The sequence below is a fragment of the Anolis sagrei genome, chromosome 3 (assembly GCF_037176765.1).
Source record: "Anolis sagrei isolate rAnoSag1 chromosome 3, rAnoSag1.mat, whole genome shotgun sequence".
Classification (NCBI taxonomy): domain Eukaryota; kingdom Metazoa; phylum Chordata; class Lepidosauria; order Squamata; family Dactyloidae; genus Anolis; species Anolis sagrei.
In genome coordinates this window covers 28770162-28842250 of record NC_090023.1, presented here as the reverse complement: position 1 = coordinate 28842250, position 72089 = coordinate 28770162, and the positions used below count along the sequence as shown (strand labels likewise).

The 72089-nt window shown below is 42.7% G+C and overlaps 1 protein-coding gene across 1 annotated transcript; it reads right to left on the bottom strand.

Moving 5' to 3' along the window:
* Positions 1 to 38311: 38311 nt before the first annotated feature.
* FGF9 (fibroblast growth factor 9) lies at positions 38312 to 71257 on the bottom strand. Its single transcript, XM_060770941.2, has 3 exons — positions 69721 to 71257; positions 50730 to 50833; positions 38312 to 39588 (listed from the first exon to the last, which is right to left on the bottom strand). Exons 1-3 carry the CDS (start codon positions 70010 to 70012, stop codon positions 39343 to 39345), a joined length of 642 nt encoding a protein of 213 aa, XP_060626924.1. The 5' UTR covers positions 70013 to 71257; the 3' UTR covers positions 38312 to 39342.
* Between the last annotated feature and the right edge of the window lie 832 nt (positions 71258 to 72089).

Here is a 72089-nt window from a genome sequence, read left to right as displayed (position 1 = left end):
GTTGATGGTGAAGAACCATCGCTTCAACGCTTCAAGAAAAATAAAAACAAACCAACAAAAGTCCCATGGTTATCAGCGAGTGCAACGGGGACAGGACTATGAAATCCGGAAGCCCCTAGTCACAGACTGGCACATGGGTGGTGGTCCCTGGCCAAAAAAAGGTCTGAGTCCCTCTATGGAGGTTGAGAAGATGGGGATATAAACGTTTTAAATAAATAAGTACGGACTCAGTCATTCTACCTCAAGGTCCGAGGCAGTTGAGTAGTTCGGCAGCTATATCCATGACTGAGCAGCCCTTTGGAGGATCCACTCTACTCACCCCACACGGGGAAGGGGCTAGAAAAAGTGGCCTAAACATAGTCTGCTTCTCTTATCCCAGTGGGATCACAAGCCTGCAGCCAAAAAAGAAAAATGAACTTCAGAACATGGAATGTATGGACACTGATGGACTACACTGACAGTGAACACCCCAAATGCAGAACTGTTATTGTTGCAAGGGAGCTGGGAAGCTTTAACATTGACATAGCAGCACTTCAGGAGACCCGGAGAGCAGGAGAGGAACAGCTGAAGGAAGAAAAAGGAGGTTACACCTTCTTTTGGAAGGGACTATGCCCATTATAAATTGAGCTGTCGTTAAACTCTTTTCCATCTTATTTGTTTCACTGTGAGTGTTGGCTGCATAGATTCTTTTCTCTATTGAAATCAATAGGACTCAAACAGTGCTTACTAAAAAACCCAGATTTTCTTTTTAAAAAACTTCAAACATTAGCCAAGAATTTTTTTATTGTCTCACTGCCCTTTTCAGACACTTTCATCACAGCTAAATTTCTTCAGTTATGACTTGCCTTTTTTTTAAAGCCTCCTTTTACCAGCAACATGTCTGAGCTTTTTTACACATACTTTACAAGGCAAATTTGGCATGCAATACACTTGCATACCCTAATGTGGGCTTATTGAAGGCAGGTGCACACTTTAATATATATGGGCATAGGGACCCCCTTCCAGACAATAAAACACTGGCATGACCAAATGTGGAGTATCTGAGTGGTTTTTATTTGTAAGTCTAAAACTCACAACCCTTTCTCACACACTGCAAGAGAATCAGTACGGTGTTCCTGTATTATATATGCATTACATAAATCTATTCACATTGTCATTTTCCCCTTCAAGTATTATCAAAATGTCATATTAATCTGAAAAGGAAAGATTAACACCACGCATTACTGCTATGGATAACAAGGGAAAGCCACTTATGACACACAGCCTAATGAAGCAGCCTTGGCTAACATAATTTCAACGGAGTCACCTTGATGAGATGAATCATTTACAGTAGAAAAACTTCAGCCTGCTGGAGAGAATGATTCCTCCTCATTAACACTTGATCTTGAGTGGTAAGGTGAGAAAATGTCACCCCAAATAATAAAGCAATTAATGTATCTATGCCGCAAGTGGAAATGTACAAACACTGAAGCTGAATCATCAAAGGAGCTTGGAATTTAGCAGAGAACATACTCAACATTCAGCTCCGTGTTTTCATACTTCATGGGCTATATCGAAACTCTCCTATACATAGATGGGAAAGGCACACTCTTGGAGGTTGCCCCCATACCGTTTTCTTGGATATCTCCCCTTCATATCTTCTATAGGATCTTCTTTTGTTATGATATGAAGACAAATCCATCGGGAGGGCAGAATAACCCCTTCAACAAACTGGAGCTTTAATGCAGGCATCCCCGTCCTTCTGGCACGAGAAAAATTCTAGGAAATGCAGTTTAGGGTGGAGCCTTTTGAGTATTCTGCTACAGAGATCCTCACCTTCCCAAACTAAATTTCCCAGAATTCTGCATGCGCCAAAAGAACAGGGCTTCAGCAGTCTGGCTAACATGTTCACAGTCCAAAGAGACAAGATTGTTGGTAATAACACCTCCAAATATGCTTTTCACTGCATTTTTCAGCTCTGGAGACATTTCTTCAATTTTTGTTATTAGATCTGTAAAAAATTCTGCCCACAGTTACCCACCCATACTCAAACCATTCCCCATCCCTGATCATCCCAAACTCACATGCTCACTTGCACAAAACACTTCATGCAAGCTCTCAAAGCTCTGCCGGCTTCTCCTCAAAAAGGAGAAGTAACAGTGTTAGAGTCTTGGCCCTACGTTTTGTATCAAATGTTTTTTATGATCTTGTTCTATTAGGACCCATCCAGACAGTACCTTTATTGCTTAACTCCCACAATAAAGAAGGGGCTGTCAAGACAACATTCTGGACAGTCCCAAATTAATTCACTACAAACCAGGAAACCCCTGGGTTTATCCAGCCTTCTTGGAAAGCGCAGGATAAACCCACTATTTCCGGTGTCTGGACTTCAATCCAGACACCATTCCCACAGTTTTCTGGACTAAATTAGTCTGTAAAATTGTGGGAATACCTACCTCCCTCCCCCAAAGTCCCCAAACACCTTTGTAAAGAAAATGTACTTGGCCTCCAATACTCTCTTAGAGCAGCTCTCCCAGCACGTAGAAATGACATGCCAGGAGAGCGGAGGGAGGAGAAAAATCACTCCCCCCACCCCGCTCTCCAAGAGTGTACTAGAAGCCAGATAAGTTTATTTTACTTTTCAAAGGAGTTGGGGGCTTTGGGGAAGGGGGTAGGGCCACCAGATGTTCCTGCAGGCCACTCCCACAAGAGCATCTGTACACCCACCCCAGAAAGTGCACGCTTTTTTGGGGTGTGTGTGAATAGGCCCCCAGGAAGATCCATGTTTTTAAAACGTCGATTCTCCTGGGATAAAGGCATGTCTGGACCAGCCCTTAGTTGGAAGGATCCCAATGCAGGCAGAGGCCATTCCTCTTTTTGATCATACAGGGACTGAAACAAAGGACAGTAAAATTTAGATTCCATCAGCAGCAGTAAAACAATGGAGTTTAGATATCAAAGAAAAGGGAACAAGCAAAGTTACCAAGGGAATGGCAAACACAGCAAATAAAAAGAGTTTCTATGTGAACAATGTGAAATGTCTCCCTTTCTATTATGCTAGAAATTTAGGAACTGAAAGAAAAGTTTGTGGTGGGAGGGAAGGATTCTGATTTGGTGGAGCAATGCCCCCATTTTGCCCCCTACCCATAGCTAACTCAATGTGGACTGGAACTGTTTTTGGCAAAAGCATTTGTTCTGAAGAGCCTGCCTATGAGAAGGAGGAGGAAGAATATCAATTAATAATAAAATACAACCATAGAATCATAGAGTTGGAAGAGACCACAAGGGTCATCTAGTGTAACTTCCTGCTATGCAGGAAAAGAACATCCACAGCACTCCCAACAGAGCTGGCCAACCAGCTCTATATAAAAACCACCTGAGAAGGCATCTATATATACAGTCATATTCTTAGGCAGTCTATTTCACTGTTGAACAGCTCTAACCATCAGGAAATTCTTCCTAATGATTAGGTGGTGTCTCTTTTCCTGTAATTTGAATCCATCACTCCATGTCCAAGTCTCTAGAGCAAGGGTCCTCAAAATAAGGCCCGGGTGCCGGATACGGCTCTCCAAGGTAAATTACCTGGCACTCACTCAGGGTCAACCTAAGTCTGAAATGACTAGTAAGCATACAACAACACCAACAATCCTATCTCATCAGCCAAAAGCAGGCCCACACTTCCCATTGAAATACTAATAAGTTTATATTTATTAAAATTGCTTGTCATTTTAGTTATTGTATTGTTTTTAAGTGTGTGTTTGTTTTTTTTTGCACTACAAATAAGATATGTACAGTATGTATAGGAATTCATTCAGTTTGAGGGACTGTGACCTGGCCCTCTGTTGAAAAGGTATGAGGACCCCTGCTCTAGAGAAACAAAAAACATGTTTGGCCCCTCTTCAATATGACATCCTTTCAAATCTGTAAAAACATGGTTATCATGTCCCCCTGAGGGTGGTTCCACACAGCCCTTTAACCAGGGAGCAATTGCATTTTTAAAATGCAATTGTTCCTGGGTTCTAGTCTACACGCATACACACACACCCCAGAAAGCATATGATTTTCTGGGAGGGAGATGTCCAGATGCCCCCCTGGAACCATCTGGGAGGACAGGGAGACAGCCACCACCCCCTCCGAACTCCCTTTTAAAAAAGCATTTAAAAATATAATAATCTAGCCACCATAAGATTTCTACCAGACCTCTCCTGGTCCATAGAAATAACACACCAGGAAAAGGGGGAGGAGGAAAATCATTCCTATGCACCAGGAGAGCTCAGGCAGCACTTTAATGGCAGTTGGGTAAGTTATTTTATTTTTTAAATGCTTTTCTGGGGATTTGGGGAGGGCGTTAGAGCCCTCTTGGACATTCCGCCGTCATGGAGAGCAGGAAACATGAGAGGGCTTCTGAGGGGGCAGTCCAGACTCCACCCACAGTGAGAAAGACACAGGTCTTTCAAAATGGTCAGTGTCTTTCCCATTGAAAAATTACTTTGGCACAAAGCAGGGTTTTCCTGCTTTGTACCAAATGCAGTTGCATTTCCTTGGGGCGTCATTTGGATGTCCTACAGAAAAAAGCGGGAGGGCGCGCACTTTAGGTGTTGTCTGGATGCACCCTTAACCTTCTTTTTCCAAGTCCCACTCCTCGTGGGACTTGGTTTCCAAACCTTTGATCACCCTTCTCTGGACACATTCCAGTTTTTAAATATCATTCTTGAATTTCTGTACCCAGAATTGGACCCAGTATTCCAGATGAGGTCTGACCAAAGCAAAATAGTATGATTACTTCCTTCAAACTGGACACTATATTCCTATTGATGCAGCCTAGAATCATGTTGGCTTTTTTAGGTGCCACATGCTAAAGAGAAAATGATTTCTTTTCTTGAGGGCATTCATGTTAAAGTTCATTGGGTTTTCGGAGCTCTCTTACCCAAAGAGGAGACCTTAATGCTGTGGGTGGCCGCTTGACCTTTGATGAGGGGCCTCTAACAAGTCCTTCTGTGTTAACCTGTGTATTTGTTTCTTTAAGTGGCCACTCTTGATCTCAGAAATTCTCCTGCATCTAAAGTAGGTGTGGAGCTATTTATAAATCACAGAGTAGTTCTGAAGTTTTCATAAGGTGGTTTATATTGCATATTTGGAATCTGGAGGTGTTTCAGGAATGCCTCATAAAACCACCTTTCATAAGCTGTCTCTCAGAAAACAGTCATGATAACAGAGGCCATGAAATCTTACTTTAAACAACTTACCTCTTATTCCAGATTTACTAAATTACTGGAATATTTTTCTATCAGCCCTGAAAATCTATCCTGTGTTTTGAAGTCTTATCAGCTGCTTTTCAGAAGTATTAACCTTGCCTCTTATATCCCAACAATTTATGTGCTACATATCTCTCAGACTGAAATGACGTTGTTTTACAGTACATTATGAGACAGTACCTGGTACACAGCAACAAAATTGTTTCAGGGGTTTCCCCCCCTCTTTTAATATGTTGTTTAATGCGGCTTGTAAAAAGGCATCAGACTGCGCTGTCGGCTCACAGGCAGCTCCTCCCAAATGAAAACACAGGACCACGCTCTGGTATCACTGAGAACTTTGCTACTGGAAACATGGACATTCAGAAAGCCGAGAGTGCCTGGCGCTGGTTGGCACCCTCTTATATACCCTCCCCCACATTCAAAGATACGACTCCCGCCAAGGCACAAAAACCCGTGTAATTCACCCGCCCAAATTGCTGGCCGTTTCTTCTCAGGGTCAATCGCCGCAGGTGTCTTATTAGTATTCTACGTCAGGACCCTGATTTCTGGTGCCAGAACCAAGGCCCTGAAAAATGGATCCTGACACTGAGCTATCTGTAATTCACATTAGTCCATCAAAAGAGAAAGTGTTTTAATTTCTTGCCATATGTAATATTCCTACAGTGTTTGGAAAGTTACTTTTCCAAAGTTTAAATTAATTATAGTTCCACCCTCCACCCACACCACACCCCAAAATTAGTTGGATACCACTAAGGGTATGGATCTCAAATATAAACTCCGTATTTCTCTGTTTCTGATTTCTGTTACTTTAGAAAAAATCAGGCAGCTGGCACTGGAAAATCAATTGAATGCACTACTGGATTTCAGCCAATATAACTCAGGGTACTTCCAGACTTAACTTAAATGGGTGCCGAAGTGGATTTAAGAAACCCACTTCAGCGTGAATTTAAGTCTACACACCTATCCCCTCCCACAAACCCGGGCTTTCCTGGGGAAAGCAGTTTCAATAGTCTGTCCCCACAGGCAGAAGTGGCCCTAGGTAATTTTCAACGGTAAGCAAACAGTATTTTGGTGCCCCCCCCCCCCCGCAACCAATCACTGATATATATTTTCTGTTCGTCGTGGGACTTCTGTGTGCCATATTTGGTTCAATTCCATCATTGGTGGAGTTCAGAATGCTCTTTGATTGTAAGTGAACTATACGTCTCAGTAATTACAACTCGCATATGTCAAGGTCTATTTTCCCCCAAGAGCGCCTCAAGAGCGCCCCTGGGCAAAATCAACTATACTGCAAATGCTTACTTTGCGTAATGGGTTGAGCCGCCCCTGGCCACAGAGCCCATATCCTATTAGAACTGGGCCTATCAGAAAGGCCCAAATCTAATGGGGAATCTAAATAATTTGCAACAAAGCAAGGTTTACCTGCTTTGTCTCAATTACTTTATTTTTACCTGAGGCATTGTTTGGATGCCTCAGGTAAAAATCCAACAGGGCCCAGAATATAGACCCCGCCTGGAAGGGCCCTTAGCAGAGTAGAGAAGACTAGCAATAGGTGATCTGTGTGTCTGCTCTGCAGTGGTTACTACCTGATTGGCAATTTCAAGGCTCTTTCTCTTTATGGGTCTTCTAGTTTTAACTAGTCTTGAAATCCAAACAAACAATGCCATCATATAAAAAGTGGTTCTTTGCCGGCATTTCAAACAGTCTTCTTTAAAGTAGAAAACATGTCCACCTTGTTGGAAATTAAAGCACCAACACTGTGGCAAGTATCCAGAACTAGTGCAGCGGGGTTGGGAGATTAGCAGATAGAGTCCCCCTCTTATCTTATTACATCTACATGTAGATTCCTATGCCTAGGTTTAACTTCTTTCTCCCATTTCCTAAGATTGCTAAGAGGGGCAGGCAGTGCAGAGTATCTTCAAAGTGAACAGGCTTGCACACATGGAAGCCAGGTTTTGGAGGCTTCCGTAACCACATTTAGCAACTCTGCAAAGGTTAAACACCCCTTATTCAAAATCCCCAAAATTTAAAATACTCCAGAATCCAAAATTGTCCACATTTATTTATTTCGTTTCAAAAGCATTGCATTAATTAGCATAAAACTGATAAAACAGAAGGAGCACAGGCGGCTAAATATCTTTTGATCAGAAACAGGCAATAGCAATGGCATTGTCTGTAGCCTCCAACAATTCTTCCTCCGTACATGAGGCAGGGCATAGTGAACACTGGACAAGCATACAGATGGCTGAGATAGTGACACCTTTGCTTTCTGGTGCTTTAATGTACACAAACAACCTCATCACATGAGCATCCTAGGATGCTTAGAGCCACATTCAGGGACGGAGCACCATGGGAGGCATCAGTTAACGTCGCCTGTGGCTCTGTCCCGAACTGGGGTAAAAGTATCACCAGATGCTTTCCCAGAAACACAGGAGGCTTCCCTTGTTTTGCTGACTCTAATGAAGCCAGTACATGGGCTCTTCACAATGGGCCTTTTCCCATGTGATGGGGAAAGCATCATGAGAGGGAGCTGTGTATGGGGCAAGAGATTTACCCTGTTGTTCCTTCTTTCCTTGCCAGAACCCGGGCAAAGTGGGTCAATTCCCCTCGCCTTTATAATAAGGTGGAAATTTTCATGCTGGGATTCTCTGGGAGCAAGTATACATGGGCATGAAAAAAGTAGACTCATCTCAAATCCAGTGCTGGCTGTTCCAACAACATTGATTTTTATGAGTATCCTGAATTTTCTTGCCTTAATCTGACTTTGCCTCACTTTAAACAACATCAGTGATATTGTGGAGTTTGTTGGCCTCTCCAGAGCAAGATTCAATCTGATTTGTGTGATTCTTTGTCCAGATAGACACAGCACCATCACTCTTTCCCTATGCTAATCAATACAGGGGAAAGTATGGCCACAATTACTCACTAATCATGGAGCTTTGTGCAAACGCCTAACTGTCATGATCACATCTGTGAGGCTCGAACAGGGTTCTCGCATAACCAACAAGAAGTAAGGGGTCCCCCTCTCCCACTTTGCTGGTTGTGTCACCGTCACCTTTTTATGATATCACCATCACAATAGCTGATGAACAGACACTCACAAAGAGCTCTGTGGCTAGCGAGGAGCAGTGGCAGGGACAAAGATAACAATCCAAGATGGCAACAATGCTACACCGCAGCAGATTTGTACAGGTGGATCTGGGTGCCATCCTAGTTGCTCCAGACTGGCCCCAGCTCAAACTGTCAATGTAGACTCACCATAAGCCGCCAGATGTGGAGACAAACCTCAGGGCTTCCAGCATTGAGGAAGGAAGAAGAGGATTGATTTTTACACATGATAAGCCACGATGATGGTACAAGGAAAATGTTCCTGGTGATGTTTTAATCACGATACATTAACCATCAATGCCTGCAGTGATAATAGGATATTCAGAATTTTTAAAAAGGCCCAGTCCACCAATGAATAAAAAATATATTATACACATAAGTTTAAGTCAGGACTCGTATCTACAGGTGCCTCCCTTCCACCTGAGGACCACAGGAGAGGTGCCAGATCTGGAGTCCCTGTTTCTGAGTTTATGATGGAACAGGTCTCTGCAATGCTTTCCACCTCTCTGCTTGGCTCAGGGTATTTTAACGTTTAAAGAATAATCGTCAGATATATCATTCCTGGTACCATTATTCCCTCCACAATGGTCTATGTTTGCTATCACACCATAGTATTGTCCCAGCTCATGTTTAATTGCCTGGCTGGCATATGAAAGTTACTTATACTTAGACCTGTCACTTCTGATTGCTGCCTAACCCATTTTCATTTGATAGTAATCATTTCTGAGCAGCAGGCAGATTATTTTGTCATCCCATTCCATTTGAGTTGATAGGGAATACATCTAAGGGCCATTCCAGACAGCCCTTTATCCCAGGATAGCAAGACAGAAAATCCCACATTATTCAAAGCAGATATTGTGGGATTTTCCGCCTTGATATTCTGGGATAAAGGGCTGTGTGGAAGGGCCCTTAGAAGCAATGTGCAGAACCATTCTGCCTTTCAGTTTTCTAGAGATATCTCTGCCAATTCCTATCTTTTCCCAGGAAAGTTTCTGCACAGGTGTCACAGTTTGATTGCATTCATTTCCACCTCTTTCCTACATCCATTCACTGCCCCTCCCCCTGAAGAATGTCTGCTTCATGGCTGGTGGGTGTCAGAGGCCAGAGAAGCTCAAAACAAATGGAAGAAGCAGAAGGAAAATCTACAGCAGCTGCCAAAATAGCTATGGCTCGTACCTTTAGACAAGCGCCAGCTTTAGGCCTGGTTTCTGTAAGTGGAACGTTGTTCAGAAATAGCAAGATAGGAGTGAGATTCAGTTTGTTAAAGGTCACATAGTCTATCTTCTACATCAACACTTGACTTTCCATTTAAAGGCATGCACAAAAATAAACACGAAGAAAGGTCTATTTGCATGAAATGCATATGTATGTTGCTTGAAGACTAGTCATATTAAAGCCAATGGGATACCTTCTTTCATAATTAGTAGACACGTGTGAGAAATTTGTTCCTACCATTTCTACCATTTCTTCGTGTCCTCTTTTTCTTCAGAAGCGTGAAACAGGAAGCCCCCTCCCCACATGGAAATCTGCTTGACACAAAAGCCTGCTTTGGGGTAAATCTAAAATTGATTCCTTAACGGAATGTAGGCAGACCCGGAGCTCAGTTTCAGGTGCACTAAAGGCTTGCCTGCAGGCCTGGCCACACATGTACTCTCGGAGAATGTGGTGGAGCATGTGTGATGGCTGGCGGGACATGCAGGCAGGCTTAGAGCTTGACTGCAGGCATGCTACTGGCCTGCCTACACATTCTGCCACACATGCATTCTCAGAGAGTGCATGTGTGATGAGGCATGTGGCGGTGCATGCAGACAGACCCAGAGACAGACATGCCTGCAGGCCCTGCCACACATGCACTTTTGGAGAGTATGGCAGGGCATGTGTGCCTCTATGTGTGGGGCACACATGGAGACACCACGTACAGTGAGGAGGAGGGATCCACTGGTGGACAGGAGAAAAAGACAGCAAGGGTGAGAAAGTGGGTGGTCAGAGGAAGAAGTAGGTTGTGGCACATCAGCCAGCCTCCTTACTGTAACTAGTGCTTCTATGTTTGCTCCAGTTGACAGGACAAGAGGCAAGGAGGGAGAACAGAGAAGCAAGCAGGGAGGTCCCCTGGGGACCAAGCTGGTGATAACAACAAGCAGAAGAGAGTAGACTGAGAACCTGCTCCACATGTGCTTGCCCCCTTTCCCCAGCTGCCCTTCCACACTCCTCCCTACTGTGCCTGGCACCTCCACACAGGGTCGTAGCCAGAAAAAAAATTCAGGGAGGGTTGATTGGGGGGGGGGGTTGAAACCTGCCTCTTAGCTCAAGCTGAAGCAAAGAGCACAGCAGGGGCAGAGCAGCCTTCAATAGCTTGTAGCTCCACCCCTGTCAACCACCTCCACCAAGTCTGGCCTCCTTAATGAGAGCATTCAACCCCCCCTCCCAACTTGGTTGCTTCGCTACATCGGCAATTGCTGCAAGTAATGACAGTGTGAATAAATTGTTGATATTTGCTTGAGATAGTGCTTGCAGTTCTGGAGGCTCTTAATTTTTTGCGTCTCATAGACTTAGCATGGGGATTTGGTTAACCAGTTAAAATTCATGAGTAAACCAGGTTTATTTTTTTAACCTGAAAAATTTCGGGGGGGGGGGGGGGTTGAACCCCTAACCCCCCCCCCCCCCCTCGCTACAGGCCTGCCTCCACATGTAAGCAGCTTGCAAGGGAAAGAGGCAAGTAGGGCATCCAAGGCCCCTGGGAAACAAAGTAGCAATAGTGGCTGCTAGCAGAAGAAGGGGGGAAGATCCCCCACACTGCATGCACTGATCATAGTCTCCCCGTTCATCACCCTGGCCACATGCCTCTAAAAGGGCACAGAGCAATCGGCTTGGGAGGCAATTGGCAGCAGTTGCGGTGATCACTAATGCTTCTGATGCCTAAGGCGGTTGTGTGAATTTGCAGTCTTGGGCTGGTGGGGCAGAGGTTTTGGAGGTGTGATGGCAACCTTAGAATAATTGAATCCAAAAGTGTGAAATCGTGAATGTGCACGGCCAACTGTATATCACTTCCACACTAGGGAGAAGACCACTTTAATGCCAAAATGGTTATGAAGGCCACAGTCTACAAGAAATCTGTAAAGCCTCCCCTCTACACCCCAAATCCAGTGCCCCACTGGAATAAATATACCCCACAGAAATCTCTGGAAGCATGATATCACATTTTAGTGTTCTTGAAAGGGAGGCCCATTATTTGGGAGCTTAAATTCCACTGTATAAAAAGTAGACTTTTCAGGCCTTTCCAAATCCAAACAAAGGGGTGAGTTGTTGTCTGCAGAAATCCAAGGCCAAAGAATGGAGACAAAGCAGCCCTGAGAAATGCTACCAAATTTCAGTTTGGTGATTTGCATATCATCAGAAGGTGCTAAAATGTTTTTCCAGTTCTTGAAGGCTTCTCTTCTTTAGGCAAAGATGATCTGGGTGTCATTGTGGCATTATGGGTTTGCATCAATTAAATGCAAGAACATGCAGCAAGAACAGAGGCTTGCCAAAATGTTGTCACTCTAATAAGAGGGCCCTTCCACATAGCCCTATATCCTAGAATATCAAGGCAGAAAACCCCACATTATCTGCTTTGAAGTGGGTTATCTGAGTCCACACTCAGATAATGTGGGATTTTCTGCCTTGATATTTTGGGATGTAGGGCTGTGTGGAAGGGTCCGGAGTGAATGTATTTATTGTAGGGGAAATGAGCCCTGCCCATTTTGAAAATGTACAATTCAAACCATAAGAATAAACTTTCGAAAGATTTATGAACTATAAACAAAGAAATGAAGAGTTCTGACCTGAAGGAAAACATAAGCAATTTTATCCAAGACACAAATTCATTTCTTTAGCCCAACTCATTTCTCCTTTGTTCTTCCTGACATGTCTAACCACCTAGAACAACGGCTTTGCCGTGGAAACACCAGAAGAAGTCATGCTATTTCTTCTGTAACCTGGCTTCACTTTCTGTACCTTGCATTTAAATTACACTGATGGACTTGTGTTGTGGCAACTGCAAACATCTGCAAGCATAATGAATTCACAGTAAAAATGAATTTGGGGGCTACATCCTAATGTAGCTAAAGTTATTTATTTATTTATTTATTTATTTATTTATTTATTACTTAAAACATTTCTGTCCCATCCTTCTTGATCTCCATGGAGGGACTCAGAATGGCTTCCAACAGCAAAGATTCAATGTAAACACATACTAAAACGACATACATAATAAATAATTATAAAATTATAAAATACATATAAAAACAGTTCACCAAGTTAAAACATCATTTACAGGAAGTACTGATTCTAAACAGCTGAGCGTTTGTCCAGATGGGCAACTCACACTTGAGTATTATTTTTCAAGGTGGAAATTCAGGTGCAAAACCAATACACAGTTCAGGTCCCATGGTCCAATCTCCCAGTATCCTAGCTAAAATGTTGCCCCTGTCCAGAATTTTTTTTCCAGGCCACAGAAATCAACTGTTTAAGGCTTCAGTCCAGCATCCTGTCAAAATGAAGATTCACTGCACAAGTTTTACACAGATTGTGCTGTCGCACGCTGGGCCTGTGCATAAGACTGTAGACAGGACATAAATTCTGTGTGCCCAACAGGACGCCGGGGCTGCCTCAGATTAAAGGTCTTTGGATTTCCTCAAAACAGAGTCTTTAGATTGCTTAAAGGTTCAACAAAGTTCTTTATTATTGAAAACAAACAGGTATTTCAAGGCTTTCTTAACAGTCTATTGGCTCTCTCTCAGTCTTGTTCACAGGGAACAGACACTATCTTCATAACTGTAACTAATGGGGAAATCCTTAACTTCTAATCTGGACAGTCTTTCTTTGCCTCTGTTGGCGTGGAGCCCCTGCACCCGGTACCAACTGCTTCTGGCTTCCACGAGTGACCCTTACCAAACAGAGCTTTGTAGACTTCCAGAGGAAAAAGGAGTTCAGGTTTCGGTGATGGCTGAAGTCCCTCAGCAAAGGAGCTGTAAGGCTGTATAATCCTCGGCCAAGCTACAGGATCTTTCTCCCCGGCCAAGCTGTGGGGCTGTATCTCCCCGGCCAAGCCGTAGAAGACGAAGCTTTCTACAGGAGCTCTTGGTATTATGTCCTCATGGAAAGCTGCTCTGTGTGGACTGAACCCAAAAAGGCTCCTATTCCCTCCAAAAACCCAAAAAGGGGGCGGGACCAGGGAACCTAACTATAATTGACAGGTGGCTTGCCCTATGATTGCAGCCAAAAGAAGCCACCTATCTGCAGAGTCCCTGAAACTTAGGACTATAACAAACATTAAATGCAAAGCAAACAAAATTGGAGCTCCTGGTACAGTTGTACCTGCACACAGATCCCATGTAGAATGGCAACACTGCACAACACTGGTTGCCATTATGCAGTGTACAATGTCTAATGTTCAACATGCAATATATGCAACCACTATGTGAAATTTGCAACAATGCACATCTTCAGTGCACAATATTGCTGTGCAGCTCTGCTTCTCCAGCTGTTGGAGAACACATATCTTGTATTACAGCAAACTCAATTATGTTTAGTGTTGCGATGTTTTTTTGGTCATGTCAGGAGCAACTTGAGAAACTGCAAGTCGCTTCTGGTGTGAGAGAATTGGCCGTCTGCAAGGACGTTGCCCAGGGAACGCCCGGATATTTTGATGTTTTATCATCCTTGTGGGAGGCTTCTCTCATGTCCCCGCATGAGGAACTGGAGCTGATAGGATGTTGCGATTTTATAAGTTACTCTATTTTTACTGTTATATTATAAGTTACCATACATCTTTTTGATTATGATGTGAGCCAGATTGGGGAAATGATATAATATTGAAATTAAAAACATTAACTAGCAGCATTGTTCTTGTGGTTGTGTGCCTTTATGTCATTTCCGACTTACTGCAACACTAAAGTGAGCCTACCCATGTGATTTTCTGGGGCTGTGAGTGTGACTCACATAACATCACCAAGTGGGCTTCCATGGCCAAGTGAGGAATCAAACTCTCGCCTTCAGAACTGTAGTTCAGCGTTCAAGCCTCTATACCATGCTGGCTCTTATAATAACACTATAAAGGTAAAGGTTTCCCCTTGCCATTAAGTCCAGTCATGTCCAACTCTGGGGGTGGTGCTCATCTCCATTTCTAAGCCAAAGAGCCAATGTTGTCTATAGACACCTCCAAGGTCATGTGGCCAGCATGACTGCATGGAATGCTGTTACCTTCCCACCAAAGGAGTACCTATTGATCTACTCACATTTGCATGTTTTTGAACTGCTAGGTTGGCAGAAGCAGGGAGCACACCCTGTCCATAGATTCGAACCACCGACCTTCCAATCAGCAGATTCTTCAGTGTAGCAGTTTAACCCACTGTGCCACCACGGCGCCTTAATAACACTATAGCATTAATATAAAAGCAAGACTCAAAACACTTCGACTCCTGCTTTTTAAAAAGAAAATGTTTTCAGTGGCTCCCCTGGATTTTCTAAAATATGCACTGTCTCCATTAATTACATTTGAAGCTAAGGAGCGCTCCAGGCTCTTTCAGGCACATTTGGTTCTTAATTTTTGACCCTCCCTAAGGAGTCTCCTCACTTCTGATGGCGCAGGGGAATATCCATCAATTTGTATTCAATGCTAAAATGATATCTGACTTTTCTCTAAAAAATGAAAAATGTCAAAGTGTATGTCTAAAGATCTAAAAGAAAATTCTGGAAAGGAGAGAAAAAGAAACCAATTATTTTTAGAGCCTCCAGTCCTCTCTTAAATTCTGACAGGAGTCTAACAGTAAATAATAAAATAACCCACTGAAGTGATTTACAGGTTTAAGCCCACATGGTTGTGCTTTGTGTTTCTTTGAGGAAGGTGTGAGCGTAGATGTAAGAGCCTTGAAATACAAGAGTTACCATGGTAATTATCTGTGTTTAGAGAGCAGAGCAGAGTAAAGTTCTGTATAAGTGACCACAATTAAACAACCTCCTTTTTTGAAGGTCTAAATTATATCCTGCTTCTCCTCCCCTAAACAGGACTTTGCAAATATATTAAGACTCTTATTAGATGACTTCTTTATGAACCTTTATTCTCATCTTCCAACAAGGAAGCTGAGGCCAGAATCTTGTATGGGATTTATGTATGTATAAGCACCTCGCTATGCAGCAATTCCCGCCCTAATTGCCCAGTTCCAACATATTGGGGAACAGCTCTGCAATCCAGGGGGGGCTGTTTCTTTGCCATTTGAAAAAGTAGCTCACTGCCATTTCTACCCGCTTTTGTGAGCAATCTCTCATGCGACAGGCAGAGTCGGAATATCTGTCACATTTCCTGTTCATGCTGAAGATCCCGCTCATAATCAGCTGCTTCATGACCAACAAGGGGGACAGATCCCTATCAACCACAGTAGCTACTGCCTAGTAAATGGGGTTTAGTGGACTTGCATTGTCTCTACATAGCCTCTAAACTAGCAGCCATAAAAGTATCATGAATACATAACAGCCACAAATACATAATCCATTTGTAACTGCTGACCTCAGCTCCAATTTAGAGACTATCCAATCCATTTACAGCAAGTTTCTTTTAAAATTGTAATCTTTAACCACTTATTTATTTATTTATTTATGTTGTATCAAAAGTATTGCATAAATTAGTATAAAACGGATAAAAATAGAAGGAGTACAAGCAGCTAAATATCTCTTGACCAAAAACGAGCAACAGCAATGTCATTGTCTGTAGCCTCCAACAATTATTCCTCTGTTCATGAGGCAGGGCATAGTGGACAAGCATACAGATGCGGAGTTATCTGTTCCGCTCCACAGTCACACAAGGTGGGTTATTCTTTTAAGTAGTGCCATTTTGCCAATCGTTTGCCAATCTTTGACAATTGTTATACAGAATTTATTTTCAACCTTTGGACTTCCAGATGTTTTAAATTTCAACTTTTTAAATATTTGAAAAATTGCCATGCTGAACAGGGCTTCTGGGAACTGAAGTCCAAAACACTTGATGTGACAAAATTTGAAAATCACTGCATTATAGGATTGTTGACAGGATACCATGGTCTGCTTTATGTAGGGTGAGAAATGTCTGGGCACAGCAATACATAATGCAGTGGTGGGGTCACAATCTGTGGAGAGGGAAGCACCTATCCCATAATCATGGGGTTATAAATTTGGAAGTCTCTCCAAGAGCTATCTAGTACACTTGCCTTCCAGTGCAGGAACCTGTTGCTAAAGCACTTCAAAGAGTCTGCTATCTCATCCCGTTTAATATCTGCAACAGAGTTTATAACCTTTCAGAATAGTGTCTTCCACTTTTGAACTTAACTTACCATTAAGAAGTTCTTGTTGGAGATCAGACTGAGACTCCTGAGGCTGATGGGTTCACTGATGATTTAGAGACCATTGTGACATTGTCTGTGGGATTTCCTGGGGCTCAAAGTGATGAAGATTCAAGTCAGGGGAATGATGCTTCTCTCTGTGAAAAATCTGACTCAGAAAGTGCAGGGCTTCAAAGTCAGTCAGAGGAGCCAGAAACTGCAATATTAGATAAGAAGTTGAGTGAAGAGTTAAGTGATACAGAAGGCTCTCAGGAAGAAATTGTGCCACCCTAGTCAATACGGCCAATCATCAGAGGTGATGGAAATTGTAATTCCACATATCTGGAAAATACCATGCTGGAGAAGACTGGCAAAGTCATATCAATTTAGGGATCTGGATGCCCTACTACTATAAGCCTCTATGAGCTATGGGCAGATCCAGGGAACAAATACATATATAATGTTATCTGAAAGAGCAACCAAGTTGTGTCCGTGTTTCCTTTCCTGGTGGGTTGCAAACTGCTTCTAGATATTTCTAACCTCTGTTTCATGAACTCATTCATCCCAGTCAATGCCTCTATCCTGTAATTAGGTAATTTGCTATAGCATGCCCACTAATTTCCCTCCATCTAACAATTTTCAGAAATGGTATAGGTGTGGCATTTGCTTCTATCGTATTCCCAAGCATTTCAAGATTTTTTATTAAATTGACACAAGCATTTTGTAAACATTCTTCCTTTTTCGTGCCATCCTTCTAGATTCAGGTATATAATAATGGAAAGGCGCCAATTATCCAAGCATCAATTTTTCAGTAATGCTTACATTAAGTGTCTGTACCTGCACTATAATTACATCTATTATGCCAACAAATACCTACATACACGTCTTTGGGGACCAGGTGTACCTGATGTGTAGTTGTCTTATCTGCCAGGAAAGATACACAGATGTAAGGAGGAATTTGACAATCTTTGAAGTGATTACCTTAAACATTTCAAGAAAACTAAATGTACACTTCAGTTTTCTCAGTTCACATCATTGCCTTTAGTAGACACATATGCCCATATGGGTTTAAAATGTAAAACAGCTCTCTAAGAGACACTTTCTCACTCTTTACATATAATTCCATAATTATAGTTGCTTCAGAAGCAGTTCTTAAGTTCTCTAGTGTTCACCCAGGACTTGTCCAGTTGTTTCTGAACAGTTTGTTGATTGTCAACTGCTGTGGGAGTTATGTCAGCATTTTCAAAAGCCAGGAGATTTGTTGCTTTGCTTCATTTGTTCATTTGATGAGGAAAATCAAAGCCATTTTCTCAGAAGTCTTCTTTTATGGTTGAGAGACTTGCTTCTTTTCCATGTGGACTCATGCCAAGAGTTTACATCCATCCTAAATTATAAAGAAATCAATGTGTCCATACCAATGAATGTGGGCAAATCGAGCCTCTGTAGAAGTTGAAAATGACTAAACCAAGGCTATCAAAGTTTGGACATATCATGAGATGACATGATTCACTGGGAAAGACACCAATACTTGGTGAAATGGATGATAGTAGGAAAGCAAGGAGATTGTACTCCTGGTGGAGTAATTCAGTCAAAGAGGACACAACTTAGAGCTTGCAAGACCTTAGAAGGGCAGTTGGTGGCCAATGGTCGTGGAGTACTCTTATTCATAGAGTTGACTTGGTAGCAAATATAGCAAAAACATAAAAGGTTACATTTTCCTGAATGGCAAAAGTATCAGCCCCTCCACCAGCTGTACCTCTAGAGTCTCTGGCCATTCGCCTCTTTATTTATTTACCTTATTTATACCCTGCCTTTCTCTACCCCAAAGGGGAATCAAGGTGGCTTACATATGGCAATTACTCAATGCCTTGGAAAACATATAAACATTAAGCTACAAATCAATTGAATTAAAATGCATATTAAACATTTGAAAGCATTACATTCAGAGTTAAATCACGCCATCCAAAAATCATAATCTAAGGCCATTCTGTAATCATTGCACATATTTGAGTGTATTATTGTACCATGCTATTCATCAAATGCCTAATCCCAGAGCCAGGCTTTTACTTTCCTTCTGAAGGCTAGGAGGGAGGAGGCTGATCTAATGTCTCTGAAGAGGGAGTTCGATAACCGAGGGGTTATCACTGAGAAGGCCCTGTCTCTCCCACCAGTAGTGGGACTGCGAGCAGGGCCTCCCCAGATAATCTTAATCTCCACAGTGGTTTATAGAAGATGATAAATTCAGGCAGGTACATAGAAGGCAGGGTGTCTTGGAAGGTGCTGAACAGGCTGTACTCTGACAACATGAAATGCAGAACTAATCTTAAGAAATGGGGCTGCAAAGTGGAGTCCATGACACACTAGTGTGGAGAAGAGCAAATCACAAACCACCTGCAACAATGCAGCCTGAGCCCTGCCACGTGCAAAATTATAGCGACACCAGATGCACTTGGTGTCGCTATAATAATGGAAGTTGAAATAAATAATAATGGAAGTTGATGTAGATCCATCTTAATAGGACGACTGACCACTGTAGTTTTATATATAGTGTTTTTAAAGTTGTTTTTGTAATTGTGATATATGATATTTTAATGAGTGTATATGTTTTTTATGGCTGGAAACCGGGCTGAGTCCCTCAATGAGATTGAGAAGCTCGGTATGGAAAACTGTGAAATAAATAAATAAATAAATAAATAAATACATTGAAGTGCCCAGCTTCTGGTCAAGTGAAATTTAGTATAATACCAAGTTTTTTAACTTTGTTTGTGGTTTTTCTATACATTATAACTTTATTCTCAATTCACTTCTGACACGATAAATAAATAAATGAATAAATACCCTTTCCCAATGCCAGCACTGTCAGCTACCAGTGAAGTCAGGCATCTCATCTTTTGGTTCAGGTAGCAAGATATTTTTCTTCATGCCAATTCTGGCTGGCCTTACCTTTCTATGGTATTGAAGGAGGGCTTGGAAACACCTTGGGATATTGGACTGCAATTTCCAAGGTGCCCCAACTGCACTTTTCACAACTCTACATTTACCAAGGTTTTCAAGGAGAACAGAATTTGGCTTATCTTCAGGAAGAGGGAAAGGGAACAAAATTTATTTATTTATTTATTTATTTATTTATTTACTTTGCTTATATACCGCTGTATCTCAAGCCCGAAGGCGACTCACGGCGGTTCACAAACAGTAAAAACAGTAGAAACAGCAGTGGTTCCATACAACATATAACAATTGACTTAACACATTATCCATAAATTACCAATAAGCAATTACAATGCACAATTATTACAAAAAACAACCGTACCCAATCTTCTCATCATCCAAGCATAGTCCAGGTTCGTCGTCCATTGTTCCATTCCTATGTTCCATTACCAGATTGCACTAAATTACTCAAACGCCTGCACAAACATCCAGGTCTTCACCTTTTTGCGGAATACCATTAGAGATGGTGCTAGTCTAATGTCCGTAGGAAGGGCGTTCCACAGCCGAGGAGCCACCACCGAGAAGGCCCTATCTCTCGTCCCTGCCAGCCGAGCTTGAGAAGCAGGCGGGATCGAGAGCAGGGTCTCCCCGGAAGATCTCACACTCCTGGTGGGTTCATAGGCAGAGATGCGGTCAGATAGATAGCTTGGGCCGGAACCGTTTAGGGCTTTAAAGGCCAACGCCAGCACTTTGAATTCAGCCCGGTAGCAGATCGGTAGCCAGTGGAGTTGGCGCAACAGGGGGGTTGTATGCTCCCTGCGCTCCGCTCCTGTTAAAATCATGGCTGCCGAGCGTTGGACTAGTTGGAGCTTCCGAGCTGTCTTCAAAGGCAACCCCACGTAGAGAACGTTGCAGTAGTCTAAACGGGATGTAACCAGAGCGTGGACTACCGTGGCCAGCATCTCCCCTGGGAGATCAAGGGAACCACTGACTGCATAGGGAAGCTGATGAGGAAACACAACATACAAACTATCTACAGACCCACTAAGAAAATCCAACAAATTCTACATTCAGCAAAGGACAAGAGGGATCCTCTCACCTCTGCAGGAGTCTACCGTATACCATGCAGCTGTGGACAAGTCTACATCGGGACCACCAAATGCAGCATTCCCCAAACATGAATCAAGGAACATGAAAGGCACTACAGGCTACTTCAACCAAAGAAGTCAGCCATAGCAGAGCACCTGATGAACCAGCCTGGACACAGCATATTATTTGAGAACACAGAAATACTGGACCACTCTAACAACTACCATGTCAGGCTACACAGAGAAGCCACTGAAATCCACAAGCATGTGGACAATTTCAACAGAAAAGAAGAAACCATGAAAATGAACACAATCTGGCTACCAGTATTTTAAAAAATTCTAAAATTATAACAGTAAATAAGGAACAAGACACAAACATGGGGAACTCCAGACAAGAAACAATCAGGAACATATAATCACTTCTCAACAAATGATTTTTCCAGGTAGTAACAAGCCATGCCTAAAAACTCTCAGGCCATCAAATGCTAATCAAGGTGGCCAATTGGAACATCCATACCTACCCCAAACAGCCAAGAGTTCTTTCTCCCACACTGGACCTTCCACAGATTTATAAACCCAATTTTCCTAGTTTCCAACAGACCTCACAACCTCTGAGAATGCCTGCCACAGATGCAGGCAAAACATCAGGAGAGAATGCTTCTAGAACATGACTGTACAGCCCAAAAAACCTACAACAACCCAGTGATTCCAGCCATGACAATACATTAAAAGATTTTCCCTTCCAAAACCCTTCTATCCAATTGCTAACTGGTGAGAGTGCCTGGGTGCTTCTTACAATGCGAGATGGAAGAGATATAACAGAGGAAAGGGCAACTACCATACAAAATAGATAACCAAAATGGAAAATGGAAAAGAAAGCATGTTTTCAGTCCCTTTTCAACACATCCAATCACCTTCTGTCTCCCGTTCTCAGAACACAATGGAGAGAAAGAAAAGTGATGCAGGGAGTAGATGATGGTATGTGCTAAGATGTAGGGGGGTGCAGAAATGAATCAGAGCTCCACACATGTTTACGTGTCTTCATGTCATCACTTATCTTATGGCAAACCCCATGAATTTCATAGTGTATTCTTGGGCAAAGAATACCGGAATCACTATTAAATGTTGCAACACAGAATGCTTCAATTTGGATAGTCAGCTTTGCATGATTTCTTTGCGGACTCTGCACTCCCTTCCTCTTCCTCCATTTCTGATCCTTGACACATAACAGGGACTCAGCTGCCTGTGGCCACTGAGCAAGTTCTGTCCTTGTTGGATGTGTGCCAAATGGTGTTAATGTCTTATTCATGTAGAAACCAATACTACCAAGGAACCACTAATTCTAATCCAAATAAGCTACTGCTCGCTATATATCTCTGATTCTATATTATTTTTTTGCATATGAGCATTTTTAAAATGTGGAAATACATATAATGAGGAAAGTCATGAGCAGGAATTATTAGTGGCTTGCTCCAGCCAAATTCCTGGAAGCCGTACAATTAATCCAATATGCCACGAAGCCAGAGTATTTATCCCAACTTGTAAAATTCCTTTAAGTGGTATAAAAGTTATGTTTGAGCAAATTGGGGATTTTGTGTCACTTTGATATCATGGTTTACATCTTAATTAAAACCAGTCAAACTCGGTGTTGGGGGTCTTTCGTATGTTGTTGAATAGTATATGCCATGTATATCATGTGGTCCTTATTAACACAATTTACTTTCTTCCTACCCTGGACTTGACCCTGTCCTGAAACCCTAATAACATATGTCATTACAAATCCTGCACTATTTTGTGCCTGCTTTTTTCCACCAGGATACAGAAGACAGGGTGGTCAACATATAATTGGCACCAGTACTGTTATATGCCATACAGATCAATGAGGCAAACCAGCACCTCAGGGTAGCTACCTCAAAATGTCTGTATCAGATGCTTGGGTTGAAAACTTTACTCTAGAGTAAACCGCTACAATGCCCATGAGCAGCCTCCCCTAAGCCAGCAACTTCCAGGTGTTCTTTGCTACACCAGATGTTCTCTACCCCATCATCCTCAACCAGCAGTTTCTCGAAATGTCATGTCAGTTGGGGTTGATAGCAATTGTAGTTTAATATACGTTGAGGGTGCCAAGTTGAGGAACACCAAGACAGACCCTATCTATACTGCCATATATTGCCATTTTTGTGTATTTATTTATTTATTTATTTATTATATTTATATCCCACCTTTCTCAACTCCAAGGGGGATTCAAGGCGGCTTACAGCATAGCCAATAATTCAATGCCTTAAAAACAATATACATCCAATATACAATTAAATAAACATTTCAATTAAAAATTTAAAACGAGATTAAGAACATTAAACCATATAAAACATTGCAATCACAACTTTAAAACCATATTATCCGCAATCATAGTTAGGCTATTCCGGAAATCATTACACATAAACCCAAGCCCATCTATTTCACTGTGTTATTTGCTTGATCCCAAAGCCACATTTTCACCCTCTTTCTTGTATGTCTTTTAATAGTGGTTTATCTCTTGTTTTAATGATGCTGTATCCCGCCTCAAGCCTCAGGGAGAGGTGGGTAATAATTTATTATTATTATTATTATTATTATTATTATTATTTGAAACACAACAAGATGAATCCACAGCGGACAAGATCTTTCTGTTGGCTGTTGTATTGTATCACATGTCAGGCACTTCCCAAGTGTCTAGGACTGTGTGATGTATGGGTGAATAATGCATGCAGATCCCAGTAAGGTGGTCTTTTGCAGCTGGCAGATGGCAATTTTGTCAGCGCAGATTGTATTTAAGTGCAGGCCACTGTCTTTAGGCACTGCACCCAGTGTGCCGATCACCACTGGGACCACCTTGACTGGCTTGTGCCAGAGTCTTTGCTGTTCAATCTTTAAATCCTTGTATCCTGTCAGCTTTTCCAGTTGTTTCTCTTCAATCCTGTTGTCGTCTGGGATTGCAACAGCAACGATCCATATTTTGTTTTTTAACATGATTGTGAGGTCAGGAGTATTGTGCCAGTATTGTAACTCTGTCAGTCTGAATTCAGAAGTCCCAGAGTACTTTGACATGCTCATTTTCTGTAACCTTTTGAGGTTTGTGGTCCCACCAGTTCTTTGTCACAGGCAGATGGTATTTGTGGCACAAATTCCAATGAATTATCTGAGCAACGATGTTGTGCCTCTGCTTGTAGTCTGTCTGCACCCCGTGTGCCGATCACTACTGGGACTACCTTTACTGGCTCATGCCAAAGTTGTTGTTGTCTTCTTCTTCTTCTTCTTCTTCTTCTTCTTCTTCTTCTTCTTCTTCTTCTTCGTTTTATGCAGATTGAATTGCATTGAACTGGATTATATGAGTCTGTGCTGCCAATTTAATCCAGTTAAATCTGCATTATAATGGCAGTGTAGACAGAGCTACAGACAATTTTCTTCTCGCCATCATATTCGTGACACAGTATGATGGTGATTCAGTACAGATGAAACACATATAAGGTTAATTAACCTTCATTTGCTATACTCATAAATTAAGAATTGCCATATAGGACATTGCTAAGCAAAGAGGATTTTGTTGTATGACCTTTCAGTGTCGTTTACTGCTACCATTCTGCAGTTGCTTAGATTTTGACATCCCACTTCACATCCTGCTGGGTGCAGTGTTTTTAGACATAGTAGTCCACTGTGTAGGGCAGGGTCAGGCAGTGTTCTTATTTAAAACATTTGTTCTTTTTCCGATCTCCTCCAGATCCCTAATTAGCATTGTTCAGAGCTCAGCAGTGGCATAGGCCATGAAAATTGACAGACGAAAAACACCTGTTGGGGTCAAACAACTCACCTTTCTGATCAGAAAGGGTTGTTTGCCTTGCTATTTTTAATAGATGCCCTCCTTCTCTTCTCTTCCCCAGGCCTCTAATTTCAGAAGAGTAGGCTTCAAAGCTAGATTGTTCCTCTCCTTTATAATTATGATTGTAAAGTAAATTGATTTTAAAACTAATTAATTAAACATTGCACTTCTCTTTCCATGTGTGTGCATGGGCTTTCATGTTCTTATCAACCTATTGCAAACCCACCAATTTCATAGGGTTTTCTTAGGGAAAGAATAATTAGCTTCACCAGTTCCTTCCTCTGAACTATAGCTTCCAGCACCTGATATTCATTGCTGGTCTCCCATCCAAATACTAAACATTACTGACACTGTCTAGCTTCCAAGATCAGACTGGATCTGGTGCCTTTAGGATATTTGGGCTTTGCACTATCTTAGTCAATGTATGTCTTCAGCTGCTTTCCTCGAATATAAACTACATCTACATAAAAGCGGAATGCTCAAAAAAGAAAAGTAATACCCATCTTATGGTAAAACAAGAAATAGCCCCATAGATAAATGAATCTGTTAAATAAATAGTTCCAACCTATACACAAATATATAACAGAAGCTCAGAATAGACCCCCAAATAGTAATTCTATGGACCCAAAGATGTACAACGTCAGTGCCTTCAACCTGTTTCAGAATTAATAGATTTCTTTTTTTTTCCAGCTGTGGAAAAACTGCTCCTTTCATTAAACAACAGACATGACCTTCAATTCAGCATTCTCCTCTTGACATCAGTTATAGAACACTTGACAGATTGACAGTTTTCTCATTTTACTCCAGTCCTCTCAGTGAACCAGAAAGGCATATAGAGCAATGAAGCAAGCAAAATAATTCTTCTTTTGCTGAATATTGTAGCCTTCATTTTTCATACAATCAGCTGGCCTAACTTGGTAGTCTTTGTTTTGAACACCTTTTTTCACATGAATTTCACTTAAATATTGTCAAATATTTGAGCTATCTAAGTGAAATTGATGTGAAAGAAGATATAACATAAAATATATGGTTTATTTACATCCTTTAACTGCATGAAACCAAGTTAGCAATTCAGTACATTGTTAGCCTACCCAACACGAGGTCAACTTTGAGCATTTAAAAATAAAATGATGCCTTACAGAAATTAAGCTACATGTTACTTTTAAGGCATCACTTAATTAGTAAACTCTCTTCTGCTTATGTTTCCCACACCAGTGACAATGGTCAAGATGGCAAAAGTTATTAGTGAGGAATAACACACGTTAAGAGAGGCAGCAACAGTTGTTTTTTGTCTGGACCTACTGGGAAGGCATGATTCTTCCCCCTCGTCACCCTTCGTCTTGCTGCCAGTAAATTTCCGATCAGAATTCAAAGTGCAGGTTCAGGCCCTGCCTATCTTTGTGACTGTTTCCTCCCTTATGAACCTGCACGAGCGTTAAGATCTGCCAGGGAGGCCCTCCTTTCGGTCTCACTACCATCACAAGTGCGAGAGAGGGCCTTCTCGATGGTGCCCCCCTCCAGCTCTGGAATGCCCTCCCCAGGGACATTAGGCATATTATTATTATTATTATTATTATTATTATTATTATTGCTGGGTTAATGAAAGCAAAGCATCTTATTGTTTGCATTCAGTGTATATGGAATCTTTAGTAACCTCCACTTAGAAGGTGAGTAAGCTTCATTTCAGTTTAACTTATTAAAGGTAGAAGAAAATATTTATTTTATTCCATATATTTTATAGAAATCTGACATTTTCCCCCTAGAATCTTAGTTCTAAACTTTGCCCTAACCTGCTTTTAGTAGGATTGTTACATTTTTAGCCATGCAAGCAACTTTAACACTTCAAACTCAGGGCACTTCCAGGCAGCACCAAAATTTGCATTTTAAATCTAAGACAAAAAATCCTGGGACCTGACAACCAGTAAACACACAGACCTGTCAGTCCCAGAATATGGTCCCCCACCGTCCTCACTGCCTTTTCTTTTTTAAGCAGATCAAGATGGAGGGCGGATGCAGGTTTGTTTTCTTAGAGTCGGCAACCAAATCTGCCAAACCATCTAAATCTGGCATACAAAAGCAAAATTGTGCACACCTCTAATAAAAAAATCCTAGGTTTTAAATTTTGCACTATAATTATCACAGTATATTACTGTAACTGTTCTATTTTATTGTTAGTCATTGTATATGTGCCCAATTTATAAATAAATGAATATAGATATACAGGCCCGTAGCCAGGATTTCGTTTCGGGGGGGGGCTGAATTTTTTTCAGGGGGGGGGGGTTCGGGGGGGGCTGAGTTTCGGGGGGGGCTGAGTCTGAGTGAAAGAGGGTCTAGCCTAGCAAACCTTTTGTATCATTACCCCAATACCCCCATGCATATGGGATATATTGAGTATGGTGATCAGATCATGATATGAATAAACATAACAGTTTAAATAATGCACCAATAAGGCCTTTTTGCGAACCACCATGAAAATTTCGGGGGGGGGGCTGAAGCCCCCCGAGCCCCCCCCCTGGCTACATGCCTGTAGATATAGAGTCCATGGTTTAATTTATCAATATCTAACAAAATATGTTCTCCAGGCATTTTCTAGATCTCTTACCTCTATGATATCCTTGGGCCAATATCCTTCATTTCAATAGTGTTTGCTGTCAGCTACAGTTTTACATTTTCATGCAAAGTCCAGGACTGCATCCCCAACATATACGAGGATCATACTTTCGTATATACAGGGTTCTGTACTGTTTGGTAACATATCTCCTGCAGATAAGGGTGGACTATTGTCCCATTTTTTCAACAATTGAGCAAGGTTTTCCTCAATTTGCCTCCTACTAATCTCTACAGACAGAAATTGCTTTTGGTTAGAGTGAGGGCTGAAATATCTGAACTGGGCCCATGTGGAAGAATGGAGCAGGTATGGAACCCCTAAATTGGAGAGAGGCAAATATAGAAGATCCAGGGGCTGCCCTCATTACAGCCTGCTTTATATAAACAATGCAGTATTTGGCTTGAATAAGATGCAATGAGAGTCCAGTAAATTGTGACCTCTTCCCAGTCCTTCCAAGGTTTCTAGAGATGCAATTTTTTATTTTTGACCCCTCAAAAATGTGAAAACATGGAGGGGTTGATGGGACCTCCAGGATAGGCACACAAAAGTCTCACAATTCTCTCCCTGCTAAAGAGTAAAAACGCCTACCTACATAATTTCAGCACTTTTCTTTGGTTGGAAAACTGGTAGCAGTCACCTGTCCATCTATCCATCTGTCCATCTGGTCTTGTCCACCACAGCAGAACCTATAAAAGCATCAGTGATCTTCTCTATTACTACAGAGTATGATCAACCATCACCCAGAAAGGCTGAACAGGGTTGCACTGCATAGTAACTGCTCGTTCAGGTTAAGAACTTTTATAAAATCCATTAGGACAAATCTGAAAGTGTTATTTTTTGGTTCTGGATTTTAAGCACCGTGTGTATAGCCCTGGGAGTAGTGTTGGTTTTATTTTAGAGTCAGCAGGCAAGCAGAGTTGCTGCAAAAATCACTCGCATTAGAATGGGAAACCCTCTCTGCTGAAATACTGACGAATGCTACTGCAGGATTTTCCTTCGTTCCTGCTGACTCATTGCTGCACTGACAGTAAAAAAAGAAAGAAAGAAAGAAAGCCTGCACGCATACACACAATACCCTTGACACATTGAACAAGATTCAAGATCTGTCAGTGTGATTCATGAATCAGCTCTTTCTAAGATAAAATCTCAAGATCAGATCTCTGTTACTGCAATGCTGTATTCCAAATATAGCCTTTGCTTTAATTAAATCCTATGGTTCACTGACATAACAGGGCAAAGTTACCTTTTTTGAACTATAGTTCCACAGATACCCTAAACTGAATAGCCAGCGGCCATTGGTTAGAAGATTCTGGAATACATCTTCCCGAATGAACTTTTTCCGAGTTCTGGATTTATAGTTTGAATTGCAGACCCTGGAAAACTTGTGTTCAACTACAACTCCCAGAATCCCTCGGTGGTCCCTGGTTGAGGATTCTGGAAAGGTGTAGTCTTAAACATTATTTTTCAAGTTTTGTAACCTGCAGGGACCATTTGGAGTTGTATTTTATTTGGGCGCATAACTTCAGCAATAAGCTTTTTGACATTTTTTGATGAAATTCCATTAGTTTGATCTTTCTTCTTCTCCCACAAAATAATTGTATTCTCTTTCAGTCATGGCTATATTATTTGCTAAAAAGGCTTTCGTTCTGTTCCACTCAGAGAAGTGATCCTGAGCGGCAACTGAATGTACAGATGATGGGACAGTGGGTGCATTTAAATTGTAGAAGAATACGGTTTGACACCACTTTTTTCCATGACTCAATGCTAGGGAATCCTGGGATTTGTAGTTTGGTGAGGCACCAGCATTCTTTGGCAGAAAAAGCTAAAGACCTTGTAAAACTGCAACTCCTCTGATTAGATAGCATTGAGCCAATGCTGTTAAAATAATGTCCAACTGCATACAGTATTGATTGATTCTGAGGACCTCATCCCATTGGGGGGGGTGGGGGGGTGGGAAGGATTATCTTCTTACCATAGCATTTGGTTCTGTTCCGTTTTTAAGGAATATTGATAATATTTTCAACCCCATCACATGTGATGTATCACCACCTTCCATAACCTCTTCAAATGGCAAGCTAATGGAATTTTCTGACTAAAATTGTCTACATAGGGCCATGACTCTATATCTCTTGAAAATGATGCAGGCATACTCCTCACACAGACACACATACTAAAGGATTTTCTTAGCAACAGTAAAATGATGTTACTGTATTTTTGGGTCATGTGGTTGAAATTAAGGAGCCCCCGGTGGCGCAGTGGGTTAAACCCTTGTGTCAGCAGGACTGAAGACTGACAGGTTGCAGGTTCTAATCTGGGGAAAGCGTGGATGAGCTCCCTCTATCAGCTCCAGCTCCCCATGCTGGGACATGAGAGAAGCCTCCCACAAGGATGGTAAAACATCAAAACGTCCGAGTGACCCCTGGGCAATGCCCTTGCAGACGGACAATTTTCTCACACCAGAATCTACTTGCAGTTTCTCAAAGTCGCTCCTAACATGACAAAAAAAAAGCATTTCTGTCTTTTCTTCAGAATCAAATTGTTTTTGTTGTTATCGTCCTTTTATTATTCAATTTGAGATATATGTGCAGGTAGGTAGGTAGATAGAATCAGTTTTAACCAAGAGAATACCTAGAAATGTTATCAATTCTAGTGAAAACTTTGTGAAATGTTTGAGAGTAAGCAATCCCCACACCCTCTTGTCTGCCTGTCCCTAAATTATGGGCTGAGGCCTCCTCCATTGCACAAATGAATCAAAGGAGAAGAAATACATACTCTCCATTTGAGAACACTACACTGTCAACAATCGAAACTTTTCATTTTTGTTTTTAATTAATCTTTTAAATATCTTTGATCTCACTTATTTGAAGTGTACTTGATATCCCATGCAGCAACTCTAGGCAAAATTGGATAACTCTGTCACCACCTCCACCAGAATTAAAATTAGGATAATTCCTGCAGTGTCGTATTTTCTTGTCTGAAGTCTTATGAGATCATCATGTTCCAGTCCTTCTTTTTCACAAACAGCAACATCCTTCTGTGCCAAGGATATCTCCTTTTCCAGGGGATGCCCACTAGAACATTATGTTAATTCCTGATGTCCACATTTATAGCACACAGAGAGGCTGCAAAGAATTAAGCTGTTGATTTGTTCAAACAAATTCACAGAGAACAATCTGCTAATTATATTGAAAAGGGGAAAAGTAGTTGGGCTGCAGGGCATTTATCCTTCATTGGAAGACAATATGTGGTTGTTGTGTGCCTTTAAGTCATTTCTGATTTATGACAATCCTGAGGCAAATCTATCGGGGGTTCTGAGGCTGAGAGTGTATGAGGGTGCATCCAGACAGGGCCCAAAATGCGTGAGCTCTCGCGCTTTTACCAGAGACATCCAAACGACACCTCTGGTAAAAGAGGAATAATTTGTGACAAAACAGAAAAACCCTGTTTTGTCAAGATTTAGATACTCCATTAGACCTGGGCCTTCCTGAGACACTCGGTCTACCTGAGAATGGACCCAGTAGTCTGTCTCCACAGCCCAGTTTGCTTCTTCAGGCTCTGTGGGCCCATAGATGCAAAGAGAGAACCCACCCCCTGCCCAAATCCCTCCAAATCCTTTAAAAAAACTTACCGGGTCACCATTATGCCTCTCTGGAGGCTCTTGGCCCATACCAATGTTGGTATGTACAAAGGCTTCTAGGCGCATACCAATCACTCATGCCCTGCACCGCTTACTGGAATGTGCATAATAGCAATCCAGTAGATTTTTTATTTAAAAGGTTTAGGGGGGATTTGGGTTTTCCCCATTCCAGCACAGTAGTTACTACGTTGCAATTGGGACAAGAGACAGGAAAGACAGCTTCTTTTGGGCGCCTGTGTGGACAGCAATGCGGGTGAAAATGGGTTATTTTAACCCGTTTTCACCTGCAATAAATTGCTGGCTGGAAGAGTCCTGAATTGCCCAAGATCACACAGTGAGTTTCTAAAGCCTTATGGGGGAACTAAACTCAGATCTCATAGTCCAACACTCAAACAACTGTACTATGCTATCTCTCTTGCTAAGTACAGAAGCTCATTCTAGCAGATGAAAGCATTACAATAATTAATGTCCAATGTTTAAAACTAATGCATTGCAATGAATTACAGAACACTTAGCAATTCAAATAAACTATCAATGGTACTTCACTTAAAAGTAGTGTGTTAACAAATGTTTGATACAATAACAATAGGGAGGTGTTACTTTTACTCCTACTTGCCTTGCAGGATTCCATTAAATTAAGTATACATTCTCCATATAGTAACTATCCCATTTACCTGACCATCAGAGAAGTGTGCTCTTTAGTTGTTCTAGAAGAGGAAAAAAACAGGTTCCAGGACAATATAACTTCTATATTAATTCCCAGTCTGTACAGCTTTCCCAAAGGAGATGTATGATAGACTACCTGTGCTAAAAATACACATGACACAGGGGATTTTGAGGAACCAATAAATTATGCCACATGGACCAAAAAGGATTTGTTCTAGTTTTTAAACTTTGTTTTTGTACAGGAAATCGTGTGGATATAATATTTGGACTGGTTTCTTTTGTCACTTTGCAAAGTATTATGGGCTGGGTTGTTTTAGGTTTTTCGAGCTGTATGGCTATGTTCTAGAAGCATTCTCTCCTGAGATGACATACTGGTTTGTTAGCATAGCAGGGATTGGACTAGATGGCCCATGTGGTCTCTTCCAGTTTTATGATTCTACCCTTAAAATATTGCTGTCGAAATGGAACTCATTTCTTTTAACCATACTCATTCCATTTTTGGGCTCACTCATAATTTTATCAAAGATTATGAGGGCTTTTGTTGTTGTCCTTTCACTAATATTGAGAAAGCGTCTTAACTATTGGGAGTTCAATAAAATAATATGTGTTTTCAATATCTTATAAGAATGAATTTATACCAAGTACATATGTTCATATGTATTTACAAGTACATATGTTCATATGTATTTACAAGTACATGTTATCAAGTGTATAACACTATGTTTTCCAGATTGCTTTTTGTGTAGATGTAAGATTGATGCTAAAAGTAGATTATATGAAGCCTTCTAAAAGTCCATAAGATCAACAGCCATAAATATTTCTCTATGTTACCCCACTCTGTGTGGCCAAATTCCTGTTGACTGAAAGCCCTTTCTACACAGGCACTAAAATCCAATTTGAAGCTGACTTGAGGTTGGGATATCTACAAAATATAAGCTCACTGTGTTCATGGCAACACACATCCAACCAAAACCAGCATATTTTAAAAACTCAATTCCAGCTCAAGCCATAAAATCCATTGAAGTTTATCATTATATATACCATGCAGAGCAGGAATGTGAGACCAATCTGCAGAGCACTTGTGAGGACAGGACTGGCACTGAATCATTTGGAGGAAGAAACTGGATACATAGCTTGGTTGGAAGGTAAACGAAAAATTTTCCCCCAAAGAGGAAATCACAGTGTTCCCATGGGAACATTTGCTTTCACTTTCTTGTTTTGCCCTGCTTCAGTCCAGCACTGATTCCCATAGCTCATACTGTTTCTTTTCAGTACATCTTGCCAAATGAGGTAGGGAAATTTTTTTCCTCGGATTGGATCAATCCACAATTAGCAGATATTTGTGGCCACTATCCCAACTTGGAGCTGGTTCATGGGATGCCTGTGTAGGCACTCCGCAGCAAACCTGTTCAATCCATATGCTGGCGGATTAAATGGCTGTGCAGAAGCAGCATAAATTACACTGTCTTAGACAACAATAAAACAGCAATAACAAGAGTAAAATGCTCAGTGATGGGAGTGTGTGAAGACATTGGAAGCCATGGGTATTGGAAGTAAAAACTGTTCTGTGAGCTCCTAAGCTGCTCAGGAGTCAGCGGGGCATCTTGCTATGTTAATGCCCATGGCTTTTTCTGCCTTCACCGTGCCACTGCTGCCTATCCTGGCAAAACTGCATTATGCCAGTGTAACAAACCGATTCTTGTTGTGTTGTGCTTTCATGTATTTTCCAACTTATGGCAATGTTAAGGCAAACCTACTGAGTTTCTTTCGTAGCAAGATTTGCTCAGAGGGGGCTTTGTCTTTGCCCTTCTCTGAGGCTGGGTGAGTGAGACTTATCCAGGCATGGGCAAACTTTGGCCCTCCATGTGTTTTGGACTTCAACTCTCACAATTCCTAACAGCCTACCGGCTGTTAGGAATTGTAGGAGTTAAAGTCCAAAACATGATGTAAAGGACTAATGCTCCAGGCCTCACTATAACTGAATTTATGGCATGGGGATTCTTTTAAATGTAACTACTCATCACTTTTCTTCTGTATAGGAGGTTCACACTTGTATGGAGGGCATATTATTTTTTGTTACTACAAATGAACATGGAGTTCAAGTTAATACAGAGTAAAGAATAATGATTGAGCAGTGTTCAAGTGAACATATAGAAAAGACACATATAGCGCATTGACAGAAATGACCAAATTTATCTTTTGCTTTCATTATACCCAAATATGAAAGGTTCGGTGCCTAATGTCATTTGTTGGACTATTCATTTCCAATGAATGTTTATGCCATTTTTATATCTACAGAAATCCAGGAGGTATATACACACCACTATGGTTATTTGAATAAATTGGTTACAGTTTATTGTTATCAACTGCCATAAAGTAATAACATTTTTCTTGCTCCTTTCTTTAAAAAATACAAAAAATAAATTAAATTAAACATGTTAAGGAATATTAATGATCTATGATCAAAAATACCAGCAAATTCCACATTAAGGCTAAAATGTATAGTCTTATTGTTCTGATCAGTTCATGGCAAGGTTGACCTCAGTTTATGAGTGCCCCTAACATGTTGTGGACTTAGTGCAAATTTAGATGCTTATTGCTACTTGAATCCACCTTTATGCTATATATGCATTTATACTACTGAATGTTAAACTGCTATATGTCTTTTCAATCATTTCATCATTTAATACATTTTTCTGGTCCAAATTATTATACAATAGAAAATTAGATAGACTTTTGAAGAACTGCAGAATAAATGACAAATGGGTTTGATGATTAAAGGCTCATTAAAGGCCTGTACAAGGTATGACCCACCCAGCCAAACATAGCCTGAGTATTGAAAATTACCAATATGCTTGTTTTTGCAATCTTAGGCAAGATGCTGGGAAAATATTAAATTTCAAGTAGCCACCATATCTTGCCACTGGGCTTTCTTTGGTTGGGTGCTTTAAAATGTTGAATACCCATGTCTGTCTTATGGATATGTTAAGATGCAGCCTGTTTAATATCCATTTCATTTTGTAAAAAAAGTTAAACATTAAAAAGCAGGTAGCAATGGAAACAGCTATACAAATAAATGGGATATAGTTCTTTAGAAGTCACAATGCCCTGATAAACAGCTAACAGTGCAATCGTATGTTGTCTGTGTACTTAGAAGTAACTCCCGTTGAGCTCATCAAGGCTTACTCCCACATAGCAAAGCACAGTATAACAGCAGAAGAAAAAGTAAATTGTAAGTAGAAATGTTCTGCAGTTATATGTGATGTTCCTTGGAATTAATCTTGCTGTCTTTTTCCCAATTTTGAAAGATTTAGTCCAAGCCTAATAATGTAGTCATTTATAATACCTATGGGAAGTTTGATTATAGTCTGAGCTGATAAAGTAGTGATACTAGCATCTCTTAAATTTTCAAGTCTCAATCTCACCAAGGGGTTGTCGTGTGCACCCATCATTATGTTCACATGACAATTTTAGCTGTCAATTATGTGCATCATTTCTTTTCAGTTTATCATGGATAGTTGCATCTTATCACCTCTAGAAATGACATCAGGCATTGCAGATTGGCTAGCATATGGTTGGAAAGATACATTGAATTGAACACAAGCTGCTATTAAAACGCCATTCCCTTGTTGAGTTTTTCACCTCTTCTATGTAGTTTGAGCACATCATGCTCCTCAGTCTTGATACTCTGCACTAATGTGGCTTTACAAGTAGCATGGAAATGCACAGTTTGTAACACAGATAGATATGTAACTCGACATCATGGTACAGAGGGTCAAACTGGAAACAGGGATATCATTTGTGATTGCAGTCTCATGTTGAATATAATATTCTCTTTAAAACTGCTTGCATTCATTTTGTACATACTGATCCTTGACTTTAATGTGTACAAAAACAGCGTCCAATCTCTCTGTATATCAAACTCCATTCTTATTAAAGGAGCCTGAAACTTTTGTCTTGAAACTGCCTCCATGCTTGCAAATACTTCCACATGAAAAACTCAACGTACAATACATGGTTCCAGAGTTGCTTATGTTATCAGAATTACCACTGGTTTCAATGGAAAACAACTGATTCACTAGTACAGTTGTCAATTAACTTATTCTATAGCAAATGGTTTGACTACTGCAACCACCATACCGTGTTTCCCCAAAAATAAGACACTGTCTTTTCGGACACTGTCTTATTTTTAGTTTTCCTCAAAAAGACACACTATGGCTTATTTTCAGGGAATGTCTGGTTTTTATTAAGTATGGTACAACAATCTGCATTTATTCTAATATAGTGCCGAGTAAAATGGCAACCACAGCTTTACTTCTTCCCCCTGAAGACACACAATACCTAAAGCAGAGCATCCTGCTCCTCACTTCACTGAGGAGACTTCCTCGGGGATGGGCCAAAGGGAAGCAGCGCCACCAACAATGGCCTTGTTGAAGCCAGTCACTAACTCCCTCTCTCACTCACTTGGGGAGGAAGCCTTGCCTGGCCTGGCCTGGCCCGAAGGAGAAAAAGAACAGAAGGAGAAAAAGGAGGAGGAGGAGGCAGGAAGTGAGAGAAAGAGAGGCCCAGGCTCACATCTGCCGCCACTGCGGATAGTTCTTGCATTTCACTTTCTATGTCTCCCTCTATGCCTCAGCTTATATCACTATGTCTGATTTTTGGGGTATGGCTTATACAGGGTGAGGCAGCATAACTTCCTTTTTTTAAAATTCGTGCCATTCAGTCGGTTGAAGACGTAGCGGAGCGCTAGTGGTCTCGTTCGAGACGCAGGAGTATAAAGTTTTGTCCTGGCACAGTTCAGTCGCCATCATGCATTGGAACAGTCAGGAGCATGCTTTTGCCATTGAGGCCTACTTTTCGAGCGGATTTGGAGTGGCCAGCCCGCTCTCCAGATTTGGCCCCTTGTGATTTTTTTCTATGAGGTTTTTTGAAATCCCGTGTTTATGTGAACCATCCAAGGACCCTACAAGATTTGAATACCAACATCCAGGAAGAAACTGCCAACATAACGCCTGCTATGCTGGCAAGAGTCATGACAAATGCCAGAAATCGGTTTACTCAGTGTATGGAGAATGGGGGACGTCACCTATCTAATTTGATCTTCAAAACTAAGTAAAACAAAACTTTAGGTATGCGCCTACATTATAAAAAAAAATTCTGATTCATACAATGGGTTTTATTAAGTTTTGAAAAAAGGAAGTTATGCTGCCTTACCCTGTATTGCGCAAATGCTTCGAAATCCTGCTATGACTTATTTTATGGGTATGTCTTATTTTCAGGAAAACACAGTACTATCCCAAACAGACCCACCTTTCTCTAACTAAATTAAGCAGGGTAAATCAAGTCTGCTTAGTACTTAGACGGATGGTCATCTGTCAGGGTTCTCTCTAGATTAGGCCAGGAAAGAAACATGTCTGAAACCCGCGAGAGCCATTAATGCCAATCAAAGTTAACAATACTGTGCTAGACAGATCAATATAACACATCTACCTACATTCCTGAGTGGGTTTTGGAATGCTGCTTGATCAATATTCAGAGCCGTTCCTTCAGTTCTTTTAACAGCTGGCTTGAAAGCAAAGAAGTGGATATTGTTCACTCGGAGGAAAAGGAGCAGCATGCCAGACAAATTATTATCCACAAGTATAACCACAAGTATGCTGAGCTAGCTGTGTTAGTCCAAAGCTGTATATTTCCCCTACACAATTGCATATATATATTATTCAGGCATTCCCCGAGTTATAAACATCCAACTTACAAATGACTCATAGTTAAGAATGGGGCTGAGACAACAGTAAGTGAGAGAAATTCACTCCTAGAATCATAGAGTTTGAAGAGACCTCATGGGCCATCCAGTCCAACCCCCTGCCAAGAAGCAGGAATATTACATTCAAAGCACCACTGACAGATGGCCATCTAGCCTCTGTTTAAAACCCTCCAAAGGAGGAGCCTCCACCACACTCCGGGGCAGAGAGTTCCACTGCTGAACGGCTTTCACAGTCAGGAAGTTCTTCCTCACGTTCAGATGGAATCTCCTGGAAGTGTTATCATGGGGAAAGGGGGTCTGGAGTTATACTAAAAATGGTACCGTTTCCAACTTACATACAAATGCAATTTAAGAATAAACCTACAGAACCTATTTTGTTCGTAACTTGGGGACTGCCTGTATATGAACACCACATACTGATTCAGTGCTTCTGCCTGTTCTGTTATTCTCTCAGAGTGATGACAAAGCCTTTTTCCCCAGCTAAAGGCAAGCCCAAATTGCAACTAATAATAAAGGGTGTGTTTGCATTTATGTTATATAATCCTAATAACATACAGTATACAATGAATTCTGCATTATATACTTCAGGTACATTTGAAAGATAGCCTCAGGAAATAAAACGAGTATAGTACTTTCCCCCTCATTGCAATTCTCAATAGAGATTTATTGGTTTTATTTTGCAAGAGTCTTACTTTAAGAAGGGTGCTAATAAGTATTATGATAGTTCACACTGAAAGCAATTTTCCCATAAAAGATGTTACAATAATACCCCCTATGGAACTTGTGTAATCTCAGAGTAGATAGTCAAGTGCACAATTAAACATATTTTTTACAAGAGGGAACCTCATCCCTGGCTTCTTGGACTAGTAGTTGTGAGAACCTTAATTAGCACAAAATGTCAATATTAGGATGTTTCTGGCATTCTGCTAAAATAAAAAGAGCATATTTATCACTTAGCTTTGGTATTATCTGCAGTAGGTTTTAATAAGTAGAATATATATACCAACCCTTCTTTTTCTTTCTTCCATGGCTGTGAAGCTTACAAAGATGGAATAAGTCATTTATCAAAGAGGAAATATTACAGACGCAGAATTAAAGTTTTGAAGACCCAATTTTATCTTTAATCCTCAAGGAAAGAAGGGGAAGAAGAGGGGAAAGTTTAAGCTATGAAACAAGCAGTCAGAAGAGTGAGCACCCAGTGACATGAGTGGTGTGCATACTTTTACAATAATATGGGCACAAAAGAGATTGTCACCTTTAGTACATTAGGATCCCTAGGTTTCTTTGCCTCCATGCGCCTTTACGTTTGACTTGCATGAATTTTATCACAGGTTCATAGCGGCTTTCGCTGTTGAAATGCTTTACAGAGCCTAAAGCTTCCAAACTGCCTATCTGGCCTGTACATATTTCATTAAAAATAAACTCTATATAATAAATAAATATATAAAATAAATAAAATGTTGCCTTTGGAATTTCTATAAATAAATTTAGCTTTTTATTTATTTTTTATTTTTATTTTTCCCCCATCTTCTCCTGTTTTACCTAAGAGGTGTTTGCTTGAAACTCAACAAGGGGTGACTCCCACTTGAGCCATCAAACGGAAAATAAGTCTCTTTTGCTTTTGTATCCTTTTGTTTAAGTAAGACAGAACCCTCCATGCCTTTTTTTAAAATGCAGCGTACACTTGCGCAGGCCACCAGCCAAAATTCCTGATGAGTCAAAGTATGGCAGCTATGCTGATATAGAATGAAGTACAACAGATCAAAAAATTTAAAAGCGTGTCTGTTTCCCAGCATGCATCAGGCCTTTTTCCCCCCTTCCTTCTTGCTCCCGCTTCGTTCATCCTCTTTCTCTTTCACTCTCACACATTCTCACGCTTCCTTCCTTTCTCTCTTAATAAATCAAGCGATGGGCGTAGGCTCTCCTCCAGGAAGACAAACCCTTTAAGTGCAGAACAAAATCAGCATGTTCCATCCAAGCCTCCATCATATATTATGCATGCGACAAAGTTTGGCAACAGTGGAGCTGATGTGATGACACAGCTAATCAATTAAGAACCCACCGCATGAAACCTTTATAGTGGTTACTTTGTTTTAAGGGCTCAAGGGAAGAAAATGTCTTTGTCAACTTTGGCTTAAAATATCCTTATATAGTTCAGGGACTTTCTCTGGGTCCACTGGTCTAGGTAAAAAATGCGTGAATTTGTGATGCCGCTTAGTCCTAGTCCCTTCTCGTGGAGTCCCATCTTTGTTTAATGCAACATAATATCGTCTTCCAGTGTCCACGTGCTTATATAGGTTCGATGAATATGTGTTATACCAGTTCTCTTCAAACTGTTCTCTGAACACACACTCCTGGGTTAATTTTTCCTGTGGAGAGAAAACAGAAAAGAATAGTAAGAATTTTAGGATAATTTTATTCTTCATCCACTTAATAATAATAATAATAATAATAATAACACTTTGTTTATATTCCACTCTGTCTCCCCCAGGGGATTCAGAGCAGATTACAACATAGACAGAGCAGCAAACATTCAATGCCTTTAATACAGTGGAATAACAATGACACACAAATACACAGAACAAAGGTAATCTTTTTTCATCTCCGGCTTCTGGAGGTGGTGCTCAACTCTAGCCACAGGGAGGTGCTCTTGTTCCATTTCCAAGCTTGTTGTCCATACATACCTCCTGGTCATGTTGCCAGCATGGCTAACAGTGGGAGCCCACCTCGACCCATGGTTTTGACCTGCCAACCTTTAGGTCAGCAGATTCAACAGTTCAATGGTTTAACCCATTGTGCCACCAGGGCCACTTACTTTGCTAGCTTCCAAAATGGAAAACCAGAGACTGCCATCTTAAAAAAAGAAAGATACAGTCCTATCCCCAATCTCCATCTCCTCTGTTTTAAATTATATTTGATTATTTCTCTAAAGCATCTACCTTTGTAGCTAGCTCACTAGTTCAACACACCATTGTAATAAACAACTGCACCAATCCCTGTAGATTTGTGAGCACATGTGCAAAATATAAGTAAAATGCATGCTGTTCCATATAGATAATTTGGGTAATATTAAGGAATATCAAAATAAATTATTCACAAGAGCACTTACATTTTTCACCATAACATTAGATTTCTTCTGTTCACTCCTTAACAGTTTTGAATCTTGCCAAGTTTATCCCGCTCCCACCCACAGGAAGATGGTAATCTCCTAAATATTAAATTGTGTCTGCTCACCATTGTGGTTGTACAATAAAAGCTGAAAAAAGCTCAGGTGACAAAATATAGACATAAAGCCATCATGCTGTAGTAGTTTGAATTATCAGAATCATTGGTTCTGATAAAGCACTTACAATAATACAGATAAGGTAAAGGGCTTCCCCTTTTACCATTTCTGGCATCTGGAGGCCATGCTCAACTTCCGGCTATGAGGAGGTGCTGTTGTTCTATTTTCCTTGCCAAAGGACCCTGCTGTCCATAGACATTTCTTATCTTTTTGCTTGCATGTCTGCATGAGGCACCCTTTTACCTTCCCGCTGAGGCTAAACCTATTTATCTACTCACATTGCATGCTTTTGAACTACTAAGTTGGCAGCAGCTAAGACTGGCAATCAACAGCTCACTCCAACTCACTGCTTCGAGCCGTTGACCCTCTGGTCAGCAGCCTTTCCTGCAACTAGCAGTTTCAACCGCAATGCTAACTATATATAGTTTCTTTTTATCCTTTCACCATGATTATGTGATTTCCAGTTCTTTGATTAGTTCCTAATCTTGCATGTTCCTCAAACTATTTCAGGTGATAGCACAGTTCCCCACTTTGCTCATATTTAAAATGTGGATCCCACCTGACCCTGGAAGCTATAAAGGGTCAATTCTGGTTATTTGTTTATTTATTTATTTATTTACTATATTTGTATACTGCCCCTTTCAACCGGGAGGCAACTCAAGGCAGTTTCGAGGTGGTTAGTACTTATATGAGAGACTACCAAGGAATACCAGATGCTATAGTCTATATGTCCGAGACCCCTTCCACACAGCTGTAAAATCACCACACTGAATATATAGCAGTGTGGACTCTATAATATTGTGGATTATCTGCCTTGATATTCTGAGTTATATGGCTGTATGGAAGGGCCTTGAAAGGGAAACTGACAAAACCAACCCGGAGTATTCCTTGCCTAAGAAAACCCAATTCATGGGGTCTCCATAAGTTGACTGGCAATTTGAAAGCACACAGACATGCACACAGTTTGGATGCTCGTGGAAGCCATAAGGAAAACCAAATAGCCTTTCAATTAGTGGACCTGTGAGTGTCTCTGTGTGCATGCATCAAATTGCACTTTTCCTTTATTTAAGTCATTTTTTGTGTGAGGTCACTTTAAACCACCAGCTTTAAACGGCCATTTGAGAGTTTGTTTTCTGCATGGCTTGTTTTAAGAGATATCTTTAAAATGCTAAAACCTTCCATACAGCTTTGCTTCAAAACAGGCTGAAAACAGCTGCTTCATTTGTAAATTGAAGTGCAACAGGTCTAAAGACCTCAGTGTTTTGTTCCATGTGTTCCCACTCATACAAACAATCCATTTGTAATAGGCTAAGACTTTATCCTCACAGTTAATTTTTTACTTTGATGACACTTCACATCAATAGCTTAATAGATAATTACATTTTTATTAAATTTTGAAGCAAATTGATGAATGAAGAGGTCAGAGAATAAGCAACCATCTTGTAAGATGTCACATGACCCTTCTTTGAGCCTCAAAATATTATTCAGTGTTCAGGCTTTGAATGACAAACATTCAAAGAGTCACTTGACTATTTTTGAAAGCCTATAAATGCAAAGGTAAGGAAGGGTAGAAAAAACGTTTTGTTTATACTGCTATATTGTATTAAAATTTATAAAATATCTAGCCCATCTTTCTCCATTACTGAAAAAAATCTTATTTATTTCCACCACCAATAAAAAAGCCTCTTAAATCCTGAAAAAGCACAAAAGCCCAGGTTTATAAAGAACGAAATTGCACATGCATTACAAGTGATGTTTCCATCATAGATAGGTATTTATTAATGCTAAGACAAGTCATACATTCTCAGCCTCAGAGGAAGGTAAAGTCAAGTCCCCTCAGAAGAAACTTTACTTTAAAAAAAACCCTGTGATAATTTCACCATAGGGACACGATCAGCTGGAAATGATTTGAAGGCACACACAAAAACAACAATATTGCATATATCATAAAATAGAAATAATAACAAATATATGAAAACAATAATACTCAAATCAAACAAAATCCCTTTTGCTGCGAGATATTCATGCATATACTTAGAAATCTTGCACATTGGAAAAGTCCTTGAATATTGAATTTTGGATGTGCTTGTACAGAATTAAGTCAGCAGAACTTAGAAACCTTATTTTGTGTCACTACAACCTGTGATGATAGTTGACTTCCATGTTGGTAGAGCAGGGTATGGCATTTAGGTTTTAGCCTGAATTCAGAAGTAGCCACATTTCAAAAATGGATTCAGCACAATTGATAGCTCCTTTAAATGTAGCTTAAAACCTGGAACCCATTCACTGCCCCACTGACTTGGGAGCCACCAATCACCATGATCAAGTCCCAAAGGCCCCTTCTTCACAGACTTGCCATGTTGACTAGAGGATTCTGGTATTTACAGTCTTAAAAGAAAGGTTTCCAAAATGGACAAGTCAGTATATCTAAATCAGTGGTTTCCAGTTTTTGTTTTTGTTTTTTGTTTTTGACCAGGGACCACTCTCCAACATTAGTATCAAAGAGGTTACAAATCAGTTTTTGGTAAACTTTTATTTGGATTGATGATTTGGGGAGCTGATTCAGAAAATTGAGTTGGATAAACCACATCAGCTCTAGTTTCTATTACAGAATATATGTCATTCATAGTTGCCATCTGCTCACCCACAGTAAACCATATTTAGTAAGTCTCGGCACTATAAGAGGGTTTCGCAGGACTAGTTGCTCTCATTGCAATGGTGTAGTAATGGTGAGGGCACAGACCATATTTTAGTTCTTGTGGACCATTGGTAGTCCCTGGACCACAAGTTGGGAACCACTGATCTAAATGCTATGTAATCATTGAAATTTCTGCTCACCTATGGACATAAATCCCACAGATTCCAGTGAATAGCCAGGTTATTTTCAACCACTTTTCCCTTTATGTAGTACTGCTATGCATACCATTTTTAATTTAAGCATTCTGATGCCTTTAACATGGCTTTATATGCAGAAAATCAGCAGATGAAACTTTATAAATGTCAGCAGCTCTCATGCTAATTCAATTTTAATTCAATGCGCGATTCAAAGAAAGTTTTTATTCATCCTTTTGTCTGGTAGCATCACTTTTTACCCTTAGGCATTAAAAAAATCTGTATCTGCCAATATGATGCAGCAGAGGCAGTGACACCTTCAGTATAGCAAATATGTAGCAAAAACACTTTTCGAGTCATTCAGCACTTGAATTATTAAGAGACAGTGCTTCAGAAGCCGTATATGGCAGGGTTGCAGAATGCTTGCAACAGAGCCATTGTTGGCAAAGCTAAAGCCCTTGTCATCACTTCTGTGTTATGCCACTGTGTGCTGCGAATTTAGGTTTCATAATAAACTAAATAAGTGAAGCCTGTTGAGTACATGGAATAAAGCCTTCCAGATTCAACCTTGAGCTGGTGATTCATCAGTAGGACTGGCCACTCTCCTGTCAAAGTCAACAGTAGATAACTGGGGGGAGAGGAGAGGAATATAAACGTCTGACTGACTGAACAGTGAACAAAAAGGGATACTCAAAGGCTGGTGGCTTTCAAGTCAGTGGGCTGCTATCCAAGGTACTGAAGCCAATCTCCAAAATAGACTCAGCATCTTATATAGCCTTTATAGTTTGGATTGAAATCCAAAGCAGATGCACCATGCCACTGACATTGCAGTCATCAGCCAACACTGTTCATTTAGAGCACCACATCAGAATCTCTAACTGTAAAACAATTCCCATGCATACCTAGAAAGTATGCCACACTGAGTAGAATCAAACTTCAAGTATCTGTATTGTTGCACTTTTCATGAGATGTTCCCTGTTCACATTACATGGCTATTCTATGGGAAAGATCACACATTTTCTTGTTCCTCCTTGGAAGAATAAATAAACTCAAGATAGCTAATTACAGAAGGACTGATTAAACGTCCAAGCAAAGCATCAGCAAATCCTGCTTCGACATCTCTCTTTGTGTGAATCTTTTAGCTTCATTACTCTCAGAGTACATGGGAAATGTATGACCCTGAAGGTGGTAGTAAGTAAGCCTATCCAAAAAACGGTTTTTCTTTGCAGAGCAAGATGTGCCCCCTTTCAATCCATTTATAAAAGCCAACCAAACTGGTAAATGAATGTTTCTACAGCATTCTATTTTGCCTGCAGATGCAAGCTCACCGCATGCTGTACAAATTGCATGGCACACGGCCCACTCTTCTTTGATAACCTGCTGCCTTCTCCTAGATACTGCTGCCACGTGCAGCAATCTTATTCTGTCTAATGGTAAACTACTCCTAAGAGTGAGCTAACATTGATTTTCTATAGTTATATTCTTACATCAATGCTGACACCCTTCTGATACTAGCTTCAGGAAATACATCAAATACAACTAGAGCCGGTACTGTCTGCATGATTCCATTAAATAATATTTAAAAATGGCTACTGTCTTCTCTCAGCCAAAAAATATTGTCAGCCCCTTTGATTAACAACCCAGATATATTTTTTCCACTGAAGAAGTCAATTACAAATATGAGGTACTTTGTCCAGGCAATAGCACAACTTTATAATCCCTCCACACATATAACAAATGGTGTGTTTTATTTTATTTTAGCATCTAAAATAACATGCTGTGGTCTAAAAAACAACTTGATACAAATTTGATACATCCCAACTTGTCACATCTTTGCAATACATAGATTTTATAAAAAAATGCAAATTGTCAGATAATTCAAGGGAAAATCATTCATACTAGGTAAAGGTCTTCCCCTGACATTAAGTCCATTCGTGTCCGACTCTGGGGTGTGGTGCTCATCTCATTTTTAAGCCGAAGAGCCAGCGTTGTCCGTTGACACCTCCAAGGTCATGTGGCCAGCATGACTGCATGGAGTACCGTTACCTTCCCGCCAGAGCTACTCACATTTACATGTTTTCAAACTGTTAGGTTGGCAGAAGCTGGGGTTGACAGCAGAAGCTTACGCCGCTCCCTGGATTCAAACCTGCAACCCTTCAGTCAACAAGTTTAGCAGCTCAGTAGTTTAACCCACTGCGCCACCGGGGCATACTAGGACAGGTCTATTTTACTGTGATTGTATTCCCTTGCTAACTTTACCTGCTCCATTTCTTCTCATGTCTGTATTTCTAAATGTTCAGCTGAGTATAAATAACTGCAGTGTTAAACATTCGTGCAGTGGAGGAAATTTCATTTGGAATGAGTACAGTTCTTATTGCGTCCATGCATTCATTTTGCCTTCCCCCAATATCCCTGCACTCAAATCAAGAATCTCCACCAACACCACCATCATTGTTATCAAAAGCAACAACAAACAGATGCTTATTTCTCTTTTCACTTTTGTACAAATCTATTATAAATACCTTCGAAAAGTAACCAAGAACCTTGTGGCACCTTGAAGATTAACACGGCTTCCATTCTGTAAACCCAAACTTTAGCCCTCCAGGTGTTTTGAACTTCAACTCCCACAATTCCTAACAGTCCAAAACACCTGGAGGGCTGAAGTTTGCTCATGCCTGCTGTAAACCAACTATGTGTGTGATCTATAAAGTAGCAATTTCAAGGTCAGCATTTCTCCCCTTAAATACGACACTTATCATTCAAAACACCTTCATACTGCAATGTCAAAACGAATAATACTTGTATAGCCTTAGCATCTCAGGCCAAGTTTTTCAACACTGCCCCAACTAGTTGGCACAATCCAATATTCCAAATGCAAGTGCTTATTTGTTGGCATATGCATCAGGGCTCACGAGGACAGGAAAATATGCATCGATTCCAGGCCACAACAGTATTTCTGCTATTGTTGGCAGATGTTGAAATATGGGTACTAATTTTGCCAGTGTCAACAAGGCCCTAAAGGATCATGAATATTAGATGTTATGTTTCATTGAAACTAATGGAATTAGATCACAGCCACTTTTCATCACACTGTAGCCTGATGGCAATCCCCATCTTCTGCTGACAGTTTTGAAAGCCAACTCAACCAGCCTAGGGGTACAATCAATTAGGAATTCCTCCTACACAAGTCTCACTGGAAGAAATGGGAATTGGACAAAATCACAGCATAAAATCCCAGGTGTATAACTGCCAAACCCTTCATTAGTTCCTTGCACATTCCTATATTGGGGAGGGGAAGCTTCTGTAGTTCAGCATGACATTAAAATTCTTGTAACCACCAATTGCAATATGAAAACAGGAAGGAGAAATGCCAGCTCATATCAAAATCTAACACATTTCCAAATCCATTTCTTTGGTCTAGGAAACCAGCCTCATGCCCTCCTTTACAGAATATTTAAATATTTCCTTTTCAGACACAAAAATATTGGATACAATACTTTTATAAATCTTAATACTGGCCTGTTTATAATGCAATAATGTCCTCTTAAAATACTAAAACTGCAGGACCCCTTCATTATATTAAAACTTTTAAGTTTACTTGGGCAGCAATCCCATAATCCCATACACAATTCCTGGCAGTAATAAACTCCAGTGAAAACTATCTCAGTATAGACACATGTATAGGCGGACTGTACTGTTCTTAGGCTATATTGTGGACCCATATCCAGGACCCATTCATATTGTGCAACTATACTACTGTGATTCTATTTTAACTACCATGGTTCAGTCCCATGTATCTAAATCACATGGAGTTTCTGAGAGTTTCTTTTATGATTCAAAGGCTGGAAATAAAGAGATGATAAAGAGATACATTTCTTCCTGCTGCACAATTCATGAATAAGCGTAGCTTTCCTAACTTTCTTTCTCATGAATGTACAATTAGGATGGACGATGATGTAGCAACTCAACAAGAACTGGTGGTATCCTCTAACACACCTCATGTGATGGCTTGTGTGCATGACTGAGCCATCACACAACTAACAATACAGATATACTGTCAGGAAAATTTATTGTGGTGGAGGCGGTGCCTGCAAATCAATGTTGATCTGACAGTGTAGAAAGGGCCCTAGTTAACCATTCAAATCACTACACAATACAATTCCAGCCACACAAATATACTGAGTGACAATTCAGCTCAGTGGAACTTATTGCCACCTAAATGTATGTAAGATTGGACCCTTAGGATGCTTCTAGGCTTGACAGAAATGCACAACAAAGTGGGTTTTTAAAACCCGCTTTGGCATGCATTTCTGTCCCACACCCCCTCCCAAAGAAAACCGGGCTTTCCCAGTGGGATGTTTCCCAGACACCCAAACCCCTCCTTCCTCAACCAGCCTTAAAATTAAAGAAATTTTCCTCCTTCCCTGCCTCTTGGCACATCATTTCTGTGCACCAGAAGGATTGCCAGAGGAGCACAATAGTGGCCCAGTAAGTTTTCTTTAATTTTAAGGCTGGATTGGGAGGGTTGGGCCAGGGGGTGCCCTCTTCATTCTCTGGGCTCATGGAGCCCAATAAACCAAGAGGGCTGTGACTGGGGACTGACCCCTGGCTAGTCCCAGGACTACCCGGTAGTCAGTCCCTACAGTCCCAATACCCCATTAGAACCGAGCATTGTTTGGATGGCTCAGGTAAAAGCCTGACAGGCCCTGCATTTTGGGGCCTATCTGGAAGCGCCCTTACAGTACCACATTTGTTTGGTTTATACATTCATAAAATCATAAAATGTAGAGTCATCCAACTAGTGCCTTGCACAGTAATCCTAAAGAATTCCAAAGTAGACATAGCATTATTGCAGAATATATGCAGTCTTCTCAACTATGCTTTTCAAGTACTGCTCACATTCTAAGTAATTACTATACTGTACCATAACACATATCTAGCTGCCAGAGAAGGGGAAGTTTTCATATGAGCACATACAACCCTAACATGATGCAAATGCAATGTCACCACAAAGATTCATAGTTATATAAAACATTTTATTTAACCAACAGCAGTTCTGATTCTTAACTACTGTATACGCATCTTTCCTGCCATCTCTGCACCATTGTGCTGAGTCACTTCCTACCCTTCCCTTCATCTTATGTCTTGCCTCTGGGGAATTACTCTTCAGTCCAGTTCAGGAGACTGTTTGTTTGTTGTGCCATCAGAACATGGGCATTTTCTATTCCTTGATTTGTTTCTCTCCAATTCAACTACAGAAACAAATCTAAATTCTTTCTTGCCTTTACTGAGAGTGAAACAAACCAGAGAAGAAGTGTCTGTGTTTGGACAACTTAACAAATCAAAAATGGAACAAAACTCTGTGATTCATTTATCACTCCATCATCACAGAGAGTGATGAGGCAGAATGCAGCAGCTTGAAAAAGCAAACAACGTGGGGCCCTTCCACACAGCCCTATATCCCAGAATATCAAGGCAGAAAATCCCACATTATCTGAGTATGGATTCAGATAACCCAGTTCAAAACGGATATTGTGGGGATTTTTTGCCTTGATATTCTGGGAAATAGAGCTGTGTGGAAGGGCCCATGGTTCCTGAAGATCACTGACTTCATATATTGCCCAAACTGGCCCTTCCTGTCTGCAGCTCCAGTTCTCACATCTTGTTCCAGATTTATAGATATGAAAGAAATTCAGTGCATATGTGAATGCATGCTTGCTTCTTTATTTATTTATTTATTTGGAAGAAATAAATCAACCTTCAATTACAAAGGTTACCAAGGTAGTTTACAAATTCTTAATCTGGCAATTCCCTACCCTGAGGCATACAATCTAAGTCCCTTTCTACACTGCATATAAAATCCAGATTATTTGCTTTGAACTAGATTATATAGCAGTGTAGACTTATATAATCCAATTCAAAGCAGATAATATGGATTATCTACTTTGATAATCTGGATTATATGGCAGTGTAGAAGGGGGCTAAGACTTTTGAGTCTCTGAATTATTCCTGGGGTTCTTCAGCTTTAAATCAAAATGTGTTGATGCCTCTTCTGTGTATCACTAAAGATCTTCCCTCTTAATTATTTCCCTTGGTTCCTCTTAGAACCTACCTTTTCTATAATTGAAAATGCCTCCTCCCAACTCCTTCCCCAAATGCAAGGACTACTATCTTCAAAAGGTGCAAACAGTTGGGTCAGACCATTCCTGTACTCTCAGAGTTTCCCCAGGAGTTCAGATATACACCTGAATATGCCCTGGGTATATTTCTAGCATGGTGAACATTCTCTCTGCCTTAGGTAGCTTTCCCAGATCTCAAGACCTGATCCTGAGTATCAGGTTTTCATGATTTATCTCCAGGTGGTTAAAAAAGATACAAATCTTCTCTTTTCAATGAATTTAGTTCCAGGCAAGATGAAAGTAGAGCCTCACTTATCCAACATAAACAGGGCGGCAGAAAGTTGGATAAGCAAAAATGATGGAAAATAAGAAGGGGTTAAGGAAAGCCTATTAAACATCAAATTGCATTATGATTTTTAAAATTAAGCATCAAAACATCATGATTTACAACAATTCAACTGAAAAAGCAGTTCAATACACAGTAACATCATGTAGTAATTACTGTATTTACGAATTTAGCACCAAAACATCGCAATGTATTGAAACAGCTGTGGATCTGGGTGGGAGGCAGACTGTGTTGGATAATACAGAATGTTGGATGAGCGAAAGTTGGATAAGCAAGACTCTACTGTATATGCAAATCTCCAACTAAATGGAGCAGCTTACTTGATTTGTTGCTGCAACTTGCAAAGTCTCTCCAGGCAGTCTATTTACTTAGCTTCTTCCTTCCCTCCTAGCTACTGCGATGCCAGGCATCATTCCCTACTCTGCTCTGCATCCATTTCTGGCTAGAAGCAAGCAAGTTAGATTAAGTTATATCATCTCTCTCAGTAAGTAAGAAGGAATAATTCCTACATTTCCCCTTGATCTGAGAACAGCAACTTTGGTTGAAAGTTTAAGTCTTAATTTCTAAATAGGAACATATGTTCTTTTTGTGTGCATGTGTGAATGGCCGGGTATGAGGAGCTGTGACTGATACTTAATGACATCAGGAGAGACCTTCCCTAGTCTTAAATTTTGGCTTGGAAACCTCAGATAATCCTGAATTACCAGTCCTACTCATAAGTAATATGTTGTGAGTTCTATGCTAGTAATAAGTTGAGTTACCCAATTTCTTCTTTTCCTGCTCTCTGCCATCCTTTTGAAATTTGCCCAAAGGCTTCAGGCAATTTAACCACATATTATGCACTCTTGATTTGGACACAGTAATCACAACAATTTAACTCAATTAAAGCATAGTGAGGCCAATGTTAAAAAAAAACTGTAAGAAACTTACCGAGCCATAAAGTTCCCCTTTCTCGTTCATTCCAAGATAAAGTCCACTGTCTACCCCTCGAATGCTGACCAAGCCCACTGCTATACTGATAAATTCCAGGATACCTGCAGGATAAATAAGGCAAAATATTAATTCCATTCACCGATTCAGTACTTTTGGTATTACCTTTTAATTGACTCAAGTCATTATTAAAATAGCAGTTGTTTTCCATAAGATGGAAGAATTCCAACAGATGAGTAATTATTAGAGATTACTGCATCCTTAGCACATAGAAGACAACAATACAATGATACCAAAACTCTATGCAATGTAAAAGCTCATGAGTGCCAAGACAAAAGCTCAACCCTTCTCAAAAAAAGGTTTCCATAAACCTTTCTGATTGAAAATAATAACTGACCCAATGTTTCAGGCAATCCTTTGATACAGTGAGACATACAAACTGCTTGGTAACATCATTTTCAGATGGTTATTTTTAAAATACATTTTATATGATGTGAAATATTATTTTGTATCTGCTGAAGCAGAACTCAAAAATGAATGCATCCTCATCATAGGCTATCACTTGTGGCCAAGAATGATTGTCTTCCAAGGGTAAAGTTTTGGTGGTGGGTCCGTAAGTGACTGTAGAGACCTGTTCTGGATCCACATGGTCTTTCACAGTGAGGACATACATTTCCAGATGGAAGGTGGTCCCGACAATAGTTTGTCAAGTGCCTTCCTCTTGGTACATTTCTCCCTTTCACCCTCTATTCATGCCTCTTCAAAATTCACAGCATGTTTGATAATAGCTGACCTCCATTTATGAATCTTAAGGGCCAGGGCTTCCCAGTTCTCTAAGTTTATTCCACATTTCTGAGGTTAACTTTATGCCCATCTTTAAGTCTTTTTTGCTGTCCACTGACATTCCGTTTTCCATTCTTGAGCTGACAGTGGGAGACAGTGATCAGGCATTTGGACAATGTGCTCAGTCCACCAAAATTGATGATGGAGAATCATTGCTTCAGTGCTGGTGGTCTTTGCTTCTTCCAGCACATTGACATTTGTCCACCTGTCTTCCCAAGAGATTTGCAGGATTTTTCAAAGGCGACATTGATGGAATCATCAAAAGTTGAGAGTGATGTTTGTAGATGATCCATGTTTTGCAGGTGGACAATAGAGTTGAAAGGACAATGGCTTTATAAACAAGCATCCTAGTATCTCTATTAATGTTCTGATCCTTGAACAGCTCCTACTTCATTAGAAAAAATGCTGCACTCGTAGAACTCAGACAGTGTTGTATTTCGTATTTACAGATGGATATTTCTAAAAAGACATTTCATAGGCTGTGAAATATTATTTTGAATCAGGTGAAGCAGAATTCAACAATGAATGTATAACTATAATTGAGTCTAATAAAATTTAGACTCTAAATCAGTAGAGGGAAATATACAGCCCTGCAGATGTTGAAATATTCAAAAACAATGGTGAAAAATGTATTAGGAAATCCTGATGAGAACACTGCAAAGATTTACAATCTCTACATTTTAGAACTTTGTGTGAAAAAAAATGCATGTGGAATTTTTTGTGTGTCAAAAACAGCATTTCTGTACAGAAAAAAAAATCCTGAAAAGAAAAATGCAGTTTTATGCCCTGAAAAAAGGGCCATCATAGTTAGTACACTTTGGTCCTCAGCAGTGCTCACATTTGTTCACATCTCCTGTTTTATCCAATAGAAAACTTTAGGAAATCCACCAAAATCTGAACTTAGTACAAGCAGTCCCCAAGTTAAGAACAAGATAGGTTCTGTAGGTTGAATGTATTTGTAAGTAGGAACAGGTACATTTTTTCAGTGGAACTCCAACTAGAGAGAGAGAGAGAGAGAGAGAGAGAGAGAGAGAGAGCTTTGGATGCCATAGGGAATGGTTAACACATCTGTGGCATTTGTTTTCCACTCTGTACCCATGTTCAGAAGATTTCACCGCACTTTCTGTCCTTGTGATAATTGGATTTTGGAAAAAAAATGGCTTGTTGTGGAATCGAGAATTGGAGATAAAGCTTCAGTGGAGACACCTTTTTCCCATGATAATTTTTCCCTTCCTAGGGGTAGATTTCTCTCACTTCCTGTTGTCTCAGCCCCATTCTTAACTATGAGCCATTTGTAAGAAAGATGTTTGTAACTTGGGCACTGCTTGTACTAACTTGCCCCTTTCCTTTCCTCAGTTTCCCAAATTTCCATCTCCCAGGTCCTAAAAGCAGTCACCCTGAGGTATTATATGAATTACATTCCTCCTTTTTAACCTTCTGGGAACTCTAAATGCAGGGCTAAAAGAAACTATCACTTCCCACCATCTTGCAGTCCCAGCTCCTCTCAAGCTCATTTAGTGGAAACAAGTGACTACTCCCACACATAGGAACTCGCTAAGGAAGCTAGGAAGGCTCCCTCTTTGCTCTCCTTCCACTGTTAAGTAAAAACATTCTTATTCCTTTTTAAAGGAGTGCTTTGCTGTTTTGTTGATTTTTTAATATAGTCTCTCAATGAATTGTAGTAGTTTTAATTTTACAAATTGCTTAGTTTCTAAATAATTTTTATCTTTATACTTTTATTGATGTTTATATAGTTTTAAACTGTATCGTTTTTAGACTCATTAGTCGAGTCTAGAAAATAGTGGTAGAAAATAAATGAATAAAATAAATAGAGAAACAAGCAGACAAATACATAGTATGTCAGTGGCTGTAGGTGGCTTCCTTGCCAAATGATAATGTATCTGCCAGGAGTTTTAATCGAAATGTTAAATAGCCTTGTCCCCAAATGGGTTCAGCACCTTGGATAGCTCCATGAGCCTAGCCTTGGAGGAGGGATAAAACAAGAGCACTGGCTCTGCAAATAAAAATTCTGCAGGTCCATATTAAATTTACCTTAATAACACCAATTTCTAGCATTGAAATAACTCAATAACTCAGCTGAGTATTTAGAAAAGTGGGCATCAAAAAAAAAAAAAACAGGAACAGGTAAAAGGTACCCAAGTTATGCAAATACAGCTAATATAAGAATTCAAGGTGTGAACAATTTTCAGCATCTCATTTTCTTAAATGCTAGAGATCTGGGACATAGTTTGCCTGGGCCAGAATTATTATTTGGGGGACAGCAATGTTCTCATTTTGCTACATCCCTCATAGCTACTCCCTTGGATTTCTCCGTTAAAGTTCAGATGAAATTTCAAAGCCACACTTCCTGATGTTTCAGCTATGTTGTAGCTGCTCTGAGTCCTTCAATTTGTGGGGGGGGGGGGGGTATTTAAAAATAAATAAAATGTTTTCTGCTGGGTTCATGAATGCTCTAATTGGTCTAATTCTACACAAGAACATAGGTTGTCAAACAATATCCAGAAATATATATTTTTCTTTTAAATGCTACTGAAGGAAGTCCAATAGACTCCGTCATGATGCTGGCATACGATCACTACAACAATGCCCTACCTGCTCCTTGACAAATCTGGCAGCTAGGCAATGGTTTCCCATAGAGGAGGTTGCAATATATTTAAATGGAGGCCAGCAGACTCCCAGCGTTACATAATTCAGCATGCAGGCTACACCGGGTATATATTAGAAATTTACTGTCAGCATTATCTGGAACATCCTTTGAGGTTTCCATTTTTCAAAATCAGACTGGCATGAAATGTAACCAATTAACTCCAATTTACCCCAGGATATTTAAAATGCAATGTAGTTATTCTGGAACATAACTACATTGTCCCTTTCAGCTAGAAAAGGTTAGGCGGTGTTTCTTTATCAAAGGTAAAAACTTTAATAAGGTAACACAACATAACTTCCATGAAGCATGACTCAGTGCAAGGCAATATGAAAGAAGCACTGCTTTTCTAATCAAAATGTGGGCAGGGATTTTAAAAAGGAACATTTCTACTTTTAACTGAGGGAGCTGTACAAACTATACATAGGCAAATAATGTTATAACCTAAATGCTTTCTAAAAAGGTAGCATTAGGGGTTCTATTGCCTATTCACCACAGGCAAGTAACAGCTACACTTTGGGAGCATGCAATGGTGCAATGGAGACAGAGCTCATAGGGCCAGAATGCTGGGGCTTTTGGATTCATAGATATACTAATATTATTTCCCATCCCACTCCCATAATTCCCCTGTATGAATTTAAATTCATACAGTAAGGTGAGGAAGGGATTTTCCCAGCAACAATATATTGTTGCGAGCTATTCCTCTTATGCAAAGTATTTAGGAATGGCCATTAAAAACCATTAACTTTACACTTCATGATAAATACAATAACTGCTACAGTTTATTTTATTGTTGAAGGCTTTCATAGCCGGAATCACTGAAGTGTTATACAGTTTCAGGACTGTATGGCCAGGTTGTAGTAGCACTTTCTCCTGATGTTTCACCTGCATCTGTGGCTGGCATCTTCAGAGATCCTCTGAAGATGCCAGCCACAGATGCAGCCAAAGCATCAGGAGAAAATGCTGCTAGAACCCAGCCATACAGCCTGGAAACCACACAATACTCCACTGCTACAGTTTGTTGTTACTTGAATATTTAACACATTTATGTGTTTGATTATGGGGATAGTAATAATTCACTGATTTATACCCCCTTTTCTCACAGGATGGAGTCAATTGCCCTGAGTTCCTCTGGGAGGAGAGGGCGTATTATAAATATATTATTATTATTATTATTATTATTATTATTATTATTATTATTATTTGAAACACAACAAGATGAGTCCACAGCAGACACTCTGCTGGCTGTTGAATTGGATCATACGTCGGACATTTCCGAAGTGTCTAGGACTGTGTGATGTATTGGTGAATAATGTGTGCAAATCCCAGTAAGGTGGCCTTTTGCAGCTGGCAGATGATAATTTTGTCAGCGCCGATTGTGTTTAAGTGCAGGCCAAGGTCTTTAGGCACTGCACCCAGTGTGCTGATCACCACTGGGACCACCTTGACTGGTTTGTGTCCATTTTTGCAGTTCAATTTTTAAATCCTCATATTGTGTCAGCTTTTCCAGTTGTTTCCTGCAATCCTGCTGTCACGTGGGATTGCGACATTATTATTATTATTATTATTATTATTATTATTATTATTAAGATGGCTTACAAAATTCTGTTGCTGGGTGCATTTAAATTGTTTCCAAATTATGGGAAACTTAAAGTGAACTTGTCAATGGATTTTCTTGCTATGGTTTATTCAATGGTAGGTTGTAAGCTCTGAAGCTGAGAGAGCATCACTTGCTCAAGGTTGTCCAGCCAGTGTCCATGGCTAAACAGGTATTTGAGTTCTTGTTTCCCGGTGTCTCCTCAGCAGATAGTCTGCATCAGGTATATTAGGGATTAGGTATTTACTGTCAACAATTTAATGGAAAATGTACCTTCTGGAGGCCTCAGAGGATGAAAATTTGAAACTTTGGGGAGACCTCCAAAGTTCTAGTAATGACCTGTTGGATGGCGAGGGCATAAAACACATTTGACTCTTCTTTCCAATTTCTACAGGGAGATTGAAATATTAGAAACCAGATTTGCTAAGTCCTCAAACTAGCAAAACAACTAGCTCAACAAGGGAATAAAAAAAGAAAAAGAGGCCTCATTTACCACTACTGATGACAGCAAAGACATACTCTCCTTATTCTATCAGGCACTTTTCATTGCATCTGATGTTCAGATGTCCAACAGCATAATCCTATGTGTGCTAATAAACAGTAACATTGACATCAACAGACCTTACTCCCTTCTCTCTGTGCTTTGCAATCCTAGATACAGTTATCCCCAAATGAATCCCAATGAATCCAGGGTCATCCACCCAGAGGACATGTCTGGATTTCACTGTAAAAGAATATACCATAGATGGAACTAGCACTCAAAGGAAGCCTGCAACATTTTAAAGATGAGACAACTTATTACAGCACAATCGCTAGTTTCTGGCCTGGCTTTGTTTTATTAAAAACTTTGAACACTTAAAAACTGCTAACTGGTACTGTGCTGCACTGAAAATTAGTTGTATAAAATTGAGTTGCACAAATATCACTGGGACAAGTTAATTGTGATTAAAATACAGGGTATTTCAAAAGGATGGGTCTGATTCAAATTGCTATATCTCTGCCACAAGCCACCCATGAATGAAACTTTTACACTGAGAAAGGATGAGGCATAAGATTTCAAAGGATTACCACTAGATTCCTCTCACAGCACACAAACAGCCCCTAGCCTCAATCATTTGCAAGATGGTGATTGTGAAACATAACGCCTAATGACATATTCTCTGTTTACAGATTATTTTTTAGATTGCTTCTGGCTCAAAACGGTTAGTAAAACTTGTTAATTCATTAAACAGTTTGTATCTTTTTGGAGCCCCTGGTGATGCAATGAGTTAAACCCTTGTGCCGGCAGGACTGAAGACTGACAGGTCGCAGGTTCGAATCTGGGGAAAGCGCAGATGAGCTCCCCCTGTCAGCTCCAGCTCTCCATGCGGGGACAGGAGAGAAGCCTCCCACAAGGATGGTAAAACAGCAAAACATCCAGGCGTCCCCTGGGCAACGTCCTTGCAGATGGCCAATTCTCTCACACCAGAAGCAACTTGCAGTTTCTCAAGTCACTCCTGAGACACACACACACACACGCGTGTGTGTGTAACTGTAAAATGAATATGGGCCCCCTGGTGGTGCAGTAGGTTAAACTGTTGAGCTACTGAACTTGCAGACCAAAGGATTGGTGGTTCTAATCCAGGTAGTGGGGTGAGCTTCCACTGTTAGACCCAGCTTCTGCCCACTTAGCAGTTCAAAAACATGCAAATATGAATAGATCAATAGGTACCGCCTTGGCAGGAAGATAACAGCGCCCCATGCAGTCATGCTGGCTATATGACCTTGGAGGTGTCTACAGACAACACCAGCTAAAGAGGTGAGCACCACCCCCCAGAGTCGAATACAACTAAACTTCATGTCAAGGGGAAACCTTTACCTAATATGAATATGCCATCTTGAAATGTACTGCTTTGAAACTGGGTCCAACATTTTGAAACACCCTGTGAAATGATTCCAGCAGGATGCTTTACTAACTCCTCTGGATCTAACATAACAACAATAATTGAATTGCCTGAATCTATTGGCAACAGAGACCAATATCTACCTATACTATCTGGATACACTGAACTGAATCATAATTGTCATCCACTTTATTATGTCACCGCAAAAAACATTCAATGCTCCACTAACACAGACTCCAAACTATTTGTGAAACAGCCCACTCATACTGTTCAGTCTTAGGAAAATCATAATTAGGCATCCCCAGTCAGTTGGAAAGAAAATATCCTGCCAATCACTGCTGTGATCCTATTTTGTCTCATCAGCCAAGGAGGCATTTTCACAAGGCTCTTAAAGATGCTCCTGCACACCTCCTAAGGAACAGCTGGCAAAGGAATGGAACCTGGGGAGTACAGTTTACTGCAATTCATCTGCAGCAATTCTGGAGAAGCTCAGATGTGTTGGAGCTGCAGCAGCCCTGAGCTTTTCCCCCAGCCTTTGCAACAATTCTGTTGCTGCATCATCACCTACGTGCAGAGAGAGCTGGAGTCACACGCTATCCATGGAAGGTCACTGACTGCAGAAAAATATAGGAAAATGTAGGAAAAAGGGACAGAGATGGCTGCATATGTGTGACTGAGTGCACACTCACATGTGTGTTTGTTTGCATTCCCACTGCCTTCCCTTATTTAGCCAACTACTTTCCTTCTGAAGATTTTGCTGGGAGAAACAGGTAAGCCAAATCCTCTGAAGCTAATGAGGGATGTAATGCTCATATTCAGTACTTGTTCCTCTAATTTAAACAAATTATCACTGCATAATAAAAGGGAAGTGCATGCACACATACACACTTCATTTTGAAATGTTCATCATTAGTTATGACAGATAGGAATGTTAATACAGGAGTTATATACTGCAAGGACATGGATCAAATATATTTAATTGAAGTGACATCCCATTTTTTCTTCCAAGTCGCTGAAGGTCGCACACATAGTGTCCACTCCCTTTATCTTCAAAACAACCTTATGAGGTAGGTTAAGGTCAGGTCAGAGTCAAGTGAAGTGTCTCCTCCATCAGCCCACATATTGCCTGGTTGCATGCATGCATGCACACATGTTTGAAAGTGATATGTTTTGCCACAATTGTGTCAATGTCCGAATGTACTCAACTGTTTTTCCTTTACCTTGAGGTAGTAATCAACTTGTACATGAGTATATATATTATTATATATTATTATTAGTAACAATGATAATTTTATTATTTGTTACCTGTCTCTCCTCATGGCTGGAAAGGCATGGCAACCCATGGTCATACCCCAAAAGCAGAGGGGTAAAACTGTTTCCTTTAGTTCTAAGTCTGTCATATCTACACATAGAAGTCCTGGTCCCTTTGGGTATGACAGAAGCTAATACTCCAGAAGACAGGAGCAGAATTCAAAACGATCTTAACAGAAATGCTTGGCCAAAACTAACAAAATGAAGTTCAACAGGGACAAATGCAAGATACTCTACTTAGGCAGAAAAAATGAAATTCAAAGATATAGAATGGGGGACACCTGGCTCAACAGCAGTATATGTGAAAAAGGTCTCGGAGTCCTTGTGGACAAGAAGTTAAACATAGGCCAACAATGTGATGCATCAGCTAAAACAAGCCAATGGGATATTGGCCTGCATCAATAGGAGTCTAGTGTCTAGATCCAGGAAAGTCATTCCTTTTCTAAGCCGAAGAGCCGGCGTTGTCCGTAGACACCTCCAAGGTCATGTGGCCAGCATGACTTCATGGAGCACCATTACCTTCCTGCAAAGGTAAAGGTTTTCCCCTGACATTAAGTCCAGTCGTGTCCGACTGTGGGGTTTGGTGTTCATCTCCATTTCTAAGCCGAAGAGCCAGCATTGTCTGTAGACACCTCCAAGGTCATGTGGCCGGCATGACTGCATGGAGCACCGTTACCTTCCTGCCGGAGCGGTATCTATTGACCTATTCACATTTGCATGTTTTTGAAATGCTAGGTTGGCAGAAGCTGGGGCTGATAGTGGAAGCTCATGCTGCTCCCTGAATTTGAACCTGCAACCTTTTGGACAACAACCTCAGCAGATCTGCAGTTTAACCCACTGCACCACCAGGGGCTCCCCAGAAGCTGTACCTATTGATCTACTCACATTTGCATGTTTTTGAACTGCTAGGTTGGCCCAAGCTGGGCCTAACAGAAGGAGCTCACCCCGTTCCCAGGATTCGAACTGCCAACTTTTCATTCAGCAAGATCAGCAGCTCAGTGGTTTAACCAGCCAGACTTACCCAGTGAAATAATACCTAAAGCTAGCCTCCTTTACTATGTCGATTTTAAGAAGCTTTGGGAAGAAAGGTCAAGCAAAACCACTTCTTTGGCGGAGATGGGCAAGAGACTACAAACTAGTCAAGAATGTGGGCAGAATTTTAATTCCAGCGCCGAGGAAAGGAGGAGGAAAAGAGATGGGGGGAGGGGAGGAAGGGCAAGAAAGGACAAAAATAGGCTTGGAAGCGGCAGGCTGAGCTTAGCACGCACGGGCAGCTGGGGAAAGAGGGAGGAAATTGTGCAATGAGGCGCGGCCTTGGCTCGGAGGGGCGCGGCTTGGCGAGTGGGCCTGCCTTCCCCGCCCCCGAGTGGGCTTCGCGCCGCCTCGCAAAAGGTCCTGAAGCACAAGATGCTCTCCTCGCTGGGTGTCCTTCAAGAACCCCTCGTGGAGGAGGAAAATCCTGAGCAAGAGAGGGGGTATTGCTGCAGGTCCCTCTCTCTCTCTCTCCCCTTGCTTTCCCTGCTACTGTTTGCGGCAGAATTTCTTATGAGGCAGACCACCCCCTGGGGGGGGGGGGGGAGGGAAGGCGTCCACACACGCACACTTTGGAATTAGACTCCGAGCTCCCCCCTCCGCTGCCGCCGAGCTTTCTCCGCAATTGCGCGTCCCAAAGTTTTGCAGCAGCCTCGTCAGGAGAGCTTTCCACCAACGGGAGGCTGAAACCAGCAGTGGCTGCGGAAAGAGGGAGGCAGGCGAGGAGAGGGGCCCGCTTGGCTAGTCCTCCCCTCGAGTGGCTGCAAGGAAAATCCACGCGCGTGGCACGCTCCGAAGCGAGCTCGGGTGACCTCCGGCAGCTAACCAAAGGCAGCCCTGAGGGGAGCGGCTGTCAGGTGCTGTGGAAACTCAGCAGCCTGCCTGCGTGGCTTCCTTGCAGAGAGCTTCTGGGTCATCTACCTATCTATATAAATAAAAGCGTAATGTTCGTTTGTGGGATTAACATAACTCAAAATCCACTGGACGAATTGACACCAAATTTGGACACAAGATACCAATCAGGCCAACGAGTGATCCTCACTCGAAAAAAATATTTTGTCACTTGGAAGTTGTAGATGCTGGGATTTATAGTTCACCTACAATCAAAGAACATTCTGAACTCCACCACAGAGGGAATTGAACCAAACGTGGCACACAGGACTCCCATGAGCACTGGAAGGGTTTGGTGGGCATTGACCTTGAGTTTGGGAGTTGTAGTTCGCCTACATCCAGAGAGTACTGCGAACTCACAATGATGGATCTGGACCAAGTTTGACACAAATACTCAATGTGCCCAAATGTGAACACAGATGGAGTTTGGGGGAAATAGACCTTGACATTTGGGAGTTGTCGTTACTGGGATTTATAGTTCACCTACAATCAAAGAGCATGCTGAACCCCACCAACGACAGAATTGGGGCAAAATTCCCACACAACAGAAAATACTTAAGGCCATCCAGTCCAACTCCCTTCACCAGGGCAAGAAAATGTCATCAAAGCCCTTCTGACTTTGTCCAGCCATAGATGTAGATAGATAGATATAATTCACACACACACATACACACCCCGACATAGTATCATAGATTGGAAAGGGACCCCTAAAGAAGGACAATTCTATGTTGCCTAGGCAAACATCAACACTGACAAAGAAACAGCAAGAAATGCTGTTTACCCACAAGCAGAAAGATATGACATAGATTACAAACCAACACTTTCTCCTTACTTTATTTTCCAGATCACCAGACTGGTCCACAGCAACGCCTGCCAGGGGACGGCTAGTAGAATAATAGAAACATAGAGTTGGAAGAGACCTCATGGGCCATCCAGTCCAACCCCCTGCCAAGAAGCAGGAAGATCCACATTCAAAACACCCCACCAGATGACCATCTAGCCTCTGCTTAAAAGCCTCCAAAGGAGGAGCCTCCACCACACTCCTGGGCAGAGAGTTTCACTGCTGAACAGCTCTCACAGTTAGGAAATTCTTCCTCATGTTCAATTTGAATCTCCTTTCCTGTAGTTTGAAGCCAGAAAACAAGTCTGCCCCCTCCTCCCTATGACTCCCTCTCACATATTTATGCATGGCAAGTGTTCAATTTCAAATGGTTGTGTAAAGTTTGCTAAGCAGCAATCCAGCCTGTTTGTGATCTCTATTCAAAAAAATATATATTCTGTTTGTTTTTCATATAGTTGGATGGTGTTCCATTGGGCTTTTAGTTACATTTCCCCAGAAGAGAGCTGTCTAACACTGAAAACGACTTTCTTGTAACTTGAGACCATCTTGTTCTGTCTCCTGGGACAGCAGAAAACAAGCCTGCTCCCTCCTCTCTACAGACCTTGAGGTATTTAAAGAATGTGATAAGAATCATAGAATCATAGAATTGGAAGAGACCTTGTGGGTCATTTAGTCCAACATAAGCACCCTGACAGATGGCCATTCAGCTTCTGTTTCAAAGCCTCCAAAGATGGAGCCTCCACCACACTCTGGGGCAGAGGGTTCCACTGCTGAACAGCTCTCCCGTTAGGAAATTCTTACTCATGTCCAGGTGTAATCTCCTTTCCTGTAGTCTGAAGCCATTGTTCTGCATCCTAGTCTCCAGGGCAGCAGAAAACAAGCTTTCTCCCTCCTCCCTATGGCTTCCCCTCACATATTTATACATGGCCCTCATCATGTCTCCTCTCAGCCTTCTCTATTGCAGGAGAAACATGCCCAGCTCTTTAGGCCGCTCCTCATAGGGATTGTTCTCCAGACCCTTGATCATTTTAGTCGCCCTCCTCTGGACACATTCCAACTTGTCGATATCTCCCTTCAATTGCAGTGCCCAGAATTGGGGACACACAGTATTCCAGGAGTGGTCTGACTAAGGCAGAAGATCAATCCCACCTGATCATTTTAGCTGAGGCACCACCTCTAGATCAGGCCTGGGCAAACTTGAGCCCTCCAGGTGTTTTGGACTCCAACTCCCAACATTCCTCTTGCCTCAGTTGAAGCGCTCTCTCTCTCTCTCTCTCTCTCTGCAGAAAGTTTTTTTCCCCATCCTTGGATTCCTAAACCCCAACCCAGGCCTGGGCGACCATGGGCCCTCCAGGTGTTTTGGACTCCAACTCCCAACATTCCTCCTACCTCAGTCGAAGCTCTCTCTCTACAGAAGGTTCTTTCCCCATCCTTGGATTCCTAAACCACATCCCAAGGCATCTAAAGCAGGCCTGGGCAACCTTGGGCCCTCCAGGTGTTTTGGACTCCAACTCCCAACATTCCTCTTGCGTCAGTTGAAGTGCTCTCTCTACAGAAGGTTCTTTCCCCATCCTCAGATTTCTAAACCCCATCCCAAGGCATCTAGAGCAGGCCTGGGCAACCTTGGGCCCTCCAGGTGTTTTGGACTCCAACTCCCAACATTCCTCTTGCCTCAGTCGAAGCTCTCTCTCTCTCTCTCTCTCCCTCTGCAGGAAGTTTTTTCCCCATCCTTGGATTCCTAAACTGCATCCCAAGGCATCTAAAGCAGGCCTGGGCGACCTTGGGCCCTCCAGGTGTTTTGGATTCCAACTCCCAACATTCCTCTTGCCTCAGTTGAAGCACTCTCTCTGCAGAAGGTTATTTCCCCATCCTTGGATTCCTAAACTTCATCCCAAGGCATCTCGAGCTGGCGTGGGCAACCTTGGGCCCCACAGCTTTTTGGGACTCCAACTCCCACCATTCCTAACAGCCTCAGGCCCTTTCTTTTTTCCCCTCAGCCACTTAAACAGGAAAGGGAAATGGAAAAGGGATTGGAAGGGGCCTGAGACTGTTAGGAATGGTGGGGTCTGAAGTCCAAAACACCTGGAGGGAGGGCCCAAGTTGGCCCACGCCTGCTCTAGATGCCTTGGGATGGGGTTCAGAAATCCAAGGATGGGGAAAGAACCTTCTGCAGAGAGAGAGCTTGAACTGAAGCAAGAGGCACGCCTTTCCCTCCACCTAAGGCCAGAGTTCTGAATTTACAATGACTCCTCTGTGCCTTAAGACACATGTCTAGACCCCCCGGAGCCTGGTGGAAAGACAAAAGGAGCAACCGAGGGGGAGGGGGAGAGCTTGAGTTACCCGAGGAAGAGAGAGATAGAAGAGAGAGGGTGGCCGCTGGAGGAACATGGGGTCACCTTACAAGGCTCTCAGGTTCCCAAGTCCCTGCAAAAAGAAGGAATTTACTGAGGGCAGGGGAACAACTATTGTTTAACATAGGCCTAGGCCAACTTGGGCCCTCCAAGTGTTTTGAACTTCAACTCCTAGCATTCCTGACAGCTGGTAGTTTTGGACTCCAGGTGTTTTGGACTTCACTTCCCACAATCCCTAACAGCCCCAGGCCCTTTTCTTAAGCAGCTGAGGGGGAAAGGAAGAGGCTTGAGGCTGTTAGGGATTGTGGGAGTTGAAGTCCAAAATACCTGAAGGGAGGGCCCAAGTTTGCCCATGCCTGCTCTAGTCTCACAAGGAGTAAAGGATGCATTCATAACATCACAGCATGTACATGGAGAAGTTGTGGTTGTTGTTAGACTCCAACTCCTATCAGCTCCTCCCAAACCTCCCCTTACTAGGCTTCACAAGGAAAGATGAATAGCAGGGAGAGGCAATGCATCAAGTCACATCATGTCCTCTCATGTCCTCTCTTTCTGTCACCTATTAACTAGAAATGGGTGAACAGACCCCCATTTCACAGAGGGTGCAGCAGCAGGCATAATTTTTACCATCTGCTGGATAAGCTACACCTTACTCAAACTCTATCCTTTGCTCTGTCTGCTTACCTGTACATTTGGTCTCTTACAATAACTATTACTTGCCCACCCTGGTGAAGTAGTAGATGTGTTTTCCGTTAAAGAACTTTCTAAAAATCCAAGAACTATTTTAGGACAATATCCCAATTGTGTTCCAAACATAATAATAATAACCTGCCCTTGATCCAATATGGAGTCCAATATGGAGTTTAATATCTTTCTTAAGGCTACTTTTTCTTTCATAAATAAAGAAATATTCCTAGGATGGGTGACACCTGCGTGAAAAGAGTACCTCTGAAAAGGATTTGGAGGTTTTAGTAGATGACAAACATCAACAGTTTGATGTGGCAGCTTAAAAAGCCAATGTGATTCTAGCCTGCACCAACAGAGGTGGGGGGAAGTCCTGGCACCACTCTAGTCCACTTTTATCAGGCCTCACCTGGGATACTATGTCTAGTGAGAGCAACATTTTAATATCGGGGTGAGAAGGGCGGCATATAAATGTCGTAAATAAATAAACAGTGCTGGGCACAACTGATGGAGGACATTGACAAGCTGGAACATGATCAAAATGATCAAGGATCTGGAAGCCAAGTTCTATGAGGAGCGACTCAGGGAGCTGGATATCTTTCGATGCCTTCCCTCTGCATCAGATCTGTGAGGAGCGTCTTCCTCCCCTGGAAGGGCGGCGGGAAGCGGCAGCTGTCGAAGAGCAGGGCGGGGCCTAGGACCCGGCGGCGGCCTCCTGCCGGTGCCGCTGCCAAGGCCACTGTGCGAGGGAGCGGGGAGCACCAGCTCGGCCGCCGTACACCTGCTAGCGGCGTGAGCCCGCCGGCTGCCGCGGGGCTGAACCGCAGCGTGTGCAAATCTCGCCTCTTCACGCACCAGAAGCTCCCCGGCTTTGGATCTCGGCCCAGCCAATCGGCCGCCAAGACCGCAGCCGCGTCCTCCTGCCTCCACGCCGCAAAACCCAGCCCAGCGCAAGGTCTCTTCCTTCTCCCGCTTCCCTGGACTCTGTTTGGGGTCTATCTATCTCCCTCCCTGGGCAGGTCTTTCCCACCCACCTCAAGCTTCCATCTCTCAGGGGAGGTCCCATTTGGCCCACTCTTGGATCAGGCATGGGCCAACTTGTATCTCCCCACAGCCACCCGCTTTAGGGCGCATCTCTTCTTTCCAGGCAGCGGTATGATCGTAAAAGCTCTAATAAAACCATAAAAGAAAGGGTTGTGGATCTCACAACCTCTGAGGATGCCTGCCATAGATGGAGGAGAAACGTCAGAAGAGAATGCTTCTGGAACATGGCCATACAGCCCGGAAAACACACCACAACCCAGTTGTAGATCTCATTCATAGAATCATGGAGTTGAAAGAGACCTCATGGGCCATCCAGCCCAACCCCCTGCCAAGAAGCAGGAAAATTGCATTCAAAGCACCCCCGACAGATGGCCATCCAGCCTCTGTTTAAAAGCTTCCAAAGAAGGAGCCTCCACCACACCCCGGGGCAGAAAGTTCCACTGCTGTTAGGAATGGTAGGAGTTGACGTCCAAACCATTTGGAGGGCCCAAGTTTACCCAGGCCTGGGTTAAAGAATGGAGACTCCTGTTCCCCGCCAGATAATAACTCTCCAGCGGCTGAGGGGGCGGGGGGAGGAAGGGGTCTGAGGTTGTTAGGAATGGTGGGAGTTGAAGTCCAAAAGACCTGGAGGGAGGGCCTAAGTCAGCCCATGCCTGGTCTAATTGGATAGAGCTCCAAGTGACTCCACGCCTGGTCTTCTGCTGTGTTCTTGCGTGCCTTCAAGTCGTTTGAAGGCACACAGGAGGTTCTCTTGACAAGATTGGTTCAGAGCCTCAGAGCCTCCTCAATCACTTAAGTGGAAAAGGAAAGAGCCTGAAGTTGTTAGGAATGGTGGGAGTCCAAAACCCCTAGAGGGAGGGCCTAAGTTGGCCCATTACTAGTCTAACTGCACTAACATGACTAGTCTAACTGCCTCACTGTGCCTTCCTCTTAGGTTGACCAAGCCTGGCCTGTTAAGGTCACTCAAGGAAAGGAAATCTCCACGGCCAGCAGGAATAGGAATGGTGGGAGTCCAAGTCCAAAACCCCTGGAGGGAGGGCCCAAGTTGGCCCATGACTAGTCTAACTGCATAGAGCCCCAAGTGACTCCACTCCTGGCCTTCTACTGTGTTCTTGTGTGCCTTCAAGTCATTTGAAGGCACACAAGAGGTTCTCTTGAGAAGATTGGTTCAGAGCCTCAGAGCCCTTCCTTTCCATTCTCAACCACTTAAGCAGAAAAGGAAAGAGCCTGAAGCTGTTAGGAGTGGAAGTCCAAAACCCCTGGAGGGAAGGCCCAAGTTGGCCCATGCCTACCTGGCCTGGCCTGTTAAGGTCACTCAAGGAAAGGAAATCTCCACGGCCAGCAGGAATAGGAATGGTGGGAGTCCAAGTCCAAAACCCCTGGAGGGAGGGCCCAAGTTGGCCCATGCCTAGTCTAACTGCATAGAGCCCCAAGTGACTCCACTCCTGGCTTTCTGCTGTGTCCTTGCATGCTTTCAAGTCGTTTGAAGGCACACATGGGGTTCTCTCGACAAGGGATTCAGAGGAGGGGTGCCTCACTGTGCCTTCCTCTTAGGTTGACCAAACCTGGCCCTGTTAAGGTCACTCAAGGGAGGGAGGTCTCCACGGCCGAGCGGGAATAGGAATGGTGGGAGTCCAAGTCCAAAACCCCTGGAGGGAGGGCCCAAATTGGCCCATACCTAGTCTAACTGCATAGAGCCCCAAGTGACTCCACACTCCTAGCCTTCTGCTGCATTCTTCAAGTCGTTTGAAGGCACACAAGGGGTTCTCTTGACAAGGGGTTGAGAGGAGGGTTGCTTCACTGTGCCTTCCTCTGAGGCTGACCAAGTGTGACCTGTTAAGGTCACTCAAGGGAGGGAGGTCTCCACGGCCGAGCGTCTCTCCAGAGTAGGACGCTCAAGCCACCGTCTCAGGCGAACTCTTCAGTGCTGAGTCACAGAAAGGATTCTTCGGAGCTTCGGGGAAAGGGGCGGGGAGGGGGCGGCCACCTGCGCGGCTCTTGCCCGGGCTGCCCGCGTATTCAGGCCAGCGACCACCAAGCGACGGCGTGGCTTAGGAGTCCGCAGAGCGCGTGGGGGGGGGGGGAGATCTCGGCCGGATCTCAGGCAGGCAGGCGCATATCGGCGCGCTCTTGGCAAGTGGCGGGGGTGCAGGGGATCCCCCTCGGTGGGGGCGGGGTCTTTCCTCGCGCCGCTTTGCCTTTCGGGCAGGTGGAGGGGAGCGGGGAGGAGGGGAGGAGGGGCATCTCTCTGTCTCGGCCTTCTTCACAGCCCGCCCCACCCTCCAAGGAAAAGCAGAGGGACGTCCCCCGTCCCGACCCCCCCCCGTCCCCCCGTCCCGTCCCCCACGCAACCCGTCGGCTGAGGAGGAAGTTTCACCGAGTTGGGTCCAGCCTGACTCTTCTCTGCAGCAGACCCACTGGAATCAAATGGGAACTGGAGGTGACCAGTATCATCGCCCTCTGCAGATTCAACCCATCGCCAAGAAGGAAGTCAACACCTAACAGTGGGTCTGCCCTAGATGAGACCAGCATATTAGGCCAAGAGATCTATCTATGCCTGACTAACAGGGCATCCACACCGTAGAACAGGCATGGGCAGATTTGGGCCTTCCGGGTGTTTTGGATTCCAACTCCCAGCATTCCTAACAGCCTCAGGCCCTTTCCTTTTCCCCCTCAGCCGTTTAAGTCTGCCAAGGGGTGCCTCACCAAACTACAACTCACATGATTCCACAGCACTGAGCCCTGCCAGTTTGAGGCGGTGTCAATCTGCACTCACTCTACAGTGGAGATGCATCCAACCCCAGGGAGGTCAAGAGCATTTCTTTAGGAGTCTAAAGGTGCTCATAAAACTGCAGCTTCAAAATGGAAATATATAATAAGAGCGGAGGGTTCCATCCTAAAATTATTATTATTATTATTATTATTGCAATAGCATTATTATTGTTATAGTTTACTACTGATTGTGCATAACAAGCATGGGCAATCTTCGGCCCTCCAGATGTTTTGGACTTCAACCGGCTGTTAGGAATGGTGGGAGTTGAAGTAAGTTGAAATAAGACCAAAGCACCTGGAAGGGACTAAGTTTGCCCATGCCTGGTCCCTACACCCAAGCCTGGCCGCCTGCTGTGCATTTATTTATTATCAGAATTAGTATAAAACCGATAAAAATAGAAGGAGTGCAGGTGGCTAAATATCTTTGACCAAAAACGGGCAACAGCAACGGCATTGTCTGCAGCCTCCAACAATTCTGCCTCTGTACATGAGGCAGGGCATAGTGGACCAGTACACAGATGCGGAGTTGTCTGTTCTGCTCCACAGTGACACAAGGTGGGGGATTCTTTTGGGTTTTGCCAGGTTGTCCTTTGATCTGCCTACTCCACTTGTTCAGGGACTTCCAAGTTGCCCATTCGGGGGGGGAGGGGGGGCATCCAGTTGGGATTTCCTGGTTGAGCTGCCCAGAAGGATACCCTTGCTGTCGCTGGGGGGACGCCAAGAGGAGTGGTCGTTCTCATAAAGCCTTTCCTTGATTAGGGTCTACTGGGAGGAGACTGGTAGCCATGTAGTGGGTGGTTTTCACAGTGTTCAACCTTTTTTTTCATGTGCACTTACAGCTATGGATTTTTCCCCTTTGCTTCAAAAAAATGATGTCCCTGGCGCATCCCATCTGCAACTCCTGGAGGCTCCCTTCCCTCCCTTTCAAAGCTCTTCCACAACTATAACCGTGGACATGGACTCCCCCCCCCTCCTCCTCCTCCTCCTCCATGCCCTTGCCTCCCTACCAGAAGAGCCACCAACTTCTCTCCTGGCCCCCCTTTTCCCCCCGCCCTCCCCCTCCTGGCCCATACCTACCAAATCGGCTGTGGTCTTGCCTGGTGCCTTGGATGGTCCCATTGGGGAAAATCTCTAAATGGAAGCCAGTCCTGCAGTAGAGCTGCCTGCGCCTCAGGATGCCCTTTAAGTGGTCCAGGTCCGTCACGGCCGGCCCACGAGGCAGCCCCTCGGCCTGGCCCAAGTGGTCGCTCAGCAGGACCGGGCTGTCCGCCGGCAGGACCGGCATGTTCCCGAAGGGCGCCCCCGCCGCCGCTGCCGCTGCCGCATCCGGGACCCCGAAATAGTTGCCAACTTCTCCTAAGGGAGCCATGAGGAGGGGGAGGAGGAAGGAGGGAGGAAGGAAGGAAGAGGGAAGGAAGGAAGGAGGGAGGGAGGGGGGAGGTCCCTCGCTTGCAGCAAAACCGTCACGTCTGTGCCCAAGAGCCAGGACTCGCGGTTCTCTCCCGTTTCCCTTTCACGCGAGGAAAGGAGGCAAAGCAGGTTGCTGCGCCGCCACTCTCCCCTCCCACTTCCACGCCGAAAGGTGACTTCTTCCTTTAATCCATCAATGAGGATCAAGGCGGGGTCCTCCGAGGCCTCCTGCTCTCCTTTCCTGGCTGGGTCTGGGGTTCAAGGTCAACCCCTTAGGAAGCGCCCTCCGCCGCGGGGGACGCGCGTGGGCTCATCCTCCTCGCGCCCAGAGCCAGCGGAGAGAGATCCGGCTCGTGTGTTCCCCTGGCAGGGCTCCCTTCTAGCAAGCGGTCAGCTCTTCCGCCCATCCGGCCGTCATGAGGAGGAGCAGGGGGGTCCCGAGTTTCTCCGTGGGGCTCCGCATCGCAACTTCGGGGCCCTGAGGCCGAGGAGGAGGTGGAGAAGAAGGGGGGCGCATGGATCAGGGGCCGGGAGGAGGTGCAAGGGAGGGAAAGAAGCCTGGGAAGAGGCGCAGAGGCCAACCGGCCGCCCTCGGGGCTTCACGGGTCCGAGCCCCAGCCAAGCATGCGCTGTTTGGACTCTCTGCCCAGAAGGAGAGGAGGAAGAGGAGGAGGAGGAGGAGGCGAGGGGGGGGGGTCTCTCCCTCTCCCAAAGGACCCAAAAATCCAGAAAAGGGGCCGTTTGGTTGCTTCACTGCTTATTTATCAAGAAAGAACTTTTGACGTCCGGCTCTATGATCCAGGATCCTGAGGAGGCGGCTCGGCGCTTCAGCCTGGCGTGGATCCTCCTCCTCCTCCTCCTCCTCCTCCTCCTGTTCCACGCGAAGCAAGGCAGCCCTCCTCCTCCTCCTCCTTCCTCCTCCAGAGAGCTGCCGGTCTTCCCCGCTGGGCGCCCGTGCGGCGGAACAGGTGTAGGCAAGCTCTCCGCAAGGCTGCCTCTGCTGGGGCCGCGGCTGGTGCGGCGCCTTCTCGCTCTCTCGCCCGCTCTCCCTCGCTCTCTTTCTTCTCCCCCTCGGCTGTGTCTTTTCCATCCAAGCTCGCAGGGGAAAGTGGCGCAGGAAGAGGCATTGGGTTGGGTTTAAGGTAGTCCAGCTTGCGGGCGGGAGAAGGAGAGGGGGGGGGAGAGAAAAAAGGAGGGAGGGGAGGCCCAGAGGCTTCCCCCAGGTCCTAGCGCGCAACCTTCACCTGCGCAGCACCAGAGAGCCGCCGCCGCTCCCTCCCTCCCTCCCTGCTTCTCTCCTTCCCTCCGCCTCCTCCGTGACATCGAGTGGCCCGCTCGCTCTTTTTACTGCTCTGCGGCACTCCCGGCTCAGGCTCAGCCGCGGCTTGGGGAAAGAGGAAGAAAGGAAGGGGGGAAGCGCCAGGAACTTGGAAACGGAGCGACTTGTGGAACTGCAAAGATGCAGAATGGGGGGCAATGCCTGGCTCGAGAGCAGGCATTGGGGTCCTCGTGGACAACAAGTGAAACAGGAGCCAACAGTGTGATGCGGTGGCAAAAAAAAGCCAACGGGATTTTGGCCTGCATCAGTGTCTAGATCCAGGGAAGTCATGCTACCCCCCGATTCTGCCCTGGTTAGACCACAACTGGAATCACACAGTGTCCAATTCTGGGCACCACAATTGAAGAGAGATATTGATAAGCTGGAATGTGTCCAGAAGAGAGCAACTAAAATGATCAAGGGTCTGGAGAACAAGCCCCATGAGGAGCGGCTTAAAGAGCTGGGCATGTTTAGCCTGAAGAAGAGAAGACCGAGAAGAGACTTGTATAAATATGTGAGGGGAAGTCATTGGAAGGAGGGAGCAAGCTTATTTTCTGCTGCCCTGGAGACTAGGACGCAGAGCAATGGCTTCAAACTACAAGAAAGGATATTCCACCTGAACATTAGAAAGAACTTCCTGACTGTGAGAGCCGTTCAGCAGTGGAACTCTCTGCCCCGGAGTGTGGTGGAGGCTCCTTCTTTGGAGGTTGGATGGCCA

What these genes read in the sequence shown, in the direction of transcription:
- FGF9 (XM_060770941.2), bottom strand. Translation starts at nt 70,012, where the DNA reads ATGGCTCCCTTAGGAGAAGTTGGCAACTATTTCGGGGTCCCGGATGCG. An exon ending in GCAAGACCACAGCCGATTTG is followed by an intron (nt 50,834 to 69,720) that starts GTAGGTATGGGC and finishes TTTATCCTGCAG; the next exon opens with GTATCCTGGAATTTATCAGT. An exon ending in AAGGGGAACTTTATGGCTCG is followed by an intron (nt 39,589 to 50,729) that starts GTAAGTTTCTTA and finishes TTCTCTCCACAG; the next exon opens with GAAAAATTAACCCAGGAGTG.